Raw genomic sequence first — 72,089 nt, forward strand, 5'->3', positions numbered from 1 at the left:
TTTACTCTGTTTTGTAAAATGAAAACCAAATTAAGCCTGTACGTATTGTTTGCCAATTTTTTTTGCGACTCGTTCTTTTATGCTGGTTGTCTCAGCTGGTTTTCAAATACTGTATTCAGTATTTAACAAATTTTGCTAACTATGTTCTTAGGTATGTTCGACCCATTAAAAAAAGTATGTAGGAATTTGAAGATGCACATGAAGCAGTTGTGGCTGTTAGGTTCCGTAATAAATGCTAACTTAGTTACATTGTGGGATCTTATATTGAATCGGTGTGTAGGGCCAACTTTTTTTGGATTTATAACCCTAAGAAACCTCACCTGGCACGAAGACCTGGTCCCGTTGGCTCAGCCTGCCATATCTATATTACGGTCGTCGTGCAGGCAGTGTATATCTCCAAGGCTAGGACCCCTGCCCCCAGGGCCTATGCTACACGTTGGCTTGTGCAGAGGGGCGATGCCCATGCGAATTGAACCTTGACTGCCCATTTAGCAGCCAAGGCCCCACCCCACTATGCCAACCCCCCTTGGGGCAGTGTAGGGCCAACCTAATTTCAGTTTTTTTTGTGCTCAAGCAGGTCCGGTTTGGTTTTAAATTGAAAATTAGATCTGAGACCAAATGAATGGCTTTCTAAAAAGAAAACCATTGTATCAGTTTTAGGTCCAAACCCAAAAATATATGAGTTGAAGTCGTCTGTTAAGCTATACATGATAAAATTGTCTTCGAATTGGTAGCAGAATGACCCTCTGACACTTGTTTGGATGCAATATGAAGATTGGTTTTCACATGAAACAGTTATGAATTTGGAGGTAGGATCAAGCCGTCCAGCATTTGCCTCAAGCTTTGCATGATTGGATTTCGACCATAGTGACAAAGGCAGTTAGGGCTGTCAATGGATCAGGTTTGTATCGAGAATGCAACTCGACACCAACCCGAGTATTCAGGTATGGTCATAAAAAATGCTGATAGAATTTTTGGGTTGACCGTACCTGACCCCAGTAATATGTGGGTCAGGCTTGGGTTATGAGTTTTTGTTGGATATCAAACAATCCAGTTTACCTGAGCTTTTTCCTTTCTTTTTTTTTTGGCAACGAGGAACCCTATCCAAAGCAAGGAAAACCCCAGGTGGAGCCCCACGACCACCTTGCCTTATGTGGCCCACCTCTTAAACCTACAGACATGCTCGTGCATCAGCGAGGTTTGATTTGGTGCCCTCATCTCAACACTCTCTTTTGTACCTTCTGGATTTTCTGAAGTGGTCAGAGTTGGTACCAAAGATGGTCCGGTTTGAAGATCCAGACTTGCAACAGACAGGTACTTTAATTGGAGTAAGATAGACTCTAGTAGATAGAACCTGTGAGGTCTAGGGCTTGGGGGCATGTGGGTGACGTGTCAGGGGTTCAACACCCTTACCCTTGGTTGATATGGAGAGGGTTGTGTATGTTCGCCTCCGATGATTCACTGAATCCCACGTCCGTGTTCGGGGGATCGAATGAGCGCCACATATTCATGCACATGGGGCTCGTATTCCCGTGTATGTTGACATAACTTTGCATCGGACTCTGGTGCTGTTGCAAAGACTTAATCACCCTTACTTGCTTTTCTTGCCCTGAAATGACGGTTCGAGGAAATGACAAAAATATCCTCCATTCAAAAGTTGTGAAACGATGGGTGGGGAAAAGGACAAAAAAGTCCTCTTTCCAGAAAGTTTGATGTTAACCATTTAAAGTGGAGACGTTCGCCTGCGCCATCTGGTGTAACAATGCTCACATTATCAATGCAAACTTTGCCTTCGTCTCCAGTCGAGCTTTCCGCCTTGTTTTTTATCCTGTTGTACAACACACTGTCGTCTTCTCGTGCCTGCCTTGTGTTACAAAACATTCCAGTGTCTTCTCTTCATTTTTGCTGTCGTTAGGCATCATGGAAGAAAGCAATGATTCACAAACATTTCAACCAGTGCCATTAAGGCACCGTGAGTAGCTTTTCATCTCATCATGCTATCGATGAAGAAGGCATGTCGTCTTGTGTGCCATTAAGGCATTGTTTGGTTATTGCAGGTAGATCTTGTTATTACGAAGGTTGGAAACTTATCGATATTTGTAAGACGTTGGGATGCGCGAAGATGGACGAGACGCGCAAAGATTGAAAAGCTCGTTATGGACAATGCGAGTAAATATGGTGTTGACGAGAAGTGCCACATAGCCTCCCGTTACCAACAACTGTATAGGTCATTCATGCATGTTGCTGATTTGGCATCGAGAAGCGAAGAAGGCTATGCATGTGTGAGAAAAGCTGCAACGGAGTTACTTGAAAACGTGGAGTTAATTCACATTAAGTCTGTTGCAGCGAATGAATACCAGCCGAAGATAATGGGATCGAACAACGTAGGTCAAAATCATGTCTCGCTTGACACTCCCGAGAAGTTGCGCCGAAGCGTAAACATTATCTTCAACAAGTCAGTAGTGAACGTTGTTGATTATGATGGACATATTCATGAAGCGCAGGGTATCAAAAGAAAACCTGCCTCTGATCGCAGTTGTCGGAGGGCAAAGGGTGCACTAGAATTGGTTGGCAAGAAAAGGACTAAGAAACAACCAACTTGTAATAAAAAACAACAAAGCCCTTCGAATGAACTTGTATGTAAAACATTATATTGCTTCCCATTGCGTGAAGCTTGTCAAATAGATAACTCGTGTAATGTCCATCATGCAGGAATACCCTGCAGAAGTACCGGCAAACGTTCAAACCTACATTCCTCCCGACCAGATTTTCGGCAACGATCACTACAGTTTTACAAGGCTTTTGGTATGTAATCGATGTTGCGAGGAGGTACGCATTTCTTGTGAAACATAATTCAGTGTCTAATATTTTCTCTTTCATGACAGGCTATGATGCAGTCGACAGTTAGGTTTGGGACACAGGAATCTCGTGTGGGCTATTAACTTAGTTGTCATGCCTCTTTGCATGACCCGATCTCCACAATGCCGGATTTTTTGAGAGTTTATAGTCGTTTGTCATTGACGACTTGCGGTTCGTGGTTGAATTTGTTCAAATCGATAGATAGCGGGTTTTTGCTTCTGCAGGAAGGCGAATGATGACATCACTGTATTGCGATTTGTGGTTATCGTTGAATAGCGATATGTGGCATCGCAGCGTAGAACGTTGTTGATTATTGTTGGACTGTCAATCTTAGCGTGATGCGAATGATTGTTCAAGTGTGCTGCGATGTGTGGCATCGCAGCGTAGGACTGTCAATCACTGCGTTGCGATGCCACATATCGCTATTCAACCACCTGCGGAACATTTTCCCGCGATATCGATGGAGGGAAGTTTTGTCATTTTCACGAACCGACGATTCAGTTTTCTAGAAGGAGGGCATTTATGTCCGTCCAAGGAAGCGGAACCGACGATTCAGTTTTCTAGAAGGAGGGCATTTATTTCTGTAAATTTTTAGCGATTTCTATTGTCATTTCATTCCCCATTTTAACTTCAATGATACATTACAACCACCTGCGGAACGTTTTCCCGCGATATCGAAGGAGGGCAGTTTTGTCATTTTCACGAACGTCGTAAATGAGGCAGAGCACGGCCGGAGCGAGCGCTACGGAGTGGCCTAGAGAGAGGCGCACCGCCATTTCGAAGACTTCCCTCCTCACCCACTGCCCCCTCGAGCAGCAGATCACGCTGCGGCACAGCCACAACACCAAGAACGCCTGGTTCTCTTGCATGAAAGGCTCCTCCTCTTCTTCTTCTTCCTTGCCTCGCACCCACTCTTCCATTCACATAGCAAACGTCACCCTGCTTGAATCACGCCTAAGAAGCTTCTTGAATCGTTCCTTCAGTTCTTTGCCGGATTCTGCACTGTTGCTTTTGAAATTGTTGGGGTCCTCTCGAGCGAGCTCTCCAAGCAATGCGAGTCCCATCATCGCCAAATCTTCCAAGGTGATCGTCATCTCTCCCCACGGAAACACAAAGGTGTTGGTCTCCCAGCACCATGCTTCAAACAGAGCCCTTATCACGTTGGCCTGACACTTTATGTTCCCTAAGGATGCCTTCAAAGCCCCGTAGATCCCAACCTTGTTCCAACCTCCTCCGAACTTGGGTTCCAGTCGCCGGAACCAGTCGGACAGCCCGGGCAGCGGCCTCATTGCACCTTCTAACCTGCAATTTCCGGACCAATCTGCCCTGCCGGACTTGATTTCGGCTTCGAGGGGTGGCATTTCCATCGACGTCTCAAACGCCGCAACCTCCTCTTCTTCTTCCACCTCTCCAACGGTTGGCTGCAATAGTTGGACTTCACCCTTCCAAACCTCACGCAACTGTCGTAGGCCCACGTCGATGGTAGCCATGGTCGCCTTGGTTTTCCTGACATAAGAGTCTTGAGAGAGTAGAGGAGGGCCTCACCACCCACCGAATAACAAAAAATACAACGACTCAACTTCAAGTGCAGTAAGGACCCAGAGTCGAATAAATTTAGAGGCAGCTCATCAGTAAGGACCCACAATAGTCAATGTGCAGGTCAGTCGGTGCTTGATGGAGCAATATAGGATCTTGTGATGGATGTGCACAGAAGCAGAAATAGAAGGGAGAGAGAGCGAGAGATGGTTGATGAGCCCGAACGGGTAGCATGGCGTGAGGGCAAAGGGCCATGAACACGCTGGGAGGAGCCCTCAGACCCCCCTTCTGTAAGGGTAAAAGCTCTGAATCAGACTCCATAACTCTTCAAGTTGAATGATGCTACCCACACTGAGAGGAGCCCCCAGACCCTCCTCCTGTAAGGGTAAAAACTCTGAATCAGGCTCCACAACAGTAAATGTGCAGGTCAGTCGGTGCTTGATGGAACAATGTAAGATCTTCTGTTGGATGTGCATAGAAGCAGAAATAGAAGGGAGAGAGAATGTGAAAGGGTTGATGTCCAGGGGAGATATCTTTCTCGGATAATCCTGTAGTGCAGAGACTGGGTCTTAAATAATCATCTTCGGGGCACTTAAGTCTTTACAACCACTCCTTTTCAAGAACCGTCATTTTTTTTTGCACCAATGGAGGAGAGGGTACTTAAGTCTTTGCAATCGCATCAAACTCCAACGCTAATTAATGCTGACAAACATGGGGATACGAGACGCACATGCTTACATACGTGGTGCTCTTTGGGACCCCCGATCATGAGATGTAGCTAACTGCCCTGTTCGGGGGGGGGGGGGGACATATAACCTGCTTCGGTTGATATGGTAGGGAAAATGGCATAGGTTTCTCGTTATTGTGAACAGAGAGGAACGGTAGGACTAGATTAAACAGCTAGCCGGGCAAGTGTGATTTTGGTTGGGTGAACGGTTCAGCTAAGGTATTGGTCCAAAACTGTTAGGACCTCATCTAGGGGATTTAGAGTTATCTTTGGATGTGTGTAGGAGTTTGATATATGTTTCAGAGGTCTAGGATATCAGGTTGGGTGATTAAAAATTGGTGAGGTCAGATGGTTAAAAATATGCACTTTTCTTAATCGGTAAGATGCAGTTTCAAGTTTTCGGACCAGTAAAGTAGGTAGAGGCTAAGCTAAGGTTGTGGCTTGAGTTTAAGGTCACTTACATGTAGTAGGTTGGAGAAGTGTCTCCTATGTTTTGAGGTGATGATGCACGGTCCACAACGTAGGCACACCGGCCAACTAGTCGGAGAAGGTAAAATCGCACTCGTCTATGCATCAAGAACTTAGGCTCTTTGGAAGAGATGACCAACCAGCTAAAGCGGATTGAACCTCAGAAGATAACAAAAGAGAGAGAGATCCTAAAAGTCTAGGGAGAAAATGAGGGAGAGAGAGGGACAACTAGAGAGAGAATGAAAGTTCTATTCTAAATTGTAAGGGGATCCTAGGCCTCTATTTATAGCATTGGGCTCTCGGGTAAAGTTCAATTTCAGTTCAAAAATAAAAGCTAACCCAACAAACCCAAACACTATATAGTTGTTAAAAAAAGAATCCTAACGAGCAACAAAAACTAAACTACACAAAAAAAATCTAGAGTGCTTTCTTGAATAAACTCTTCAATTTGGAAAACATGTTTTGGTTAGACTCTATACAATTATGAGAGTAAAAGATATTTTTAAAGAGAGAGATGTCCCGTACTCCTTCCAAGTTGGTGCCCCCCTTTGGCCCTATTGGCTAGCTCTCCTTGATTTTGTTGTGAACATGTATTCATTGATTTTTCTTTTAAAAGATGAACCCAGTCAACAACCACATCACCTCCTTGACCTCCACTTTAGCTTGAAAAGCCCCTTTGACCAGATGAGGTAACATTTGGACCTTGAAACAATGGTTTTGACGTCTTTCCTGAATTTAGGACCCTAACACCCTCACAATCACCTCGCTAGCCATGCGAGCGACCCTTGTGGTGGTTGACCTGAGCATTTATATGTATTTTTTTGGATAAGTGTATTTTATATGTATTTTGAATGAAAATATAACTCTTATTTATATGGATTTAGTTTTGCATTTTCCATTTTCTGACGTGATAAACCTAAATCTAACTAATTCTTTGGGCAGGTTTAGCTAGGTACAACCTGATGCACTGGGCATCAGACTCATCAACAGCCCTAACGGCAACCAATGTCACGTGAAATTGAAAATGTTTATCTTGTGTTTTTATCGTGAGGTATATTTGTTGAACTTAATAAATGACAAGTGGGAAAATGTAAGTAAAATGAACAACACAACAAAACATAAAAAAACACAAAAAATGATGATTTTCGTAAGATAAAGCTGGTAAAAACGCATTGTTTATACTTTGGTTTTAAAACCCAGTTACTCATCACTCGGCTCGTCCTTGAGTGACTCGTGACTCGGCCGGGTCATGTTAACTTCATATTTTATATAAAATATATAAATATATGTATATACTATCTATATTTTACAATATTTTATATATAACATGCATTATATGATATTTTTATAATATATTAATATATTAATATATATATATATAACTCACCTATGACTTGGTTGACTTGGCCGAGTTAGCCCATGACTTTGCTGAATTTTGTAAAAAATAAGTTCAACTTGTTTTTTTGACCCAGTGATTGGGTGATCCAGGCAGAGTCAACCGAGTCAGTGGGTTAACTGTTAACTGGACGAGATTTTAAACTATGATTTATACCTTCAAGCATCGTGACATTTTGAGAGTTTAAAATGGCTGATAAAATAGTGTTATTTTACTGTTATGAAAATATCTCGTGATATTGCCCACAAGGGCTCGGATGACTTGCAAACATCACCAATTTGTCGGGTCGTCACGAGTGGCATCTCTTGCTGCAAGGTCGAAGCAAGGTGCTCTTTCCAATGGGCAGGGCACACCTCAAGGGTTTTAGGGGGCGGAGTTCTCTTGGCCTATTCAGAAAACAAAACATTTCTATATATTTGTCAAACTGGTTTTGACGAACTATGGGGTCCTATTGACATAGGATGGGCTAAGCACCGGTTCGAGTAGGTTTACACTTGGACTAGTCTTATGCTGTTTTGAGTTGTCTAGTCGAATTAGAACTGGGATAAATCAGATATGGGTTCGGATCATGCTGATTCTGAAACTTAAACTAAACTTCAAACGTAGATCTGAATAAAGTACAATTAAAAATCATATTAAAGAGGTAGGGTTGAATCCAGATTCGAGACTTTTGTGGTATACTAGTTCTTGTAAGAAATGACTTGAAATAAGCAATTCATATGTAAAAAATGCAGTAGGATCGAAATAAGCAACAAAGAGGGAGATTTTCAAAAAACATGCCTAATTTTTCAAGATTATTAAAAACATTTTTTTCATGGTTAATAAAAAATACCTAGGGTCTACTTCCGTCCAAGTTGGGGTTAAATGTATGTAGTAATTATCAAAAGGTAGATATGTTTATATTATTACCAAACTTAGGGGTGTTTTTGAAATTTTTGTTAAATATTGTTGTGTGGGAAAATCAGTAACTTTATACCATTAACTCAATTTTGATTAATGAACAACTCAAGTTAAATTGACAGAAGTAAGTTCTTGACTAATCAAACAAAAATTTAGATAGCCCACATGGGCTCCACTAGTGAATGTCACCAAGTTGACGGGATGTTATAAGTTGGAAACCCACATGTGGCATCTCTTGTTGTAAGGCCAAAGATGGGTCTACTTTCTAGTGGATAGGGGACCTCAAAGGTTTTACCAATCAAAGGCCAACCAATGTGCTGTTAGTGATGGATTTTTTCCTTGGATTATAAAAAAAATGGAAAATGACTGTACTGTAAGACAAAAATGATGTGTTTTAAAAAATGCCTCACAATTTACCAAATCTATAGGTTCTCACTTTTTTTTATATTTTTACCCTTCGCAACTGAAAATTTCTAATTTTTGTGGGTCACTACCCTAAAAGTGGATTGACCCACAAAACTCGTCAACAAAATTACATATGAGGTTGCCATATTCCAAAAAAGATTGCAAAATTTCAAAATGCTTTCAAAATCATGACAAGTATCTCAAGACACGTTGTAAAAATCCTTTTAAGTGTTGTGAAAGATTATACCTTGTGAAATTTTAAAAGAGTATTGCATGAATATTGCAAAATTTGTTTTTCTTGCAAAATTTTGTTCTATATAAATGATGTTTAATTTCTCATCTCCTTATTTGCATCTGGATGACCTATTTTCTCAACCTTAGGGTTCTTTTGGTCTCCAACTTGTGGTCTCCAATCCTTCTAATGATCTTCCAACAATATTTTGGCGGAATTTAAGCTTTGTGAAAATCCCTCATCGGCAGCGGTTTACCTATAGTAGTAAACCTTGAAAACATGAGTGACACTTCATCGACAATGAGTTTTTTCAGTAAAAGCATGAGCAACACTTCATCGACAGTAAGTTTTTCTAGTAAAAGCATCGGCGGTGAGAAGACCGATGATACTTCATCAGTGGTGAGTTTTTTTGGTAAAAGCATCAGAAATGAGAAGATCGACGACACTTCATTAACAATAAGTTTTTTTGATAAAAGCATCAATGGTAAAAAGATCAACAACAGTTCATCGATGGTAAGTATTTTCAATAAAAGCATCAATAGTAAAATCTTATGGTATGGGTAGGATAGGAAACTAAAAGTTTGCGAGTTTTTTGTGAGTGTTGCATACTCATCATAGAGAACGTGAAGGATGCTGATATATATGGCATCTGCTCTAACGAACTATGATAGTCTAAAAGATGTGTTGCATGATGATGTAGAGTCGACGTATCTCACAGTCAGCGTTAGTTCGATCACATGGTATGGGTGAAATAAAAAAAATTAGGAGAACAATACAGAATGCAGAATCAATGATGGTATACTGTGTTTTCTCCCTATCAAAGATGTGATGCAATTGGCATTCTTGAAGCCAAAAAGATGAGGGTACCTCTGCACATACTTCATTTTCTTTTCATCAAAGAGGCACTAATAAGCAATATTCTTGTGAAAGAATGGAATGTATGTGCAACTTCATTTTGTGAATGAATAAAATGAATGCAATGTAGAACGACTTCATTTTGTAAAAGAATAGAATGATTGAAATATATGAGCGACTTCATTTTGTAAAAAAATGAAATGAATACAATGTATAAGCAACTTCATTTGTGAAAGAATGACATGAATGTTATGTACGAGCGACTTCATTTTGTGAAATAATGAAATGAATGCAATGTATGAACAACTTCATTTTGTAAAAGAATGAAATAAATGCAATATATAAGTGACTTTATTTTATGAAAGAACAAGTTGCATGTATACATGTGGATTTTCTATACAAATTCACGTGTATATATGTACATTTTTTTCAAAATATGTGAGTTTTCTACTTATGCGATATTTTTGCTTTAAATTTTACTATTCCAAAAGAAGTCCACATGTTTAACAATTTAACAATACATACAAATAAAATTGAAATTTATAACTAAAATTCATCTGCAAATAACAAAACAATTATAAATTCTATCAACATTACATAAAAAATTATAATCAAAATTTTTAAATACAACCATGAATGGACTTTACATTCAAATGACATCTAAGTTTGTATTCATTCTTTCAAAATTATATTCACAAAAGGCAGCCGTATGCAAATAAGGGGTTGAGTACCACAAGAACTCTAGGATTGCAAAAACAAAGCATGCAAATGCAAATAAGGGGCTGATAAATAAAGCATCATTTATATAGAACATAATTTCGTAAGAAAAAATAAATTTCACAATACATGTGTGATACTCAGCGCAATTTTGCAATATCAGACTTTCGCTAGTTTTTTGTAATTTCACAATACCTAATGTGATACTCTTTTAGAATTTCGTAAGGTATGAACTTCTACAACACAAAGGATTTTTACAACGTGCCTCACGATACTCGTCACAAGTTTCACAAGTGTTTAAGAATTTTACAACCTTAGATACGATTTTGTCGATGAGTTTTGTGGGTCCATCCACTTTTAGAGTCATGACTTGAAAAAATAAAAAATTCATAGCTGCAAGGGGTAAAAGCATCCAAAAAAAGTGAAAACCTACACAATTGTCTATTTGCCAAATTTGGTAAACTGTGGGGCATTTTTGGAAACACATCATTTTTCGTACAGTACAATCATTTTCCAAAAAAAAACATAAATTTAGATATGGTTTAAACAATATAAAAAATCTTATATGCATTTTTTATTCTTGCTACAATGTTAGGTGTCTTTATGAAAATTACAATTGAAAAAGAAAAAAACAAGCATTTTGTATGTTGAATTTAGATTGGTTATTTGATTATATCTGCTTAAGTAGAGTGGAAGAAGGAAGGGGTCATGCATCAACCGAACGGTGTGAATCCGCTTCCAAAAGCTCTATGGAATAGAATCCAATTGAGAGAAGCTTCAATTATGCTAACAAATCCATGCTTTCAAACACCACATTTTGTTTTGGCTTGTTCAAACTTTCTCAGTGGTGGCAGACCTTTCAGACACCCAACAATATGTTGATTTAGGAGAGAAGGAATGATGCAGTGAATAGGAGGATTACTCATCTTCTCTACAAGAATCGATACCTTAGCGCAACAACTAAGAAAGTATGAAAACATGAAATTAACAAATAATTGAAAGAAAATCACACAAAATATCTTATAATTCATTTATCGCTTTTTAATCTCTCTACAATGAATATTTATAATAAATGGAGAAAACCCTAGAAAACTTGATCGTAATATATAACTAAGATAGATTCAATATAAAACTATGATCCAAACATTACTCAAAAACTAATATGGATCTGAGATAGATCCAATATAAAATAAGATCCAAGATATGACCTTAAACTAATATTCAAACTAAATAATTACAAACAAGCTAAATGAAAAAAATGGATCCAAATGGACCCTATAAACCCGATAGTTACTCACTCTTACTCCTACATCATTCTTCCCGGGTTGGAAAAGACTATCTCAAGGTTGGATCTTGTTCTCACTTTTTTTAGTTCTGCACTACTGTTTAGGTCATGCATATATAATATATAATAAGAACAATGTTATGCTCCTTAAATTAGGGATAACAAGTATGACCCACTATCATAAGTGTAGAAAAACTAGGTATGCTCTTCTCAAACCAACCATAATCATCCATCATGCCTCTACATGGAAAATAATCAAATGGATTGCATATCCAATACATGAGTACTCCACTATGAGGTATCCATAACTTCATGCTCTAGATGTAGATGTTGATTCATGATGATACTTGGGATTCAAAAAAAGTTTGGATATGGCTTAGAAAAATTGGGTATAAGATACTTTTGGCTCTAATACTAGTTATGGTTTGAGGAAATTTATGATAGGTTAAATCCCATGGGTTTTAGGTATGGGATATTGGTCTTGGGTATTATATAACCTAGTTGGGTTTGATTATCAAGAATTTGGATCCGAATATAGGAATGTTCAGTTTGAATTGGATCTAACAAGCTTTGGTGCAAGTCCAAATTGGGTTCATCTATGTATGGGCTAATGAATTCTAAATTGTTTTTTGACAGATCCAAATAAATAAATTTAGATCCATTTTGAGATCTTGGATCTAAATTTTCTTCAATTGGATATAGGTCTTGGGTAAGTTTTAGTGGATATTTATTTGGATTGGATTCTACATGGGTTTCACCTACTTGGGTTTGAAGAATAGTTTTAGAAAAAGGTAGGCTTTCTTGGATATATTGCTTTAAGAATTTTGGAGCATGATTTGAAGAAAATAACCTAGTTTGCATTAAACGTTGCATCTTCTCCTATTTTTTGTATTTGTCCCAAACCTTGGTTCTCTTGATCTTTATGCAACTCATACCGTCAGACTTGGGTTGAACCTTGAAGTTGTGTTGATGCCAATGAAACCCTGCGACACTACAAAACATAATGGTATTCAAAGTAGAACCACACCAGATAGGCCCAATAAGAAGATATCTTTGCATCTGAGGGACCATGAAACTCTGAAAACTCCACTTTAAACTTGTAGGTATTTGCTTGCTTATATTAGTTCTTAATTAGTTGTTTGGGATCTTGGGGCATGTGAGTTATTCTAGGCTTGAGAAGGTTCAACAAGAGAGTTGAAGTTGAGTTGGGTAGGCTTAGGTGGGTCATGTGAAGCAGAAATGGGTTGAGTTTGGTAATAGTAAGGTCGGATTTGGGCATAATTCAAGTATGGATCATTGTTTGACTTAGGGATCAGGTGGTCTGGATAGTAGGTTTAGTTAAAATCCAATTTGATCATGATCAAATTGGGTATATTATGAGTCCTCAAACCCGGATTAAGGTAACAAGAAGCTTGAATCAAGTTTGGGGGATAATTGGTTTGGTCTTGACCTAATCTAGATTCATAAAGTGGTTGGGTCCAGTTTTAACCCAGTTCAAAACCAAGGTAGAGCTACGTCCAAGCCTAGTTAGGCCATATTTGGGTTGGTTTCATATTAATGAGACAAAGATATTGGGTCTGGGTTGATCCTAATGAAAAATTGAACCAAACTCGACCTGATAAGGTTAGAAATGAGCCTCAACAAGGCCCAAACCCATTTGAACCTGGTCTGGGACCCTCCTACCAATTCTAATTAGGATGTCTTGGGCCTGAATCGGCCCCACAATGTGCAACAAGGGAGAATCAGTTCCCTAGAGGAAACTATCAGGTGGAGGTTTCCCACCTATGTTAGAGCACAACAACCCCTCACCTACCCCCATCACTTGCATCACTTGGCAACAAGGGGTGATAGCTGCCGGTGGGAAAGGGCCCTGTCTGACGGAAGGTCATTGCACTAGGACCATGCAACTCGTCAATGACCTTATTAACTTTGTTAGGGCTTGAGGGGAACGACATGCCATTCTTGGCTGGCAGGTGGTGGCCTGCTTGATATGGGTGGTGGTGGTCCCTCTGACCACTGACTCCTTCCATTGGGCCATAAAGTGGCTGGCAATGTGTTGAAAAACTGCATCACTCCTTTTATTTTTTGTGACTAAATAAGGCCTTGACCTTGCACGACTGAAAGTTGATCGTTGGGGGTGCCCATACTAGTAATTACTCCTTGATATGGCAGATCGGTAGCATAAGAAACATCTACCATGAGGGTTTTGATAATGCACTTGGTGCTGCCCCCGGGTTATGCATTGACAACCCTCTCGAAATAGATGACGACACTCGATTTCAGAGATTGTGTGATTGCTACTTAACTTCATCATGCTTTTTCCATATGATCTCAATTTTTGCTTCCTTTTGATTAAAGATATCTTCCACATCTGATCAAAAGCCTTATGTGTTTATTTTTGATCGACCTCAAGATGCTCCAAACATGCTTGATGCACTTCCATGGATCTTTTCTTGATCTTTCAAAATCTGTCAAGATTGTGCCTTCAAATCATTCAATCAAACGAATCAAGATGAACTATCCTTTTACCTAACAAGATCTTTTCTCAAACTTCACAATAAATCGATGATCGAAGAGAACAATCTAATTCTGATACCAAATTGATGTAGTGAACAAGAGGATCACTCTTGTTCTTCACAAGAATCAATATTGTAGCGTAACTATAAAACTTAAAACTACAAAGATATAGAATTAATAGAAAAATGAAAGAAAATCACTAAAAATATCTCATAATTCTTTCATCTCTTTTCAGTCTCTCTATAATGAATATTTATAATGAATAGATGAAACCCTAGAAACCATGATTTTTAATATAGAACTAAGATAGATCTAATCCAAAACTATGATCCAAACATGACTCAAAAACTAATATAGATTTGAGATAGATCTAATATGAAATAAGACCCTAAACTAATATCCAAACTAAATAATCACAAAAAATAGATATGAGATTGATCCAAATGGACTCTATAGACCCAATAATTACTCGCTCTTACTCTCGCATCAAGGAAGCTTGGCGGTTGCCCACTTTCATCTAGTAGTCTAGTGGTGAGAGTAGGAAAGTTTAACTTGAAGGCATAATTGAACTTGTGGAATCTTTACCTTCTTCAAGTGCAAGTGTCTTATACCAAACGACCAGGATAGTCTGAACTCAATCCAAATATAATCCAATAACATGCAAGATTTGTGTTAATGTAAATTCAATTAGTTAATCAAGAGGACCCCATGATAAGAGCAACATATGGACTTGGTCCTAGTTTATAGACCAAGATCCACTGTTTTTAAATAAAAAAGAAAGCAAAAAAAAGGGTTAAGATTTTTTCATGGTGTGGCGATCTGGTTCCAACTAAGACATTCAGATTTTGACCAAGTTTCAAAACCAATCCAGTCAAAAAGATCTGACCTGATGAAAGCAAGCTTCAATGATAAGGATGTCAATGGGTTGGACCTGGTTCTGACCTAGGTAGGTTTGAACTCGGATTTGACTTTGAGTTGAGCAAGGTTTAACTAATGGTTCAGGTCCAACAAAAGAAAAGTTTCCAGAAGGTTGTGTGAATCTAGTTGCACCAAAATATGCTATAGAGGAGTCCAAAAAAATGAAGGAATTGGAAACTCTATCCAGACATTGGCTAAGAAAGGTTCTAGCTTCCTTGTTGAACAAGAACTCTTGTTGTTTAGAAACTTTACTTAACATACAAACCTTCCTAAAGAAGAAGTTTGACTTTTGTGGATCCCAAAATTTTTAAAGCAAAAGAAGAGTTTTTCAAAATATTTTTTTAAAAAAAGGGTTTGAAAACCGAACCTGAATTTAAGAGTTTGTGGGGTTCGTTCTGCAAGGTTGCATGTCTTTTCTTCTCCATTGAAAAGAGATCAGCCGCACCAGGAACTCAAAATTTTCACTTATGAGTCTTCATCTTGCGAGTGCACGTACCTCGTACATGGATCCTAAAAAAAAGCAAGCTCACTGGCATAAGCCAATAGTCTTGGGACAAAAAATATACAAAAATTTAAGAGATTTAGAACTTATAAAATTAAATAAAATAGGTAAAGTAAATAAGAAAAATATATCAAATCTCACATCAGGCTTAGATAGCCTTTTCTACGTTGTTAACAACTACGGTAGAACATAGACAACACTTCGGCTAGGCGCAGGCTCTCAAAAAAGGGTGAGATAGGGGATCTAGGTCTTAGGCTAGGCTAGGTAGGCTCAATTGGGCTAGGGCAGCTAGGTTAGTTTTGTAGAGATTTCAACAAGGTAAGGATATAGCTAGATACAGGAATAACGGGGCTTATTTATTGTTTTTCTAGCGAATCCAGGCATGTTTTCTGAATATCCAGGATTTGTTTAAAATTGAGATGGAGGGCTCATATTGGATGAGTTTTTAAACAGAGGGTTGTAATTCGTCCAAGGCATGTTTGATCATTTGGATGCTCTGCATCATCTCCCCTCCCATGTTAAAAAGGCTTCATCCGCGGAGCGAGATCCTTGTCAAGCGCATCATTATGGTATCGTTCCAAATGCTTGACGTTAAACACATCATAAGTCTTGAAATGTGCTGGCAGTTTCACCCTGTAAGCATTGTCATTTATAATATTTGTAATTTCATAATGATCAATGCGCTTAGATGCTAACTTATCATGCATATCAACTGGCATTCTTTTTTCTGTTAAAGTAACCCACCAGTAACCACATGATAAAGTTCAACAACATGTGAGGACTTATCACATGGTTACTAGGTCACAAGATGGTACATTAAAGCACAAGGTTTTCTTTGCATTGAAGCATCATCTTTGTATAGTTTTGTTTGTGAGTTGGCTCAAGAGGAGGAGCCAAGACTCTCTAAGCAAGTACTGATGACAAGTAGGTAAAGGCCATGCAAGAAGAATACATAAGGAATGATACATGGAAGTTGGTACCATCAAACTCTACTCAAAATCTAGTTGGCTATAAATGGATATACAAGATCAAAATTCATGTTGATGATACGATTGACTTAAACAAAGCTCAACTCATAAAAAAAAAGGTATTGATTACTTTGAGACTTATAGTCCTATTATTAAACCCACAACTATTAGAACAATGGTTTCTATTGTAATGATTATAGGCTGGATTTTACATGTTAATAATGTTTTCTAGCATAAATTTTTAAAAAAAGTCTATATGACTCAACCTTATGGTTTTCAAAGTAAACAATTTTTTATATATGCAAGTTGAATCGTGTCTTGTATGGATTGAAACAGGGACCGAGGCTGATATAACGTTCTCAAGCCATACCGGACTTAATATACTAATCGAAACCTTTGGTCTGACCCAAAATCTAAACTGGTCTCCTGTATCTCACCAAACCTTCAAATCCCGAACCTATAGGGTTTGGTACGGATTGAGTTCGGGTCAAACCCGACCTATTGACATTCCGTCCTTTTTAATGGCAAGCTGAGGTTAGGCTGACCCCTACCAGTAATACAACTATACCATTGGGTTTTGAACATGCAACGTCCCAACACAAGGTGACGTACACTAGCTGCTCCTACCAGATATTGGTAACCTATTGACACTCCTACTCAAATGAGCCATGACCCTAACCCAGGACGGCGAGCCATTCCACCCATCTTCTTCCTCGCTTCTTCAAGCACACTCTGGAGAGAGAGAGAGGATGGCGGGCAGGTGGGGAAGAAGAGTAATCCACTTCACCAATCTACCGATAAAGCTTCTCATGCCCTCAAAACTGGAGAACATAAAGGAATTCGCCATCAAAACCATCCCATCTGCTTCCAAGGTTCTCTCTCTCTCTCTCTCGATTGAGTGTCCTTTCATCCCTTTTTGTGCTGCTTTTTATGATTTCGGGTATTCGTTTCATTGGGGAGAGAACTTCCTTTGGATTGTAACCAACTTCGTGAATTTTTGCTAGTCACTTCTGCTTTTCACGATATGGGTGTTTTTTAAATTAGAATAAAGAAAAGTCACAATTGATTTTCATTTCTCGTGCCCTTTGAGTTGAAACCATTATATGGGTATCGTTTGATTATTTGCTTTCATCAATTGCTTGCTTCTTGTCTGTTTATGTTGCTTCTGTTGGTGATATTTGTTGATTTAAGTTACCCATTTTATTTATATATGTACTCTGAAATATATACATGTCTCCGTTTCATTGGTGTTGTTGATATTGATGTGCTCATGGCCTTGGTATCGATTGCTGGTGCCATATAAATGTTTTCCCTGTATATTGGCATCTCATGCATTGCAGTGCATTTGAGTTTGCCATACACCAAGGTGTTACCAGTTCCCATCTCCAATGTGGTTGTCCGCAATTGTGGTGGATAGGCCTTTTGCTCTAGTCATCCCCATGTAGAGTGCCATTAATTTGAAAAATAGACAATTGTGCGTGTACATCAAATATCGTGAAAATGCAAAAATCTTGAGGAAGTAAAACCTGTTTCTTTGCGCTCTCTGCCGGAAAGTGATGGTTGTGTTTGCTTAACAATCTGCTCTTATTAGCTACGTCATATGTGGATTAATGGAATGGAGAATGGGAATTGTGCTGCCCCTTTTTCCGTTAGGATATGTTAGGACCCTCCAAAAATCATAGTTTTGGGTATTTTATGCTAGATCTGAACCGTTAGATGCGTTTAGCATTGCTTATTTATTAAGAAGTAAGCTTTGTTTTGACTTGATTTGATGTAAAAATGTGATATTTTATCATCAATTTTTAGTGCAATATTAAGTCAACAATTGATTTTTTTTACCTCTTTAAAATACACATCTGAGCATAAAGATGCTTAATAAAAAATATGTTTTCTATTGAATAAACAATGATAAGCACATCTAACAGCTCAGATCTAGCATAAAACACCTAAAACTATGATTTTTGGAGGGTCCTAACCTGACCTAACGAAAAAAGGGGGCAGCACAATCCCCATTTCCTCAATGGAATGCCAGTATGCCCATGACATAAGTTAGTTTTATTTTTTTGCTTGGATTAGTCCTCTTGAGTGTGAGAAGTGCCCATTCTGCTTGATTTTTTCATATAATCGGACCAGTTTTATGTTCTGTTCTATTCATCCATTTTTGCCTTGTCTATTTTGTATCTGTAGATTGAAATAAAGAGAGTGCTTGAGGGTCTATATGGATTTGAAGTTGACAATGTGCGCACTCTCAACATGGAAGGCAAGAAGAAGAAAAGGGGTGGTATCGTTTTTGCGAAACCTTCTTACAAGAAGGCATATGTGACCCTTAAACAACCACTATCTCTTCCTTCAAATTTATATCCAATTGGTTTGCTTGAAGAGGAGAGGCAAATGAGTAATAAGCAGTCAAAATCGAGTATTGTTAACGAGCAAGAGGTGAAGACTCATTGGCTCGATAATGATAAGGGAGATGGATTTAAGCTCAAAAAGGAGAAAGCGAAGGATGGTACTCCAGAAGATGAGAAAAAGAAGTTCCCTTGGAGTTATGTGCCCTCTTGGAAACAAATGTAATACGTTTCAGATTCAGTGTATGTCTGGGATATGTTCTTTGCTGATTCTTGCTGTAACTTCATTTGGACCTGAACCTTTTCTGTTGATGAATTCCATTGGGATTCACATTTTCTCTATCTTCAACCGTACATCTTAGGTTGATGTGTGAATCCTCCTTAGATAAACACAGCTTTGTCAACCCTCAAAGCACTGGATTTAAGCCAAGTTGTTCTCTCTTTTCTGTGTATCATTTCATTGAATAGTGTTTGAGCTTCTGTTTTATGCTAATATCATGGTTCTTTTCATGAGGTATCTCATGAATGGTTTTCATGTTACTTCTGACTGCACATGCAATTGCATATAGTTTGTAATGGCACTGTTCTTCCATATTAGTGCATAATGCATGTGTACTTCATTGTTATATACTTACACATGTAACATCATTTTCTACATGTGCTTATGAACATTTCCTGGTCCTTATTTTAAATAGTCAATTTTTATGCATTTGATACTCCATATATTTTTTGTTACACATTTGAGCCTAGTCAGTGGAGTGATGTAGCTCTGTTACAAACCTACTAGTTGTTGCCTTTGTTTCATGAAATATTAAGAAATCACATAGATTTGGGTACCGAAGTTCTATTTGTTTCCATCTGCTTTTACTTGTTCCCGTGACTTCTACACTTCCTTTTATTTCGTCCAACCTTTTTATGCATTCTTCCAGTTATGGTAATAGGATTAACAAAAAATGACCGTACTACCCCTGAGAATAATGGTATTTCACAATGTAGCCAGAAAATATCACAATATTCCTTGCATACCCACCCATCCATTTTTCGCTGAATTTGAGGGTATTTCTAATGATTTTACTATTTCGCTAAAACGTGATCTAGCAAATCTCAAAAGTGTCAATAAAACTCTATTTTTGCGAGCAAAACTGAGATCCATCTATACATCGAAATAGTGAAACTTAATTTATGAGACCTACTTTTTTTTGTTACAACTACTTTTTTTCTTTCACTCCCCATCACCATCATCACCACTTCTCTACCATTACCACCACCATCATCACTATTGCTATCACCACCGTTACCACCATCACCATCCATCACTACCACTACTACCATTGTCATTACCATCATTACCATTACCATTGCCACCATCACCACTATCATCATCACCATTGCCACCACCACCTCCATCCACCATTACCACCACTATCATCATCACCACCACCACCACTAGGTATCATTAGTCCTATAGCAATTAGGTTTCATAACCTAGTTTTGTTATTTTATTGCAATGGCGATGGATGGTGGTGGTGGTGGTGGTAATTGTGGTGATGGCAATGGTGATAGTTATGGCGGTGGTGGTAATGAAAATGGTAGTGATGGTGGTGGTGATAATGGTGGAGAAGCAGTGGTAGTGACGATGGGGGTGGTGGTGGTGGAAAAGTGGTGATGGTGATGGGGAGTAGAAGAACAGAAGTAGGCAAATCTCATTTTTTTCTCACAATTTTGAGTTTTGCTATTTTGATGTATAGGTGAATCTTAGTTTTACTTAAACTTTTGAGTTTCGCTGAAATGAGATTTGCCTATACATGAAAATAACAAAACTCAATTTTTGAGACATAAATCAAAATAATGAATTAAAAGTGAAAGTGCCTTGGTTTTTGCTATTTTGATGTACAAGTGAATCTCAATTTCGTTTGCATTTTTGTGTTTCGCTATTTTGATGTATAGGTGAACCTCAAAAGTCAAGTTTCACTGAAACTGAGATTCACATGTACATCAAAATAACAAATTAAAAGTGAAAGTGGTGGTGGTGGTAATGGTGATGGTGGATGGAGATGCTGGCAATGGTGAAGATGGTGGTGGTGATGGTGGCAGTGGTAATGGCAATGGTAGTGGTGATGATGGATGATGGTGGTGGTGGTGGTGGTGGTAATGGTGGAAAAGTGGTGGTAGTGATGGTGGAGGTCTCATAAATTGAGTTCCGTTATTTCGATGTATAGGTGAATCTCAGTTTTATTGGCAAAAATCGAGTTTCATTGAAACTTTTGAGTTTCTCTATATCGTGTTTTAGCGAAAGAGTAAAATTATCAGAAATACTCTAAATTCAGCGAAAATTGGGTGGGTGAGTATGCAAGGAATATTGCAATATCTTCTAGCTACATTGTCAAATACCATTATTCTTAGTGGTGATACAGTAATTTTCTATAGGATTAAAGTTGATACCTTGTTTTCCATAAGTAATTATGTATGGATTTTATCTGTCTCCTCTGATTCATGACTATTGGGTTTTTCACTTATGTATTGGTTGGTAAAAACTGTAAAACATCTGTTCTTAGTTAACCTTGTGAAAGGATGACTGCAATTTTTTTTTATTGTGAGAAAATGCTAGCAAGTGCTCAATAAATCATAAACTTGATGATGCCTTGAACCTGTGCTGGTCACAAACTGAAACCAACATAGAGAGATTACTATGTTGTTCTGGCTTGTGTATAATTGCTAAAAAGTTCTAGCAAATTCCAAAAACAAATCATAGAATGATGATGAACATGATGCCTTCAAGCCTGTGATGGCCTTCATGTCTATAACATAAAGCAAAACCATACTGTTTCCTTTATTAAGGATTACTATTTAGTTTAGTTTTGTTATTTATGAGCCAACGGGTCTTTTTATGTTAATTACTTTTTTTCTAATGCTTGTAGGTCAATTTCCTTATACAGCATTTGTTGTAGCCTCCTATCTCGATATATGCCAATTAGCTCACTTATAATATTTTCAAGTTTCCTTCCTAGCTTCAGTTGTCATCTTCTGCCTTTTTTCAGTAGGTTGGAGTGAAGGTCAAATTTTTGGAACCACTTTCTACATTTTGGGGTATGTATGGCTGTGTTTTTAAAAAATGAAATGAAATCACATGAGAATTGAAATCTCATGAGATTCAAAATCATGTGATTTGGAATCTCATGTGATTCCAATTCTCATGTTTGTTTAACATGAGGAATGGTATCTCAAAAAAAACTTAAAATAGGCTAAAAACAGTTAAACGAAAAAAAAAATCAGGGGTTCTATGGTATGAGCCCCTCTTCAGCAGCCATGTCTCCCAGTCCCCCCTGGGCTCCTCCACCTCCGCCCTCTCAGCAGCCAGCTAATGGAGATCACCGGAATCAATTCCGGCGAGCTCCCCCCCACCCCCCTTCAGCAGCCAGCAAAAGGAAAAAAAAACAATTTACCTGTTTTTTCGGCGACCTTCCCCTTCCTCCATGACATTGGGGTTCTCCAGCGACGCTTGGGTTTTCTGGCGAAGATTGCTTCTGCCTTTCCCTCTGCTCTTCTTCTTCATATAGGAGAGAGGAGAAGACGAGTGAGGGAGAATAGGAGAGAGGAGAAGGCGAGTGAGGGAGGCACTGCGAAAAAGCAAAATGTTGGGTTCATTTTGCTTTTTACAGAACCCGTGTTTCACGGGTGTTATTTGAAATCACACCCCTACCTGTGAGATTCGAAATCTCATGGGTTGACGTGATTTCGAATCATGTGAGCCCAAATCCCATGTTCTGTTGATTATGAGATTTGGTTCTATGTGAGAATCACTCTCATTTGAATGAGAAAGTGATTATCATGTGATCCAACCAAACATGCCCTTGGTGTTATTTTGAAGAAACGGAATGACTTCTCTGTTGTTGCTCCTTACTGCATTTTCCTCTTTCAGAAGAAAAGGGTCTCTATTCCGTTTGAAACATTTTTCCTCCAAATAGTTTCCATGTTTTCTAACTCTCATTTTTCTACATCATTTGCCAGTGATGCATTCTCATCTAATATGGTACTGTCCTATTCTTTGATTCTACTTTCCAACTTTTTTTTGTTACATCATTTGCCAGTAATACCAGTTCACCTAATATGCTACTGTTCTCATTATATGCTTAGCTTCTATTTGGTGTGTTTGAAAATATTGATCTGCTGTCAATTTGAAAATCGCATTTGGTCTATTCAGCCATTGAAAAAATTGTACTTGTATTTGGTTCCCTGAATATACCTTGGTTTTCTGTGAAGCATATCAATTTTCGGGTGTTCTTGACTTTTTCTTTTCCTGGTCTGCTCATTTCTATATTTCAAGTACATGAAAAAGTTCTCTCCAATCCCTGGTTGGAAATTTTCACTTTCCTTTTCTTAGGCCAAATTGCTCAAACTACCTACAACTGTTTGTTGCATTAAATCTCAAGGCAATGCTGCTGCTTCTCTGGCTATTTTTTATGGTTATATTTCTGTTTCCTTGTGCAGCAATGAACCAATTTTCTGTTGTCAGTCTAGCACTGAGAATCACTCGATTTATGAAGCATCACCTGCGCTACTGCTGAATCTGAGATACTTTGGTTACGATGGTGCAACCTAACCATCTAGCTATCTCATTCGATCCCAATTGTTAATGCATACTTGATGACAACAGGCTTGCCAAATCCAGTTTAAATCCTCAGCCGAAACCTTAGTCTGGCATGATCATAGTACAGCCCATTTAGGAGGCTAACCACAATGTACCAAGTTTAGAAACAAACACACAAGAGACGATGATGGCACAATTTCAGCCGATTTAAATCAAATACGATTACCAGCCATGGTCGAGATAGCCAGGCAACCAACTTATGTGCATATGGACCTTATTGAGATCCTTGAATCTCAGATCTAAGGTTCTGATGTAGCTTGATGGGATGATGTGGTGCAGGCCCCACACCAGACTCCAAGGTTTATGAACGGAAGCAGATCCCTCGGTTTTGGTTGTGAGAGGCGATGCTCTCAAATGCACCCTAAGACTCTGTTTGGAAACCAGTAGTCCAAGAAGTTTATGCATTTGGAAAAGTGGTAGTTGCCAAATCCACTCTTTACTGCAAATATAAAGGGAGAGTCTCATTGGGATGAGAGTTTATGCATTTGGGAGAGGAAGTGAGACTGTCTCTCCTTTATATTTGCACTAAAGAGTGGATTTGGCAGCTATCACTTTCCCAAATGCATAAACTTCCATCCCAACTGCCAAAATGCCCTGGGGATTGAAAAGGGATTCAGCCATCTTAATCAAGTCCTTGGTAAAAACTCTGTTGGCACTGAATACAGATGCTCGTCAAGTGGGTTGTTCATCTGCAATGTAAAACTCTATGGACACATTTGGAAGAGAGAAAAACTCTCATAGGAAAAGAAAGTTTTGCCTATGAGAGTTTTTTATATGATGAGTTCTCCAAAAGAAAGTTTTTCATTTGTTTGTGTAGCATGAGAAAAACAGAGGAAAATGTGAAAAATGAGAGAGAGGAGGGTGGTGGTGGTGAGATGAGTGGTGGGGAGTGTAAAAATAAATTTTCTCTCCGTAGAAAACATTCCTCTCCCAGAGAAGAATGTTTCCTATCAAAAAGTGTACTTTTTAGAAAAACTCTCAGTGAAAAAAGTCTCTTGTTTGGAAGGATCAGAAAATCCGTATGGATGTTCCATTTTGCATCACTTTTCCTACATCTTTCTCGCTTTCAAACGTGCCCTATATAAAAAAATTATATTACAAAGAACCTCTAGAATAGCCTCTTGGGCATTCAGTTAAAACTAACCATTGAGCCATAGATGGAGCTTATGACCTAAAAATTCAGTACAACATGAGAACATGTAATGGTGTGAGATGCCTGCTTAAGTTTAAACAACCCCAACATACTGCAAACTGATACTTTTCTAGTTTCTTTTGGATTAGCTAGAAATTTCTAATTTGTAAAGTCGACACGGTAGATAATGAGCTCTCCAAAAAAAGGCTTTCCAGTACAGCAAAAATTCAATAAAATGAGTCAACCAATTGCTCAGCAGTAGCAGGTATCTTTGACAACAATGCCCGAGAACCACAACCAAGCAGAAAGGGAGTAGCTGCGCAGCAACACATTCAGTCGTCCGTTAAAGCATATACAAGAACAGCTGCTTGAAGATCACGGTCCACTTCAAAATGGGCATGGAAAAACCTTCCAATCTGTCACAAATTGCGAAAAGAAAAAAAGAGAAAGATGATTGCCAACATTAGTAGAAATACAATCAGGGAGTATAATTGGCCACAGTTACACCATACCATTTCAGACTCAGTTACCTGTTTGTACGAGTGTGACGACAGGAAATCCCTCAAATGCCTTTCTTGAGAAACAAACAATAGAATATGACTGGGTTGATTCCAATTTAAGGTCATGTTGGAGGCAAAGCTTGCTGGGTCCGATAAGAAATGATCAGACTCATCCACATATCCTTCCTCAACACTGCTGAAAAGCAACCAGAAAAGTTAGAGCCATTGCAGCCTCAGAGAACACCTGCTAGAAAAATTCATGATACCTTGGGGTGCAGTCGAGAAAATGCATGGGAATGTTTTGGTGCAGGGTCGAGTAATAGGGAGTAGAGTGGCAAGGCATTAAGAAAAGAACACTCTTGACCTTCCCAACTGCAGCTTCTCTGGCCAAGAAAGCCATGGCATCTTCACTTCCTCTCTGTCTGCCATACTTGCAACTAAGATATTGGGTGGATGATTATGCGCAGTGCTTCAAATGAAATGTGAAGGACAAGAAAAAATGGGACAGAAAATTCACATGCCGGTTAATCTTTTTGAGAAACCTTTACCTGGTGAACCATGCTCATATACAAGGCCATTGGGAGATTGGTTAAGAGCAGAAATAAGACAGCCCACTTCTTCCTCAAATGAGACAGAAAACCAAAATTGTGGATTTGTGTCATGCTTCCAATTCTCTTGCGATTCAGCTCCACTGAATGATATTTTTCAATTGTTGCCAATGTGTAACCTGAGAACATCAGAGCTATGGGAAGAACTGGCAAGATGAATCTGACATATAGTACAGTTAGTAGGCGTCAGCATATTGAGGATGCAATTTTTCTGCAAATAGGATTGTTGGACAAACATATTACATAATCTTTAGTCAAAGCTAACATCAAGATACCGGAATTCTTTGTGACCAAGGATGCTGTAAACTCCTAGAACCCAAGCCATAAGGCCAAACAGTTTCCACTCCTTGGATTGCCAGACACCAACCATTGAAAAAGGGGCAAAGCTGAAGAGCATTGCTGGAAAGCCCTGTGAAAAGTACCAGTTCCACTTGTGTGTTCCATAATAATCTCCACCAGAAGAAAAGAAATTGAATCTAACAAAGTTAAGAGGAACAAAAACCCAAGAGCCATACATCCATCTGTCAAAAAGGCATGCCAAGACAAGCACAAAAAGCCCTGCAACAGATAAAATTAGCATAAGAAAATAACATGAGTAATCAGCTGTAAACCCATACCCAACAAGGGATTTTTTATTTTTTATTTTTTAATATGCTGAACAAAACATAGTAAGAAAAAAGGCAAGCTAATGTGATCAGTGTTAAGATATGTGCATGCATATATATTCATATATTTATATATGAATATATAAACCTATGTAAACCGAAATACCCATCAAGGGTATTTCGGTCCTTTCACTAGATAGGCTTCAGCCCATTAGGGGCTGATACTTTGCTTTTTGTATTTTTAAGTTTTTTCACTTTTTTACTTTTTCATTTTTGTCTTTTTTACTTTTTCATTTTTTTTGTCTTTTGTGATTAGGACAACTCCATATAGCTGTTGGAGCTGCCCCGACGGTCATAAATATGACCGTTGGGTGCAGCCCCAACAGCCATATGGGGCTGCCCCATATGTATCCTCATGTATTATAAATAGGTCTCTCTAGACCTTGTATTTTTCTCTTTAGAGAGTATCTCTATGCAATATCAAATTTGTTAGACCCTTGTGTGGGTGGTTTGATGATTCAATCTAAGTATTCTACTTGATTGAAAGTGTGTTCTTGCATGTGTATTGTATTCAATCCATTTCATTACATGGTATCAGAGCTTTGGTGGTCCAAAAGCAACTTTTGTGAAGAAAGATCGTGACAATATCAAGAGGCGGATTGTGAGCTTGGCAAATACAACAAATCAAGGATTGTTGCATCGGGAAGCGTGTCATCCCTCAAGCAAGTCTTGTATTACCTTTTTTCTCTTTCTCTTCTCCCATCTCCTTCTCTCTACCTTTTGTTAGAATTCGTCCACCAGTGTTCCGTTGATGCAGGAGAAGATCGTGAGAGAGGCGGCTGCAACAGATGATACGATCCTTCATGCTAGGATCGTGCCCTATATATATATATATATATTGTGAACTGGATTGGGTCTGGATATTACACTATATTACATCAGTTCCAGACTCAATATAAAGAATACAAGGGATTAGGTCCAGGTCCAAACCCGTAAACAAACAGAATAAATAGACATGAGTAAAACAACCCAATCTTAATACCCTCCCTCAAGTTGTGCATGGTCGTGCACCATGGACAACTTGCTTTTCAAGAACCAAAATTGTATGCTGGTAAGACCTTTAGTGAAAAAAACAGCCACCTGATCAGCCGTCCGAATATAGGCTGGTTCAACTTCTCTGTCTTCTACCTTTTGCCGAATAAAATGTTGATCAATCTCTATATGTTTTGTATGATTGTGATGAATGGGGTTGAAAGTAATCTGAATGACACTCTGATTATCACATAAAAGAGTAGTGGGTAGAATAATTTCTCCTAATTCTATCAAAAGATGCCTCAGCCATGTAACCTCTGTTGTAGTTGTTGTCATAGACCGATACTCGGCCTCAGTACTAGATCGTGCAATTGCACGTTGTTTCTTGCTACTTCATGCTATTAAGTTTCCATCAATAAAAACACAATACCCAGAAACTGACCTTCTGTCATCTAGATCTCCACCCCAATCAGCATCTGCATATACAACTAGTCGATGTTGCCCCCCTTTAGTCTTAGACTGATGATAGACTAAGTCATCCCCAAGAGTTTCCTTTAAGTATCGAAGGATTTGCTTGACAGCATTCATACGCTCTGTGCGCAGATTATGCATGAATTGCGAGACTTGATTCACTGCATACACAATGTCTGGTCTAGTGAAAGTGAGATATTGAAGCATACCCACAAGGCTGCGATATTGTCTAAGATCTCCATATGCCTCCCCATCCTGAGCACTAAGCTTATGATTCAATACACTAGGAGTGGATAGATGTTTATAATCCTTCATACCTGCCTTATCCAATAAATCCAAAGTATATTTGTGTTGAGTTAATGAAAGATATCTATCCCGTCGGTCTACCTCAATCCCCAAAAAATAACGTAGAACCCCCAAATCTTTCATCTTAAACTTTCGACTCAGGAGAGCTTTTGTAGCTTCTATATGTTCATCAAAATTCTCAGTAAATGATAATATCATCCACATATATGAGAAGTAAAATATTGACCCGACGATCTCGAAAGATAAATAGAGAATGATCGAGGTGAGATCGAATGAACCCATGTCATTGAACTTCGACAGAGAAGTTATCAAACCAAGAACGAGAGGCCTGCTTTAGCCCATAGATGACTCTTCGTAATTTACAGACATGGGTGTTGGGACTGTGTTCTGCATAATCAGGGGGTTGCTCCATATACACTTCTTCTTTCAAACTGCCATGCAAAAATGCATTTTTGACATCAAGCTGACTGAGAGTCCATCCATACTGAACAAACAAAGATAACATTAATTGAATGGTTCCCATTTTGACCACAGGGCTAAACGTCTCATCATAGTCTTGCCCATATTCTTGAGTAAAGCCTTTGGCTACAACTCTTGCCTTGCAGCGTTCAATGGATCCATCAGGTTTATACTTTATCTTATAGACCCATTTAGAACCTACAACATTTTTGTCTGAAGGTCTAAGAACAATCTCCCAAATTTCACATTCATGCAAAGCTTTCATCTCCTCATTCATAGCCTCAACCCACTTGACTGACATGTATGCCTGCGAGAAACTGATGGGTTCACCTTGTTTTTTAATCTGAGAAACGAATAATTGTTGGTCCGTAGAGAAGTTGTTATAACTGACCCATCTCTCAATAGGGTAGTAAATTCTTCCAGTCTGCCTGGGTTGCACATCGATTTGCTGAGCATTATTCTTGTTTCGTCGTACATAGACGACTCCTTGAAATTTTGCAGCATCCGAAGTAGGCATGATAGGAGCATGCGTATTTCTCAACCCTTCCATCTAAGGCTCTACATCGGTCTCACTCCATTCAACAGGTGATGTGTAGCATGGGGAAACATCATGCGTCTCTATCGGGTTGAGTAACTCAGTAGCAAGCCATGGTTGATACCACTCAACATCCCTGTTGTGCCCATCTATACTCCCAGACTCCTCAACAATGGTTTCATCAAACACAACATTTTGTGAGACTCTGATGCGATGAGTGGTGGGGTCATAACATTGATACCCTTTGTATTGATCAGCATATCCAACAAACTTGCACCTGCATGCTTTGTCCTGAAACTTGTTATGTTGAGAGCTATTAATATGAACATAACATATGCAACCAAACACTCGTAATTCATTAAAATCAGGTTGAATTCCGAAAAGTGTGAAATAAGGGGATTGGTTCTCTAGCAATCTCATAGGTAGACGATTTATGATATATATAGCAGAGTGGAAGGCTTTCGTCCACAAACTCACGAGAATGTGAGTGTCATGCAACATACTCAAGGCACTTTCCACAATGTGACGATGTTTTCTGTCCGCCACATCATTTTGTTGTGGTGTATGTGGGCAAGATATATGACGACTTATTCTATTATCTTAGAGAAATTCAGTAAATTCCTTTGATAAATACTCTCTCCCCCCCCCCCCCCCATCACATTGGAAATGTTGAATTTTAGACAAGAATTGATTACAGACTAAAGCGTAAAACGAGCGAAAGAGCTTGAACACCTCAGATTTATGTTTCATAAAATAAATCCAAGTATATCTGGAATAACTATCAATAAAAGTAACGTAATAGCGACTAGCAGATAAAGAAGATTGTGGGGTAGGTCCTCAGACATCAGAATAGACAATTTCAAATGGCACATAAGCTCTTTGATTTATTGAATTAAAAGGAAGAACACGACTCTTATATAGCTGACAGCTGGAACAAAGTGAAGTATCAGACTCAACACTCAGACTAGACTCTAGAACAAGTCCACTCGACAGAAGTTTCTTAATGAATGAATCATTACAATGACCCAAACGCCGATGCCAAATCTCTGGCTTATTACACTGAGATAAACTAAAACAATCTTTGGACGACACTAGCTTGACTGGCTGAATGACCGGCGAATTTGATGAAGCACCACGAACAAAAGAAGATTCGTTGAGGACATACATGTTTCTCTATCGTTCTCCTTCAATGACCGTCTTCTTCGTGAAAAGATCATTGACCCATATAAAAGGAGTAAATTCGACGGAAGAATTAGTATCATCAACAAGTTTAGAGACAGAAACAATATTCTTGACGATACTGAGAGAATGATAGACATTGGACAAATTTAAGAAAGAATTAGGGAGTGAAAGATTAACATTTCCAGTATGCGATATAGAGTGAAGGGTACCATCTTCAGTTTTAATACGAAATTTTTTCACGATAAGGAATAGGTTTCAAAATCTTACCAACATCACCCGTCATATGTGCTGCAGCCCCAGAATCAATGTACCGGGTTCCTTGCTCATTCTGCTTGAAGCTTAAACTTGAAAGAATAGATATCAAAAGATTCTTCACATTATCCTTTTCATCATCCTTTGAGTCTTCTCCTATTCTTCTCCTGTGAGAGGATCCTGCGCCATTAAATTTTCCCTTGTTCTGTGAGTTGTACCAGCAATTAGCTTTGATGTGACACAACTACTTTATTATCACAAAAAGATTTTCAGTGACTTTTCAATAGAGTTCACAATACCAATACCTGAAATAAAGTTTCTAATCCATACGGCCTGAGATGAAGTCTTATATAGAGCAATAATTTTTTCCTCAATGGCTTTCAAAAATTTCTTCACAATCCTGTAGTGAAGGATTACACCTCAATTATTCTTAGTCACTTGTGATTGCAAAAACAACAGGCTAAGTTTATTTGAGTACTCTCATTTCTTATAGTCAACCTCATAATCAATTATGCAATTCTCTATATAAGTGGGTTAATTGCTCATATAAGATTTATATTTAAAAGGCAAACATGAGACCCTTTATTATTCATATTTTTTAAGGCAAGCATAATAAGATCATTATCATTCTACTTTGGTGAAAACAATAATATAATGAATTGTGAATCCTCCTCAATTCTCAAGGTACAATACTCATAATTTTTAAATGAATAAAAGGATAATTTTTGGCAATTAGTCTGGCATTTAATTTAAATTATAATAAGTAACCACTTTTGAGATAATTAATTAGTAATTATTTGTCACTTATAATTAATTGATGAATTAAATGTTTTAGAAAGCATAAATCTGAATTACCAAACTATTAAATGGGATTTTTAGAGGTCAAAAGGGGTATTTGGATATGGATCTTGGTAAGAATCAAATAAAGATCCAAAATATTCAATTATAAACATTGAATTTATGAGGTTTTGAATAAAATAACTAAGTTGAATATTCGAGAGGATCCAATAGAACTGACCTATGTATTTTTTACTCAATGACTTTCAAAAATTTCTTTATTGTCTTGCAGCGAGGGATGACACTTCAAATATTCTTAACCACTTATGATTGAAAAAGCAACAGGCTAAGCCTATTTGAGCACTCACACTTCTTATAGTCAACCTCTTAATCTATTATGTTATTCTCTATATGAATGAGTTAATTGCTCATACAAGATTCATATATAAACGACAATCATGAAACTCTTTATTATTCACATTTTCTAAGGCAAGCATAATATGGTCATTATTATTTCACTTTGATGAAAATAATAATATAATGAGTTGCTTCACCTCCTCAATTCTCAAGGTATAATACTTGCAATTTTTTTGAAAATTCTAAATGAATAAAAAAATGAAATTTCAGTAATTAGTCTCATATTTAATTCAAATTATAATAATTAATCATTTTTAAGATACTTAATTAATAATTATTTGTCGGTTATAATTAATTGATGAATTAAATATTTTAGAAAGTATAAATCTAAATTATCCAACTATTAAATGGGATTTTTAGAGGTCAAAAAGGGTATTCAAATTTGGATCTTGGTAAGGATCTGATAAATATCTGAAATATCCAATTATAAACATTTAATTTATGAGGTTTTGAACAAAATAACTAAGTTGGATCTTTGAGTGGATCCAATAGAACCGACCCATGTATTTTTAAGTTGAAAGATCCAATTCGGCACAGTTGGGCTCATTGGATCTCGAAACACTTTTTAGGATCCAACCAGATCAACACACGAGGGAATTAAACTCGGTTCAAGTGGGTCCAAAATTTGGATCCTTAAACTTTGTCTTTTTTGTTGGATCTCTAATTGGGTCTTAACATATATGCATAAGTACTATTTTTGGACCCGGTGTGAGTGTGGCACTATTTGGATCCAATTTGGATTTAGGAGATGTTAACGAGATATTTTTTGGGTTGGATCTTGGTGAGAATTCGAGGAGATGAACTCACATAGTTTTGTGTTTGAAATGACCAAATTTGGGCACTCTTGGATCCATTGGGTTTATGGTACATTTTGATTTAGCTCAGTCCAAGAGGACCTACTTGGGTGTGGGCACCATTGGACTGTTGGGCTTTTTTGGGGTTGGTCATCATGGGCCAACCCAAATGGATCTTGGGTTGGGTTTGACCCATATGAGAAGAACCATCTCAAATGGGTTATACACACAAAGTGAGCAGTGGATATAGATTTTGATCCAAAGATCCAAATCACATCACTTCCTTTCTTTCACGCACACACTCATAAAAGAATTGGGTCCCACCTCATTTACAACCCATCCCACCAGCCACCAAGCTATTCCCTACACCCTACCTCCCTCTCTCAAATCCCACACTTCACGGCATCACGACATGATTTCATGCGAAGCAGGTTATATGTCCCCCCCCCCCCGGAACATGCAGGTGCATGTTCTCGGGTCTAAATGAGCGCCATGTGTGTAAGCACGTAGGGCACATTTCCCCGTGTGTGTCAACATCACTTAGTATCAGAGTCTGGTGTGTTTGCAAAGACTTAAGTACCCTTTCTCGCCATTAGCACCATAAAATGATATTTCGAGTAAAGGACAAAAATGTTCTTCTGCCAGAAAGGGTTAAAATCATCATCGTTTTCGCCCTAAGGAGTAAACTCCTCTGCAATATGTCACCCTTTGGCGATGCATCATCTGCTGTAACAGGAGCTCCGATTGACGACGCACCCTTTGTCGTTGTTTATTGTCGCCAGAGCACCCTTTGTTGACGTCTGCTTTTGTCGGAGCACCCTTTGTCATCGTTTGATGCCGCACAGAGCATCCTTTGCCGTCGTCGTCGTCTATTATCGTCGGAGCACCCTTTGTCATCATCTGTTCATGAGAAATAGTTGAACTACAAAAAAAAACAGTATTTTGTTTATTGTTCATCATGATACGAGGGTGAAAACGTCGAATTGAGTAGACAGAGAAAGCGATTTACAGCATAGATAATGATGGCAACGTCAAACTGAGTAGAGTAGCGATTTATAATAAAAATCAGATAAGAGAGTAACGATTTACAGTATAAATCAAATCAGAGAGTAGCGATTTACAATAGAAATCAAATCAGAGAGTAGCGATTTACAGTAGAAATCAGATAAGAGAGTAGCGATTTAAAGTAGAAATCAAATCAGAGAGTAACGATTTATAATAGAAATCAGATAAGCGAGTAGCGATTTACAATAGAAATCAGATAAGAGAATAGCGAATTACCATAGAAATCAAATCAGAGAGTAGCGATTTACAGTAAAAATCAGATCAAAGAGTAGCGATTTACAGTAGAAATCAAATTAGAGAGTAGCGATTTACAATAGAAATCAGATAAGAGAGTAGCGATTTATAGTAGAAATCAAATCAGAGAGTAACGGTTTACAGTAGAAATCAAATCAGAGAGTAGTGATTTACAGTAAAAATCATATATAAGAATAGCGATTTACAATAAAAATCAGATAAGAGAGTAGCGATTTACAGTAGAAATCAGATCAGAGAGTAACGATTTACAATATAAATCAAATCAGAGAGTAGCAATTTACAGTAGAAATCAGATCAAAGAGTAGTGGTTTACAGTAGAAATCAAATCAGATAATAGCGATTTACAGTACAAATCAAATTTTTACTGTAAATCGCTATTCTCTGATTTGATTTCTACTGTAAATCGCTACTCTTATCTGATTTCTACTATAAATCGCTATTTTTTTATTTGATTTCTAATATAAATTGTTACTCTCTGATCTGATTTCTACTGTAAATCGCTACTCTATTATCTGATTTTTATTGTAAATTGCTACTCTTATATTTGATTTTTACTGTAAATCGCTACTCTCTGATTTGATTTCTACTGTAAATCGCTACTCTCTGGTTTGATTTCTACTGTAAATCATTTTTTTCAATAAAAAGAGAATAAAAAAACCCACGGCCGCTCAAAGAGAAGTATTATTGCTCTTTTCAACAGTTACAAGAGAGAAAGAAAAGAAAAAAATTATATAAGGCAAGGGCGACAACCCTAAACTTAAACAAGTTGGGTCTGATCCATAAGAAACCGAGTCTCAAACATAAGCCCCAAAAATTTTTCTTCCGGGGGGCGCTGCCCCCCACGACCCCCCGCCAGCGAGACCCGCACTAGGGAGTGCTCCCGGACCCCCCTTTCTGCAAGGACAAAAACTTTGAATGAGACTCCACAACTCATCAGGCAGGAACGAGAAGGCGGTCATGTGTTGTAACACAAGCTAAAAACAAAGGTGAAATGTGTAAATCTATTTACGGGGAGTGGGAGGACATTTTCATCCAACGCATATCTATCTTATCGGAGGATAGTTCTGTCAAAAGCATATCTACCTTTTTTATATGTTATTTTATTATAAAGTCATATGGGCAACATTGGCATATGAATTATTGTGGGTCCCAAGATATTCTTGTGTACACATCGGAACACTCGAATTTGTGTTTCGGGGAGAACACACAACACCCTCCCGATTTCATGCGTCAAGTGTATAAAACCCCCCACCTCTCTCACGTTAACATTCTCTCTCGTATCCATCTCTCTCACTCTATTGTCACTTTCTCACCTTCTCAAGCCTCACTCACGCTGACTCCCAATCCCTCTCTGGATCGCTGTGTGTGTGTTGTCGGGAAGGCGCCACACCATATTGCCTATGCCCACCCACTCCGAGCAACTCCTCTGCGCCCTCTCCCTCATGTTGCCATCATCATCACCCAGCCGAGCCTACACCCTCCATTGTGCCCTCAGCCGCAGCCAGCCAAGTTGCGCCCACCCTGCTGTGTTTTCTCTGATGCATCTGAATCACCGTCCTCCACCTTGTGCAGCCCTTGTCACCTCTTCCCTTTACATTTTACGGCAGCAACAGCATCCTGTTGGTTGCTGCTTCTTTTTGTTTTTCTGTTTTCGGCGATCACAGCAGCAACGCCTATTGCTTCCCCGTTTCTCGGTTTTCCGCATCTCCACCTGTTATCGAACCTCGTGCGGCAATACAGTCACCCCAGGCTGACTCGTTGCAACTAAGCCACTAAACTGCAACGTCTGCTGCGCCGGAGCAGACCGGGAAGACCGCTGCCGCCCACCTGCAGGTCCTCCTCCTGCCAACCAAGTGCGGTACAGACCGTTGGCCGCCACCTGCGGCTCCGCCTACCGCCTCCGAATCGCACGGTGGTGCAGTCTACCGTGTTCGGTGGAGACTTATGCACCCGCCTAGTTGATTTGGCATTTGGACACACTATATAAGCGTGAATCTAGTTCTCATTCGTTCATTTAGGGTATGTTTGATGGCTTTTCCAGGGTTGAACGAAATGAACAAAAAGAACAGAACAGAACATTGGTTTTGTTTGTTCCGTAACAACTGTTCCAAGTCCAACGTTTGTTTGGACCGTACTCAAATGCTATGTTTCAAATGTCCGATGTTTGATGATGATGTGCAGACAACTTGGACAATCACGGATAATGGGTCAAATTACTTCTTTTTGGATCGTATGACCCGATCCATTCACCATTTTACATGTTTTAACAAAATTATTATGGTTTTTTGCTCGGATATGGATCCAATTAAAAAATTATATCTAAAATCATGATTTTTTGCCATGAATATGGATTTGGAATTGAATTTTTTTCCTGAATAGATCTTAAATGGCATTTTTGTCCTGAATATGGATTTTGCTTCAAATAAGGATCTCAAATTGGATATTTGCCCCGAATATGGATCTCGAATTGGATTTTTGGCCCAAATATGAATTTTTGACTCGAATATGGATCTCGAATTAGAATTTTGACCAAGTATGTTTATTCTAAAATTTCTACTTACATCATTCATGATCATATTCAAAAAATGAGTGTAGCTGAGATGCGTATGCTGAGATGGATGTGTGGAAATACAATAAAAGATAAGATTTGGAACGAGGAGATACGTAAGAAAGTAGGCGTTGCACCCATTGAAAATAAGATGAGAGAGAATCGTTTACGGTGGTTTGGACATATTCGGCGAAGGCCTAATGATGCTTCAGTTAGAAGGATGGAGAAATGGGAAAATATATTAGTTAAAAGAGGTCGGGGTAGGCCTAGGAAGACATGGATGGAGGTGATAGGAAAGGATATGAATGCTTTGAACCTCACCGAGGACATGGCATTGGATAGAAATGATTGGAGGAGAAGGATTCATGTGGAAGACCTAGAATGATTTTCTTTTTTGGTTCATATCGCTGACCCCAATTGTTTTGGGATGAAGGCGTAGTTGTTGTTGTTGTTGTATCATTCATGATCAACATCTCTCTCAGTCTCAGCCCATTCAAATGACACTTTTATCCTTTTTTAAGCCTTTGTGTCTCAATTTATTTTCCCAGGATCAAGAACCCACTTTACTGATTGCGTCAATTAAGGGATAACCTGTAATCACACAAGTCCCAGTTGCCAAAATCTAGAAACACAAAAAAAATCTCAATAGATACCACAGAGTGAAAACTGAAATTGTATAGTTCTATTAAAGTCTAAATGATCATGTATCTAACACAGTAAAAGTCTCCAAACCTTCTATTCCTAAGAAAAGTACATAATTTACATCATTGTGGATGGGATGACAACACCTGTGAATGATTTGGTGATTCTGCCTAGAACAAGCAATATATTATTGTAAATGTGGACACCAAGAAGACCTTCAATGTATAACTTCATCACAGGCTCTGTAATTTGTTTCCAATCAAAGTCTCTCATGGGCACACATATTTCCCATTTTGCATCATGCTTCAACCTGAAAACAAGTATAGCATGTGCATCAAGAGATGAAAACAACCTGAAAATAAGTATAACATAATAATACACAAGAAGACCAAACGAGGCAGAAAATATTGAAAGGTAAGTACCTTAGAAAGTATCTGTGTTCTACAACAACTCCAAGCTTTTCACAAGGGAAAAACCATTCGTTGGGAGTATTTTTGTCATTGACACTAAAAGAAATACCACATTACTTGGGTCTCTACATAAGCTGTTTAGAATTTCTATTGATTTAGAGCTGGGAGTCTTATTAATTGATGCCTGAGGCAGCTTCCCATCACGTCTAATAATCGTATTTACGGCCCCAATAGCCTGCAAATCAAAGAATGTGAATGAGATTGCAGCAACTATTGTATCTTCAAATTTTGAGTCGGTAGAGTTTTACAATTTGTTATACTTGTGTTGCAGAACTTTATTCTTAGTGCATTGTATTAAACCTATTAGAGGCATTGTATTTATGCAATTCCAATCGGCTTGAATTGTCCTTATCACTGACATTGAGCATTCTTCTATTGTGAACTGCTAATAAGTTTGATTGCACTTCAATCAACAACTCTCTCACAAGATAAACTAGAGAATTAACAGATCTGAACAGAGTGTTGCAACTTTCTAGCCCATGATCAATGAGCCATGCCCTGAACCATTTAGGTAAAATTTTGGTTTCAGATGAGGTGGGAGGTCCAACATATTCTACAAAAACAAGATTAGATGTTTGCTTCTTTAAGCATAGGAGCTTGAATTTGGTCTCAATCAAATAGGTATTGACTGCAACTGATAATTGATAGGTATTCTAGAAAATGTTTGTCATCCTCTTTCAACTAATAAATGCTAAACCGATGAAGTGATGTGGTTTCCCGACATGGTATGTCTTTCTATACCGTTTTCCTCAATTACATGAAGAATCAGGATACTGACCTATCTTGGCAGATCAGCATGCAATAGAGATATAGCTAGATTCAACAAAAAATTTAAAGAAAGTGCTCAAGCTCGGTTTATTCTTGTGGCAAGCCAACTTGAATTTGAGATAATCAACTGGAGTTTGACGAACCGAGTTCGAGCTAGCTTCTTTGTATGAAAAAATACATTGTTTTAGAGTTGGAAAAAACAAGATTACAAGAAAATACTATATTTTATATAAAAATTATGTTTTTCAATGCCTAACGCGCTTATATAAGCCCAACACCTATTGTCCATATTCAGCTTGTCGAGCATATTTTATGAGTTTGAACGAGCTAACCGAACATAAGCAGAGCTACGAGCAGCTCAGCTTGTTTCCCAGCCCACACCTGATCCAGTCTCGGACGCCAACTACTATGATTCATTGGCACCCTGTGTAGTGGGAAAGGGTGTACCTAATCCGATTAAATATTGTGGGTTCGGTATGATATCCCGACCCAAACCCGTTTCATACACATCCCTCCACAAAGAGATATGTCACGCATCCACGACCGTCCACGTGTCAACATCTCATCAGGGTCTGCAAAACCCGGCCATCCGTTATCTTCCCGGGAACACTATCTTCCCGCCTCCCGGCATCTATAAATACCCCTCTTCGAATCCCCCCCCCCCCCCCCCTATCGCTCCATTTCGCTCCGACTTTCTCGCTATCATCAAGAAAAAAGGGCGAGCGGCACGCAATGGAGTGTAGCGCCGTTGTCTCGACTCCTCTCAGCTTCTTGCGCCAACCCTCGCTCCCCTCCTCCAAATCCGTCTTCTTCTTGATCGCCCGTCATTTCTGCAGGAACTACCGCAATCGCGACATCGTGCGTCCGTTCTGTAGTGCCAGATGCCTCGTCCACGACAATCTAGGGCATTTCCGCCACAGATTTCCCGTCAATTATGCAATATTCGGAGCCCCGGCGTTTCCGCCGTCCGTCAAGCATTGTCTGGCCTCAATGTCCAGCACAGCGGCTATCGGCGCAAGCGGCGGTGGCGGAGGCGGCGGCGATGACAGAGATGGAGGAGAAGGCAGCGGCGGCGACAGATCGAGTGACAGAACGGAGACGAAGTCGCTCACCGGGGATTCAGATGAGGTTCTGGCCGCGTCTTCTGACGTTATAGTGCTGGACGTCGGGGTAATTCTTTTCCCTGCGCCATGGAAATGATAGTTAAGTGTTTTTGGTTCCTTATTTTCATTTTTTTTAAATGTTAGTTGCGGGATGATTCGCTGAAATTTATCTCTCTTTAGTTAGTTCTTGACAGAAAGGAAGTAGAAAATTCAAAATATCAGTAAACTCATATTGAATAACGTCAAAACTTACTTCCTCTTTGGTTTTTTTAATATTCTAGTTTCTTTTATTGCGAAATTTGTTTCTGCTGATATTGATTTTTGTTGTACAATTTTAAATGCCCCATTACATTCTCCACTGCAAAAAAGAAGTGAAAAAAAAAGAAAGAAAGAGGGCGCAGAACCTCTACTGCTTCTGGTTTCCAAGGAATGGGATTGGAATAGCGTGATGCTATATCGTTCTTGTTAGAAGTGATTGCCTTTAGTTTTCTGACTTGCATGGCGTTCTTTATCGCAGGGTATGTCTTGTGGAGGCTGTGCGGCAAGCGTGAAACGCATATTGGAAAGTCAGGTACTAGATTGTGTTTGTGGTGAAACTTGTACACCTTTCTTCTAGCCATGCATCATAGGCATGAATGATATTTCATGTGAAACAGCCGCAGGTGTCCTCTGCTAGTGTCAACCTTGCGACAGAGACAGCAGTTGTATTGCCTGTACCTGAAGCGCGGGATATGCAGAACTGGAAACAGCAGTTGGGTGAAGAACTTGCTGCACACTTGACAAGTTGTGGATTTAAGTCTAATCTGCGAAGTAAGCATTTGTTAGATTGAAAATACTCTATCATCTTGTTTTATACCACTTGTCAGTGGAGCTGGTTTCGTGTAATCATTACGTGCCTATTGTATTTGAAAATTGCGAGAGAATCAGAAATGCAAGTGTCTTAAGCATTGAAAATTTGTGTACATAAATTTTCATCTTTATCCAATTATTTGCTTGGTCATAGTGAACGTTCCATATGTAAATTTAGGAACAAAAAATCGTGGATCGAACCTGTGGGAACAACAAAGGTTGGGAGTGCTGGTAGACCGTTTGAACTAAAATCACAAGTCAATGTTACTATATGCTGTTGTATGTTGGCAGAATGAATCTGCGACAGTAGTTTTCTTTGTTCATGCAAACATTTACTGAAATAGGTTTAAAAAACTGAATGAACTTTTTTTATAAAGTTACGATTAGCATTAGGGTGACTCACAAATACTGTTCTCAGGGATTTTCTGATAGTTTTATCGGGGACAAATTCCCTAGGGATTAGGGTCATCACTTGTTTTTGTTCACAGTCACTCAAGTTTGTGTCAACTGTCAAGCATGTACAAAAGGAGGTATATATGAGATGCACATGTATTATGACCGGCATCCTTAACATAAAAAAAAAATGATATGACAATGTTCTCCTCGAAAGAGAAATCCTGTGCTTCTTGATGCAAAATATGTGGATACTTGCATTGGTGATTGCTGTTGCTAAACTGAAAAGTTATCTGCTAAAGGTGTTTTGGTGGGTTCTGAAACACTCATTTTATTGTTGTGTTTTATTTCCCTGTCCAGTATTGTTTGAAAAGGCAAGAGGGATTAGTGTCATTTTTTATAAAGAGTTTGGCTAATCATGGATTTATGGATCTTCTTGAAGCTTAAGAGCTTATGATTCTCTTTCTTTCTCTCTTAATGGTTTCAGTGCTAGCTTATCGCTTGCAGTTTCCAACTTTTCATTCCTTACAAATCTAAATTGAAATGTTGTATCTTTTCTTACCACTCAGAGCGTTTTAAGCAATTCACACCAATCAAGACATTGTTTACCAACGCGACCATTTTGCGTCAGTAAATGCTATACTGATAGGACTTACTATAGTGCACTTACTAACGTAATTACAGTGCCAATAAATACCTTTACTAGCAGGATTTTTGCGCCAGCAAAGGTGAAATTTTTTGTAGTAATTGAAAGATGAAATGCAAAGAGGTCTACAATTTTAGTTATACCAAGAACCGATCCTGAACCTGAATAAAATTGAATTAGGTCTAGATCTAATTTCGAACTTGATTAAAAAAGGTTCTTAAAATCTAATCCATTTATATGTGAACCCATTAATCCATATTGCTCTATAATTGTGCTGGAACCCAAATCAAATAGGTTGGGTTTAAATGAAATTTATGCTAAGAATGTTGATCCAAAAGTTATGGGTCCATCCATCATCAAATCCAAATCCATCTCAAGAAGATAATGTTTTTAGTTATGCCATGCTCTCTAGAAGAATCCAAGAATTTGGTAAGAGCTCAAAGTTTCTAATTAAAGGAAACCACAATGAGAAGGAAGATCATCAATTTGGAAAGTTAGAAGATATACCTTGTAGGGGACGAGCTTTTGTTTTTCAGTGACATTTGAAAAAAATGCATGACTTTTTGTTCATGCATGGGAGCATCGTGAATTTCTACTAGATCTTATAGATCCAATAGCTGATTCATCTGTTATATGTCTCTCCAGGTTTTCTTTTAGAGCTTCAAGCCTACCTTTGGAATATCATTTGTGATATTAATAAGGCTGGCTTTAAAGGAACAATATTTAGCTTATGTTGTTATGAAAAAAAAATGAAATATAGGTTGTGGCAAATCTGCTGTTTTGTGCTTGTGATGTAATGCTTCAGTAGAGGTGGAGTTATTTCATTCAGCAGAGTAGTTGAAGAGTAAAATTTCATCTTAGTGATCTATAGCCTTGTGTATTTGTCCACAAAGTTATAAAATGGCCATCTAAAAATAAGGAGAAAGGTATCTGGAGGATAAACCATTAACATTGTGCATTCACTAAAGTAACTTGACTGAAGCCAGAATTTTGTCAAGTCATCCTAGAGATCGTTCATCTCTCCTGCCAGAAGGTTGTTCAGCTCTTGAAACTGGTAGCTCTCTCTTCCCTACCAATCAGAGGGTCGATTGGTTTTTTTGGATCCTACAGAAAGTGGGTGTTTGAGAGCAAATTTGTCACACAGATATGTTAAGCTTGTTGAGAATGGTGGAAAATTGGCTGGTTGAAGTTTTATTGGTGGTGAGTGTGTACAGCAAGTCCTGCAAGGCCATTGTGGTTAGTGTATATGATCTTTATGCTACCTATCTGTACGTGATTTCTTTCTTTTCCAAAGGATACATATGTCATTCTCTCATAGAAACCCAACAGTCTTAAGCTTATATATGCTCTTATACTGTTAGTCCTCACATGTAAGTGGCCAGTGATTGTACTATGATTAAATGCTTCATACAGGTACTCTCTTATGGGTTTTTTTAAAATTTTGTTTCAATAGAAGAACATGCAGAAGATTCAAACATTTGTTAGGCAGAGATGATTTTTTGTGGATTTACTTGAGAACTATGGGGTTGACTGGCTGCAGAATTGCTGAAGGTGCATTCTGTTGTCATGCAGATTGCATGATTAGTATCCATTAGTTAGTGAAGCTGCATTTCTTTAAAATATTGAAATGTAATTCAAGTCCATGGCTTGATGTTGCCTGCTCTCTGCTGCATGGGACCCCAATATCGGCTAAAGTCCAGCTTTTGGTTTTGCTGAACTTGAACAGCACTGGGGGTCCATTCTAAATTTTGGATACCTTTAGTCATGCTAAACAATAGGGTATATTACAAGAACCTGCCCAACCTTTTGGTTATTGTATTTAAGTGCCTGAGTTTTCATCTTTGTCACTGAGGCATGCCTGGCCTTAAAATCAATCAGTTGACCATGATTTAGTCAAATAAAATGGCTAAAATGTCTTCAACATTCATTTCATTATCAAAAGAACATAGAATAGTAAACAAGCAATTTTATGCCTTAGGCAGGTATTTGAAATGTATTAAGAAGCAGCAGGCAGTTGAATGTAAGGGCTGAAAAGTTTTGCAGCTTTTTACAATATCCACATTCTTTGTTTTTACAGTAATAGCCTAATAGGATATTACCTGGTGTACTTCTGTGACTGCAATAGTTGACAGATAGGTGGGCAACTGGTGCCATTTGCTTTAATTTCTATCTTCTCTAGTTCAAGTTTTAGGTTAAAAAGCTGTATTTATTTCATGGGACCATATTAGCTGATGGGGTAGGTGGTCCAACGTTGTATATGTTTTGTTTTTTTTCCCTTTTCAGAGGCTTTGTTGATAGATCCATATATTTGGATTATTCTCCTGCATTTTTGCTCCTGATTTGCTGCTCAGCATACTTGAAGCAGTTTGCACTTGTTCCATGCTCTCAATTAGGTTGGAGCTAGCTTCAACCAAGATGGGGGCGTGATTCAACATATTGAACACTTGCAGCCATGAACAGAAACTTTGTTTACTTCTAACCTATAAAGATAATCTTATAAACTTGAGATCAGACCTGTTATTTAAGACAATGATTATATGGTAAAATTTATGCAGTTTATCTATACAATCAATATGATAAGCACACAGGTTCAAGATAAATAAGAAAAAACAATAAGTGAAAGACTGTGTATCATGGACACTTATAAAAGGGCAACACACCCGTTTCGCACCCTCGTTGGTGCGGGTGTGACACTTGGACATGGCTTCCACAGTGTCAGGTGCGGTCCGCTGCATAGGGGTACAGTTCTGTCCGAAACTGGACTTGGTTGTCCCTAACCAAGTTCGGTTTTATCTATATTATATACATAAATTTATACATGTGCTCACACACACACGCACTTATGTGATATAGGTGAAAGATAATGCACACAAATAAAATGCATATATTTAGCAACATAAGATAGGCAAAGAAGCCTGCATCGAGAACACTTCCAATAAAATCTTCAAGTTTATTGACACTGTGGATTGATCAAAATAAACAACTAATAAATAAATATGTGTATGTGTGTACTGTTCTTTCTAGTTGATTAAAAGTCTTGTTTCATTTATAAAAATATTTATTCGTCCCTTAGGCAAACCTGAACAAATGATGAATTTGTTTAAGATGTGCATGAAATGGATCAAAGTGGTGTACAAAGCTTCCTTCTCCTTGGCCTACCTATATCTTTCCATTTCTGAAAGACAAAGGTATGATTACAACAACAACAACAACAACTACAAAGGTATGATTATTGAAGAAATTATAGGTAAATCTCAACCTTGCTCAGTGTTGTTCTTAGATGTGAAAGTGACAATTATGTTCAGGCCCTTGATAATCTGGAATTTGTTCACCTTGACAATTATGTTTAGACTCATTATGCACTTGTAGAATTAAATTTAAAACTATTCTGCAAGTCTTGGAAATACCCTTTAACCCTGAAAATCTACTGTTGTAGATCATAAGAGGGAAGGAACATCTGCCCTAAAACTGATGTGGTGAATCATAAACTTTATTAGCATGCACAAAAACACCAAAGGCTTATCTCAGTTGTCATATATGTTCTGCCTTAGAAAAATTTCCTCATGTGTTGAAAATTTTAATCAAGCCATGTGTGATGACCACATCTCTAATTCAGGGATGAATTTATCACCTCTTCTTTGTAATGAAACAAAAAAATATATATAATGGCAAGGCCCCTAAGGCCAATCAAGAAACAAAATAATGTGCACAAGCACTAGTCCACCAAGGGACAATACACAAGTCACTTAAGGGCAAATACAAGAGTTCCAAATAAACTCACAATAACCACTAATGGGCAAGCACAGGAGAACAAAAACAAGATAAAAAAATATGAATTTATTCACTAATAGTGCTTAAGAAAAGCATAAGAACAATATGGGAGAGATCCCATATTTATAGGGTATACAACATACAAGAAGGGCTAGACAACTAACTGTTGGGGCCCAACGGCTAGAACAAAATATATAAAAAAGAAAAGAAAATGTACAAAAGTGCCCCTAATGTTATAACCTATTACATGTATAAATCAGCCAAACAAATAAATATAAATACACACACACATATATATATATATATATTAATATATAATATGTATATGCATAGGTATATATATATATATACACCTATACAATTTAACACTCTTCAAACTTACGGTGTAATAATCAAAAGTTTGCCAACAAGAAATAAAACGAGGTGTAAGGCTTTAGTGAAAAAATCTGTCAGCTAACATTCGAAAGTCACGTAGGGCAATTCAGTTCCTCTCAAGTATTCTTCTCTAACATAGTGATAGTCCATCTCTATGTGCTTTGTTCGTTCATGGAAGGCGTGCTTGCTCGAAATATAGATAGCACTCTTGTTGTGGCAACACATCTTCAAAGGATTAGAGATGACGACTCCTATATCTTTGAGAAGATTTCTCAGTCAAATAATCTTCATAGTTGTTGTTGTCATAACACAATATTCAGCTTTAAGTGACGATAATGAGACCTTTTGTTGCTTCTTGCACCTTCAAGATATTAGAGAGTCTCCTAAAAACACACAAAATCCAGTAGTTGAGACCCTATCATTAGGATTCTCTTCCTAATCTGCATTAGTATAAGCAATTAAAAATAAGATAAGAAAAACCCTTTGGATATAGTATTTTTAATGTATCTGACTATTCTCAAAATGACACTCATATGTAGTGTTGTTGGTGTATGCTGAAACTGACTTGCTGAATGAACAACATGAACAATGTCTTGGTCTTGTAATGTACAAGCAAGTTAGAGACTCGATCAATTGTCAATATGGTGTTGGATATTTGAGAAGAGTTTCATCTTCCAGTCTTAATTTCGCATTGACAAGCTTCAACGTATCCACTTTCTTGTCATATGGTATTCTTGATTTGACAATAATTTCTGCAACCAACTTCATTTGAGACATAATATATCATCTACGAGAGTAAGTCACTTTTATATCTAAAAAATATCTCAAATAACCAAGATCAGACATGTCAATATGTTTTTTAAGAATTTTTTTAAACGAAATATTTTTCTCTCAAACTTAAATCTAGAGGAGGATCTATGTACACTTCCTTATTTAGGTCACCATTCAAGAAAACATTATTAATATCTAGTTGGTACGCATGACATTTCGTAATAGATTCTAAGGTAGTAAGAGTCTTTACACTAGTCATATGTGTTATGGGTGCTAATGTTTCCTCATAGTCTCACTCTATACCATACTCTTGAGAGTAATCTTTGGCCACTAACCTAGCCTTATATCTTTCTAAAGATCTATCTTCCTTTGTCTTAATCTTATAAACCCACTTACATCCTATAGTCTTTTTTTCTATGGGTAGAGATTGAATTTCTCAAGTTTTTGCTTTTCTATGGCTCCTAATTCTGGGTTCACAGCATCTACCTGTTTGGGAATAACTTTAGTCATTATAGGATGAAGTTTCGTGAAAGGAGTGAATGGACATAAGACAAACTCTATACCTAGGTGAAAAAGACTCATAAGAGACAAATCTATCATGTGGTCCAGAAGTTTGGTTGATTTTCATAATACTATGATTTTCACATGATTCGTTTGAGTGTATCTATCAATTGCACATTGAGAATTCTCAATCGTTCTTCTAGAATAAGTTTGAATATCATGAACCGGCATATCATCATTTAAAGAATCACTAGAATCACCAATATGTATAATTTCATCATTATCATGCTCAATCTCTAATTCATCATTAGATTTATGGCAAGTTCTTTGTAGGTTCCTGCATCACTTGTTCATTTTGTCGGTGTGTTTCTCATAACTAACGTTTTGAAAAAAGGAACCTTTCCACCCACACTGTCATACAGAATAACTTCTCTTTTATGTTTAGATGCCTCTTGTCAATCTTTACCATCGTTTGCATAGTGCTTTCCTGTGGTTTTGTATTTGCTGTAAAAAGATATATTGGAACCACTCTTGCAGGTTGGCCTCCCAATAGTTGCTGGTTTGTTGCTTCTAGTTAATGGAACAATGCTCACACCATCCATTGCCGGAGTTCTGATGTCTCTGAGTTCAGTTTGTGTGATGGCCAATTCACTACTGCTGCGGCTAAAGTATGGCGTAAGAAGGAAACCCGTCTATATACTGTCCGCTGATAACAGGAAAAGCTCTAGCAGAGACCACATTCGTGAAAGCAATAGATTGCATAAAACGTACACGCCAAGCTAGAAAAATGTGTGAGACAGTTGGGACTTGGAAGGAGGCTTCGTTTGGTGGTTTAAGAGCCAGAGTTCGTCATTGCCAATTAGAATGACTCCAATTTTATTCTCCTGTGCTAGGAGTTACTTAGAGAGAGAGAGAGAGAGAGAGAGGTTCCCCAATTCAGGAATAAAAAAGCCTGTTCATATTTAACCAAGAATTCTGGGTCCGCCTAGCACCGATTCATCTTCTGTACATTATCAGGAAATTGTGAAAGTATTCAGGTTTTATCTTCACTTGTACGTTGAATAGATTTCTATCCAGTTATGCAAGACAGCCAAAGTGTCTTTTTGGAGGTGTGTTAGGGCCGAACACTTTTTTTTAAAGTGTTCAGCTCTTTTGAGAGGGGGAGGCTTGGGGCCCCGAGCAGATCCAGTGATCGCGCCTAAGTACTTCACAGTTTACAAAGTACTTGAGTGTGCACCGTCTGCGATCTACCTGTGAGACGAGCCTACAAAAATGCTTCACACAAAATACAAAATTTGTATTGTGATTTATATTTTGTTTTACACAATCACTGCATGCATAGCAAATTTTAGTGCTTTGTGTGCCCTATTCAAGCACGATCATCCAACCACGCCTCCATGCCCCCCGAACATTTTGTTGAAGTGTTCGGCCCAAGCACTGAATCTACTCACCTTTTGAGGGCTTCAGGTTGTTTGCATGGAATTGCCAAACTTGCACGCTTATATGAGAAATTAAACACGGACAGCCATTTCCAATGCGCATCAATCGAACGCTACGCCCTTGCATTCAAGTAATGTATTTTAATCAGTTGGAAACTACTCTGCTCACAAGCCCATACCTCACAAATACAACGCCGATGCAATGCATTACCCTGTAAAGAATTTTGATGACATGCGAATCAAAATGTGCTTTACCATGCAATTGACGCCATGAACCAGTGCACAAAAGAATACAATGTCCGGAACCATTCACAGGCTTCTCAATCCCATACTTGGATGGACAACAAAAAAATCCACTAGATTTTCACGAAGCAAAATCACCATCTCAAACCATGTAAGTCATGCCAACTTGCATCAAATTTGTGTGTGGCACGCTCAGTGTTGCAATCCCTGCTCTGCAATTTTTTCTCAAGAATGCATAGAAATAATTGATCACCAGTTTCTTGAAGAACCAAGAATTCTTTCTTGCCCTGATGTCTCCGTGTCCTAGGAGATACACTACCCCAGACTCCTTAGCTTTTCGTATAAATGATAGTTCCCTCTCAAGGCTCTGGTCTCCCTCTGACGTGGCTGCTGTTTCTGTATGTTCACTTGCCAGGGTTACTTCCGTGGAAGAAGTGCTTGCCTCAACGGCTGGCGTAATGATGCTCTCGAAGTCGGACAGAAGCGGCACAGAAAGTGAATATACACTGCCATTTGGTGCAATAAGTGTTCTAGAAGGGTCTAACTCTTCTTCAGAATCATCGTCCCTGTCCTCATCACTCTCCAGTGATAGCTCTTGCGCCTCCCGCCTGATGAACTTCTCAAGACTCTCTATGAGAAGTTGCTCGAATGCTTGATGATTTTCTTTGCGCACGTCTTTGTATCCGTACCTGTTGAAACCAAATCGACATGAATCGACTAGCAAGCAAAAACCAAACAAATAAAATATAAAGCTATGTCAGCATCTACTTTTTTGGATAATCTATCATAGCATTTGGTTACAAACAAGAAATTGGTGATGGAAGAAAAAAGATACTGAAAAAAGACAGACACACACAGAATAAAGGAAAAATAAGCTGTATTAACAATCAAATGGAATGTAGCTCAAACACAAGAAATCTAGACACAGACTCAATGTTGAAGGTACATTCCCAAACGCCCAAGTGGACCTTATAACGTAATAAGCATGTTGTCATAGTTGAAAAATCCTTTGTCACCAAGTTATTATCATTGAGGACAATCCTCAACCACTACTATCACAGGCCATGGATGCCATGCTATCCCTAAAATTGAATGTCATCCCTGATGTTCTCACCATGTCTTAACGTGCCAAACATCAAACTGCTAGACAAAGCCTATAAACATTTTCTTCCATGATTGTCTAACTGTTGACTGTTTTAAACATTGAAAGATACCCAAGTATGTGTTTTAAGAAAGTAACAAACTTTTCCAAGGATAGAGCTAAACAAGAAATACAGTCACTAGAATATGAGAACTAATGTGTGAACCACGATTTTCAGGAATTTTTTGTTCTTTTCTCTTGAATCTAACCGTATAGATGTGATCTACATGATTGGTTTTATAAGAACCTGCTCTTGAATCATCCGATTTTGATGCATAAACTATATTTTTTTAAGGCTTTAAAATCAATGGCTCATAATCTTCATAAATATTCAAGCATTCAAAAATCGCATTTTTTCATCGAAAATACATGATCCAATGGTTGATTCCTAGCAAACTCACCATGCCAAGCACATCCACATGGTTGGATTTGCAAAAAAAGTGTTGGAAATGCCCATATTTCTAGTTCTCATATTCTAGTGACTCACTTTCCACTTCTTCAAAACTCAGCAATTCCACAAAAAGGATAGATTGAAAGCTTGGAAGCTTGGAAGCTTAGTTCACTGAATCAATTAGACAATAAAAAGAAAACAGAAGAGCATCTGATTTCGGAAAATCTTCAATAGAAGTTCCAACTATACCTTGCAATGCAGCGAAATATATGGTAACTCTTCGCGCAAACCCGCCGGAAGAGAAAGCGCTCATTCTGTGGAACAACTGGGACCGGAACATACTTAATACAAACAAATATGATCATAGAATGAATTGCAGGAAGGCCAGTGAGAAAGTGCCCAAATATTGCTGGAACCCCTCGGACCAGCTCAGTATAAAGCAGGCCGATTCCAGGGGCTCTTATAGTCCCAAGGCTAGGACCAAGTTCATTCATTATATCCATCGATAACTTCTGCCGCACCTCAGTTTCATATTTCAGCTTGCTACCATAGTTCCATATAATCATTACCATAAATGCAATAGCTGCAAACGCCAGAATGATCCAGCTCCCATCAACGATGCTCCAAAGAACAGAAGAAAAGAATACTAATTCCATTCCCAGGAATAGAATCAAGAAGGTGAGTACAATGATAATGTTAATCTGCCATATTAGAATCATGACCAAAGTTACTAAGACAGTGGTCACCATCATCACCCCAAGCTCAGCAATTGCTGTGGATCAAAGATGAGAACAATATGAGATGCTGCACAACTGAACAGAAACAAATAAAATCAATGCATTCCTAAAACAAAGAGCCGAGAGGTTACTTGAAGATACCATAAGAATTCCCAATCTCATTTGTACTTGCAATAGTGGCGACTATCAGCAAGCAGAAAACAAGCAAGAACCAGTTCATGACAGGAATATATATCTGACCCATAAACTTCCGGGAGGTGTGTATGATTTTTAGACGAGGAAAACAACCAAGAGCAGTTGATTGCTTTATACAAGAAAATGTTGCTGATGTCATTGTTCGACTAGCAATTAGTGCAGCAATATTAGCAATGATAAGGACCGGCCAAAAAACTCCATCTGTGGTCATTGATCATTATGTCATTTATCTTATTAAATGATAAAATAAGGTTCAAGAACAATTGCAACACACAATTGTTAAACTTACCTGGTACAGAAGAAAAGAAGACTTGCTCATATTTGTCCAGGTTTTTCATCAAAAAAGCAGCTTGGCCAAGATATCCCAACATTAGGCATGGAAGAACTAGGAAAACAAAGGTAACCTACAACCAGATTCACTAATGACAATCAAAAAAACATTAAAAAAAAAATCAATTCATTACTTTATCTTAAAAATTTTAACAAGTCGATAAAATACCAAACCACAACTACATGACAGCAACAATACACTAACACACTCAACAACTGGTTAGAACTATTCATACCTGTACAGATCTAACTGAAAAGTAGCATAGGTCTGCAAACATTGCCTCAGAACCTGAAATGCAGCCAGTCCATAAGGATTCAAGGCCATGAATATTTCAAACTACCATGGATGTAACAAAAGAGAACTGATGGTAAAACAACCAAAAGATTGTTTTTCTTTATCAACAAAAAGACAGTAGCCTTGACTTTCCTAGGACTATAACCCCCTAATATTTCTCATCTTATCCAAGATAAAGTCCAAAATAAATACAATTAGTTTGACTTGCTCTGGTAACTTTACTTAAGTGTGCATTATGATAATGATCTAATGAAAGGGGTGCCTTTGAGTACCAAAGTTATTTCAGTAAACTGTTCTACATATCACCATCATCAAGCCTTACAATTCTATTTCAAGAGATTTGAGTGATATACAGTGTTTTGAAGCTGGAAGACTATTCATGTCCTCAAAGCCTTGTAAATTTGTAATCATCTTGACTAACATAAAAGTTCACTTGTTTTTTATCAGTGGAAAATGGAGCAGAAGGGTTCATATACATCAGATGGTAAAGTGAACCCCTACAACCGTAAAGACAGACTATGGATGTACTTACCAGTGGCACATAGAAAACACCCGCCAAGTGACATCCATGCCGTACTTGAATTCCTCTTGAAAAAGTAGTAGATATGGACAGGATTAAATGCCTTTAGAACACTTCTGTCATGCTTCACAATGTTGTAGACCCCAATTGCTGCGAGAGAACAGAACCAGATGAATAAAGCAGGTCCAAGGGCTAGCCCAACTTTGCTTGTGCCAAATCTTTGTACACTGAACAAGATAACAAGGAATGCTACCGAAATCAGCACCACTTGCTCTGCATAAAGACAAGGGTATCCAATAATTACATTTTCCATTTAGCTGAGCTGCACTACAATAAATAACACATGTGCATGCTCTTCTTAGAGACAGTGTGTGCTTTCTGGACTTGGTCCAAGTGTAAAAAATAGCCAATGAGATAAAAAGGGAAGAAAATCCAAGATGAAAAGATTATCCTCCTCCAAGTACTAGAAAAAGGGAAATTAAAAGAAAAGGACCTCTGAAGAATCATTCTAGATGGGCCAATGAATTCATGGATTTACCTTGCTGCACTCCAGATATTCCAATTTTGAGACCATCCACAGCTGACATTACTGAAATTCCAAATGATGAAGATGAGAACCTACAGATAGATCCTTAAGGTTCAAGATAAGACAATAGCATAGAATCCTATACATGAAAACCCAGTTGAACCATTATTTGGAGACATGAATAAAGTTGTTATCAAAAGACTCAGGATAATAATACCAAACCTGACATTGCAGGTGTAACAATTCCATCTGCGATCACCATAGAAGTACCAGCAAGAACTAAAACGAGAAGCAGCCTTTTCAGCGGCAATGAAGTTTCTAGACTTTCTTTAATCTTCAGTGATCTCTCAAGCTCTGGAGATGGTACCTTTAGTCTAAAACTTGATATACGAGCATCAGATGGCAACTGATTCGGAAGAAGACTGACTTTCGCATGCCTGCATATCAAAGAGTATAATGCAAATGTTCCACCTGCAATAAATATTGCACAACAAAAATAGCAAGGAGTGAACACAGGATGGATGAATAGGTGAATGAAACATAGAAGAACCATACTTTACAGAATGTCACACCTTCCCCATTGTCATTTGCCCAAAGCACAACAAGTACATACTTGACCAATGGTATCAAAATCAATGTGTACAAGACCAATGATAGTGCTCCAAGGACATCTTCCTCCCCATGTATAGGAGATTTGCTAAACATCACATTGAAGGTATATAATGGACTTGTTCCAACATCCCCAAAGACGATTCCTAGTGTTTGGAAAGCAAGCAGAACAGTCCTGCCCAAAGTAAAGTCCTGCAATTAAATCTCATGATTCAGATGATTCTGGGATAATTCATTCATAAACAGACAAAATGTTTCTGTATTTTTGCATCTCTAATGAGATGTACTTTCATTTTCGGGTCAGACGCTTCAAAACAAAGGGATTACTCTACATATTACCAACACAGAATGAACATATATAAGCAAAAGAATTAAAAGCAAAAGACTGCCCCTCAGACAAGGAGGCTTGTCAATGCATGAAACATGTACACCTGACCAAACAATACTGATCATTTATAAGTGTCAACAATTAGAAATAGAAGTTCATATTTTTCTGAAAAAAAATGGAAGAACAAACAAATTCAGATAGCCAGTTATTCAATAAATAAAAACTTTTTAAACAGATTGATGGTATATAATGGAAATTTGGAGCACAAACAAAAAGGAGATATGATACAGTAGAAATTGCACCAGGAAAGGAGATAGACAAGTGTGCAATTAGAATTTGGAATAACTTTGATATTTCAATATCCTAAAGTAATGGCATGTTGCAGAAGCAAGATTTTTTATCATACAGAAAACATTCAATTGCAAGACCTTGAGCTAAACCAAATCTCAATCTATGAATTTCCATAGCTTGCATAACTTTGATATCCTTGGGAAGATAAGAATTCAGAACATCACTTGATTTTGTAATATTTCTCTTATTTCATTTTTCATGGATGTTTATGTAGCATTTCAAATGACACTCTTTCCATAAAAAACCGTGGTTATTTTCCAAAAGTCTCTTTGATGGGCATGAGTTGATATGCCATATGATGCACTTTCTACAAAAGCATAAAAAACTGAGGCCTGCTCCAAGAAGGAAATTTTTGCTGGACATTATGGATTTTCAATATTGTGCAGCCAAAAGAAGAGAAAATTTAAAAAGGATATAAAAGATTATACAGAAAGAAACCAGCTTGTTTGTGAAATACTAAGTGAACACACATGAATACATACATGTAAATAAGCAACTTCCAATCACAACAATTGCATTTGTAATGCAAATGTGAAAGCCTGAAGATGTGGAGTGATGGTCCTCTGCACCACATAGCTTTGACCAAATGACAGGTTACTGTTGGATTTGTTTATCAGCACAGCTACTTCATATCAACCAACTCTACTACCATGGAAAAGGACCACCAATTCTTGTCCTTTACATTTTATTCCATAGGTTGAGATATCAAGCAACTATTACTAATTCCAAATATCTTGATGCAAATTCTGGGTACTCCAAGACAAGAAGACAGCTACAAGTATCTAGAGCTGATGCATCAAGCTATTGTAAAACTAAAACTGCTGACACATTCAGAGCCCCTCTCGGCATATTACTTAGGGTATTACCTTGGAAGAAAACTGTACGTGAATGCATATGCTTCAGACATAGTTTTAAAACCACTCTTCAGCCGACCCGGTATGGGTTGACTCATGACTTGGCCAGATCATGACAACTTTATATTTTATATAAATATGTAAAACTATGCATATACTATTTCCATCTATGTTGGACACTCACACGGGTGTCGGACACAGCAGGTCTTAAAAAACTAGACACTTGGACATGGTTATATATATATATATATATATATATATATATATATATGAGAGAGAGAGAGAGATTTAAAGAATTATGCAAACAAAACCATAAAATATAAAATGCACATTTCTTTCTCATTTGCAATTTGATCATTGATGATTTATACAAATGTCAATGATGTAATATGAACATGTAAGGTTTTTAAGTGCAAAATGTGAAAACAAATCATCAAGACTAATGAGAGTGCCAGATGATCGATGCGTGATGGATACTTCCCAGGTAAGTATCTTTCAACTTTAAAATACTTGATACTTCCTTGTTTAACAAGTGTCCACAAAGCTGAACACCCGTGTCTATGATGCCCAAACATTGGACACATGTATGACACTCGCTGGACACGGTGTGTCAAGACACATTTTAAGGTGTCAGACACTCGACACACATGTCTAAAGTTTTGAACACTCCTAATTTGAAAAACGGTGTGTCAGTGAAGTGTCTAGGAATGTCGGTGTCAGTGTCGGGAAGTGTCTGACACCGACACTTTAGCCTAGGTGAAGTGTCCATGTAGCATAGATTTCCGTTATATTGTATTACGATTATATATCATATGTTTTACAATGTGCATATATGTATACAGATTACAAAGTGATATTTTTATAATATGTTTATTAATACATGTATATGCATCATTTTACATATAATACACATAATATGAATATTCTATATCAAATATATATATATATATATCTGTGTGTGTGTGTGTGCGCGCGCAACTCAACCTAGTTAACCAAGTCACTAGGTTGACTTTGCGAGATTTCAAACACCGGCTTGAGAAGATACCAAAACCCCCATAAAAGGAGTGCTATATAAGGGAAGGAGATTGTGAAAATATTAGACTAAGTTGTGCCTTGAGACATGGTTGACATTTCTACCTTTGTCATGTATTATATTGTACATAGAGTGTGCTAGTCTTTTTCTAGTTCTTTTAACTCTTTTATTTAGCCTATTTGTTCTCAGTCAACCTCAAAAGGACATTTTTGTCCAGCTTGAATTAGAGAGTCAACTAAGGGGTAGACCCTTATATGCATTGTATTCTCGTTTTGAACCCTACAGAAACATGTATACTTGAACTTCAATTTTTTTCCCTTCTTACCCTAAGTTGTAGATAGATGAGTTCAATAAGAACCAGATCTTGTAAAAAAGAGTATATACATTATGCAGATGATATCATTGACGATATTCACCAGAAAAATTCCAAACCCAATTGACTAAATCAATTTTCACACAATTAGTCGAATCAAATCATTCACTTCATTCAAGGAAATGCTCTTTTGTTAGAAAAATCTTGGAAGGTGATTAAAAAGTCAGAACAAACAGAAACCCCCATCACTTAATTCATATTAATGGATTTTATACTGCTCTAATCCAAGGTATCCAGCCATGCTTTACTCTTTTCCTTTTACTGTGACAAATTTATAGTAAATTATCGTAAGAATAAATGCATTTGAGGACCTTCCTTTTATAGTTATTTTCACTTCATCAATAACCAATTGCAATGAACACAAAGCTAAAAAACAAAAAAACTTTCAGCAGACCACTAGTATACCTTAGCTCCAACTAGCAATATTGGCCTTAGTCCATCACAGACCCAAATACAAACTTCTGCCACGGTATGCTAACTCTGACTGGGAATGCACTTGTTGCTCCACTCACGATTTCAAGACTAGTTCTGCATTGGCAGATATGTATTTGATAATCTCAATGTGATCACTCTTCTCCATTGGTACACATAGCGATAATCTCAATTTTGATCACTTATGATGCATTTCTTCCATATAATTGATTGAATTATTGTCTCAAGACTCTGCCTAAGCTTTGTCCAAATCAAGCAAAAGCAGATGCAAGATTTCTCTCTAACCTCTATATTTTTTTATAAAGTTTCATTACAAAGAAAAGCCTCCACTCTCAATGGCTGGCCTGTCTGCACAGAATCACATTGGTTTCTCACTGATAATTAATTACCTTCTAATGCATACGTTTAGAATTATCTGAACTTTAGGTCCACTGGAACATTAGAATGTCAAGTAAAATCCTAATTAAAAAAAAAAAAAGAGTCGTGACATATCCAAAAAAACAAGAATACTAATTCTAAGACATCCAAATTAAGACAGATCTGAGAGACAAAACAAACAATTCATGGAATAATACACGTGTACTATCAGAACAATGGATGAGAAACTTAAAAGGTATGGTTGGTGATCCATTCACTGCACCATTTACAAGAGCCGGCATCTTTGGGCATCACAAAACATCATATGCTCTATGATAATCCAATCCGACATTTGTTCGTCCTTCAACACAAACACCCATACAATTGTAACTTCTCTGCCTAACTCTAGTTCAACAGGCTGACCAAGTACACATTCACAAGCAATTACATTCTGTACTTTGCGAGACCCCTAAAGACACTCTTTCCCAATGAATTATTTGATTCGCAACGGATTTGCCGGACAATGCACATGAATAGTTATATCGAGTATCCACTATATGCTCCCAGTAATGAAAATGCACAACCCCACTAATAAGCAAGTTAACATAAAAGAATTTCTGGGGCATCTTCTGAGTTTCATACGCTGGAAGACTAAACAAAATTAGGCGTAATGCGTTTCGAAAGCGGACTCATCAAGAAAAAGCACGACAAAAGACTCGCACTCAAGCATAAATAATCAAGCAAATAAGGAAACAAATTTGCCATCCTAAGCTCCAATATCCCAACAATTCGCTTGAAAACAGATTAGCACAAACAATTCACGGATTGAAGCATTTCAATCACGCAACCAGTCACTATTCCGGAAGCAAAACCTAACAGAGAAGCGTAAACCTCAATCGGATTGCAGAACCGCAAAGTACCTCATAGTCACTCCTCGAAACGCCGGGGACTTCGAACGCCTCGACGTCGAAGGAATCGATCCGCGGGCCCGTCCTGATGAGCCGCTGTGCGGGATTGTCCTCGTCGGACTCGGAACTCATCCACTTCGGCAAATCCTCCTCCTCGCGGCCCCCGTTTCCGGCGCCGCTGCCGCCTTCGTTCTCGTCGGACCGATCCTCGTCTTGGTACACCCATCTCGACTCCGAAGCAACCCTGGGCATCGACGCCCTAGCTAGGCGCTCTTGCGCCATCGATCCTCTCTCAAAAAGAACCTCCGATCAACAGAAGAGAATTCGCGCCGCTCAGTCCATCGAACGACGCGATCGCGAGCGACTCAGAATCGAGATCGGAGAATCGGCAATGAGGAGACGAGAACCGCCGTCGATTCGCTAGCTCTCGGCGAGGCAACGACGAATTCGATTCCCTGGGAACCTTAGAATTGCAGAGAAAGGAAGAAGAAGAGGGAAAGGAGAAGAACGGGAAATGCGAGAGCAAATGAATACGCGGAGAGGGAAGAGAGGAGGATAGGGAAGCGAGAATATATTTTTGTTTTCCAGTTTTTTTAGAAAAACGAGAAAAAAAAAGGAAAACAAAAATTAGAGGGCAATAAAAAGAGATGGAAGTTGGCAATGGACCGGGGCTGGGGACAAAGGTCTCCACTCCCTCCCCGTCTCAAAATCCGAACCTTCATCCCCGCCTCCATCTTCACACGGGGATTGATTTGAACCTCCACCTCGACCTCCATCCCCGTTTCATGTCCTCCATCCCCGGTGCAAACGGGGGCGAGGTGGGGCGGGGCCCCGTTTCCTCCTGATCTATTATCATCTCTTAGAAGGATTAGGGATGGGGCGAGGCGAGGGGAAAGCGTAAGCCATCTTCGCACGAGATGGATTTTAATCTTCATCCCCGCCTTCGTCCTCGTTTTATGCCCTTCATCCTTGGTCCAAACGGGACGAGGCAGGCGGAGCCCCATTTTCTCCCGGTCCACTGCCATCCTTAAATGAAACACAAGTCACTCACGAGACGAGAAATCCATGTTTTTTCTCACTTTTTCAGCAATTTGCTGGAATTTTTGAAAATTGCGTATGCAGGTACTCTTAAAATGAGTTATTTATTATAAACATTACTGGTTAAAAAAATAGTACTGCATAAAGTAGGTTTGTAAACGAAATCTAAAGAAACCCTGGATCTTGATATCGCATTGTTTCTTATATCACAATGCATATCACATCGCAGGCTCAGTATTTGTATCCCCCATAAAACGGGGTCATAACCATTCTTGGTATAGTAGAAAAACATTCAAATTCAAACAAATATAATATGTCAAAAACATAATGGTCACTCTAAGGCCGTAGTTGAAAACATCGTAACTCAAATCTTTGTGGCTTAGTGTATAGGTATTTCATAAACCAAAACAGGAGCTCTTCGTGCCTAGCTTAACCATACAAATACAATTTAGATCATTCACATGATCGGCCCAACAGTGTACTGAGATCGGTACATTATATAAGGTGATGCATGAATAATATTAACATTCATTCATTAGTTAGTGTACCTATGACTAATGCATTGTTTTGATAATTATAAATTTACCCTTAGTATGCAGAAAAACCTAACTTTGACATCAAACGAAGTCATCTAGGTGTTTCTTACGTTATGTATTTTTGTGCCCAGATACCTAGGGGTGGCAATCGGGTCGGGTTGGCGGGTCAGCATACCTCAACACGAACCCGACCCGTTTATTAAACGGGTCGGATGTGGCAAACACGAACCTGACCCATTTATTAAACGGGTAACCCGACACGACACGGTTAACCCGTTTAATAAACGAGTCGGGTCAGGTCGGTATGAGTAAACGAGTTGGCGGGCGGGTCGAGGTCGAGTAAACGGGTTGGCGGGTGGGTCAGGTTCCGGTAAACGGGTTGACCTGCTCGCCTAACCCGTTTATTAAACGGGTTAGCCAGGTTGGCATACCCCTAACACGAACCCGATCTGTTTAATAAACGGGTTAGGCGGGTCAACCCGTTTACGACACGAACCCGTTTAAGCCAAACTTGAACCCGGCTAAGAAGCAGGTTGGTGGGTCGTGTCAAATTTTGCCACCCCTACAGACACCTGAATGACCCTATCCATAGCGCGACAATAGATTTTTGTGAGGATAACCCCTGTCAGGATGGCTTTGATGCATTATACTACTGCAATAACGGGTCAACAACCCCTAAGTCTTAGGAATAACCCAGTCAACTAACCTCCGAGTGATCAGGAGCCCGCATGAACTCCTTAGTTCATAAGATAAAGTATGTCATTCAAGGCAATACCATCATCGTCTTCCTCGATGAGCTTAAGTCCTGAAGGAGTTCGATGACATAATCTTTATTATTAGAATATTGAGTGTCAGATAGGCAACCAATGCATTATATACAAAGAAAAATATGAACCTAACCCCAACCAGTTTTCTGAAGTATGGGTTAGTTTCTATATAGACAAAGACTATCGTTATATTTGTTTATATGCATGTAGACATCGCTCTTAGCGCCTACAACCTTCACAAGTGCTTCAACCCTTACGAGTGAATAACCAACTCTAGCACAATAACATTTAATAGTACTTATTGTTGTAACAGTAGTCCACAGAGATATGCATAATCAATGATTACTTTTGATTGATTGCTTGGGCGTATTTAGTCGCAACGAGCACCTGCTTAACAAGGCGCAATAGCTACTCTATCGCAATGACCCTTATGAGTATGATGCCTTTGAAGACGAAAATAGAACGAGTCATGTCAGGGTTTCAACAATGAGGGCATCATTATACCATCCATATTAGCTTAGGTGAGTATTTTGTCAGAATTTTTGACAGCATCTCTCATGTTTAATGGAGAAAATGCCACGCTTATTCAAGGGCACAAACATGCCATTTTGGATTTGGGTAATCATTAGTTAGAAATTTTGGCAGTATCTCCCCTGTTTAACAAAAAAAATGCTACATTCTTTTTAGCTTTGAGATAATCTTGTTAGAAATTTCGGTAGCATCTCCCATATTTTACAGAAAAAACACTACGTTCTTTTTAGCTCAGAGAGCATCTTATCAAAAATTTTAGCAGCATCTCTCATCTTTTAACGAAAATATGTTATATTCGTTTTTTGATAGATATACACCATTGTGTGTATGTTGCATTTCTAATGGTTTATCGAAAACCTAGGCCTTAGTTAAGCCTTATGCTGGTGACATAGATGTTTATGTAAATAAGGTTTTGGGCAAATCAGAAATCTTTTTAACAAGGGCTTTTTTGTCAAATAATGTTTTGAATGCGGCAATACTTTTGAATTGGTTTGAGCGATAGAAATCAATCACTATTTGTATGCTTATTACAACACAGTTATATTTATTATAATCAAGAGCCTGTGTAAATAATAACACGATAATAAAGTGAATAGTATAAAGCAGAAGCATATGCACATAACAGCTCAACGACAAAGTAAATAGTGTAAAGCAGGAGCCTATGCATATAACACTGTGACAAAAAAACAAAGTGTGTAAAGCAAGACCCGGTGAATAAAATAATGCATCAGGCTAAGTAACTTGCGTAAAAGAATGTATATATATAATAAATAGAATAGTCACAAGGATATGCACGTAAACACCAACGCAAGTTTGCGGTGACCTAGAGAGCGTAAACTAAGCACTAGAACCCTATATTATGTAATTCACCATAAATATCAAGAATTAGTCACAAGGATACGCGTGTGAACACTGAAGTAAGCTTGTGGTGTGCTAGAGGGCGTGAACCAAGAGCTAGGATCCGATATTGTTTAAAAATATGTACGGTACGAAAAATCTCACTATACACAATAGTTATTTCAACAAATTAACTTGAAATAGGAAACAATCATCAAACCTATCAAAGATTTGATAGATGTGGCTTAGCATAAACATAAAGGCACTCTTAGGTCGTGGTCGACACATCTTTACGTCATGTAGGATCATAACCAAGAGTGCCTCGTGTAGAAACTGTCAACACAAATAAATGAAAAACTCTTTTCTAGAGAGAGAGCTCTTCTAGTGGGAAGGCTCTTTTTATATATTAAAAATCTAGGAAGAGCTATTTTCTAGAGAGAGGAGAAAAAAAGCTAGAGAGAGAGTAACAATTTTCAAAAGGGGTGGGGGTCCTATTTATATAGAATTTGGGTGTGGGCCCCACCCTAAGGGATAAGTATGCCCTATTTTTTTTATTTTCTCCTACCTTTTTTGGATAAGGGCAAACATGTATCTTATGGTGCCCACCTAAATATTTATGTGATATTTATGTGGGGCCCATGAGATGTTTTTTGAGGGCTCGCAATTATTTTGTGGGACCCACTTATTTTTGAGGTTTCACTGATATTTTTTGCACAAAAAAAGAGTACATCAATTTCTCTGTTTGGACGAGATGAATTAGTTTTTTTCTGCAGAGTTATTTCATTTTGCCAAATGAGCATAATATGGCTCCCTTAGGATACATGTGTTCTAAGTATAATTGGATATGCAAAATCCCTTTTGTTTCGCACTTCAGGTTAATACGATAAAATTACATAAAAATACCTTACATTTTTATCCAAAAGTTTTATTGAAAATTGTGGATCTTACAATTTGCATATGTTAAGGCGATAGTGTTGGCCACCACATAGACGGCGGTTACAATTAACTTGGAGGCTTGATTTACACGTGCACATGGCAATCATTTTCCACCCCCATATAGTTATTCATATTGCATTGTGGAACCATGCCACAATTCACAAATTCTGAAAAAGGATGAGATGTCAATGAATCTAATTTTATCCGTGCATTTGGCAATTGATCTTTTGTCATCATGAATATCTTAATTTAATGGATATCCCAAACCGTTTACATGTAAGAAAGTGAATCTAGCATGAGCTTTTTTACCATCCCAATTAGAATCCACTTAGCCAACATCCAATTAAGCGAATATGGTGTTGGTCACATCCGATCTGAATCCCAACTGTTTGCATCCTAGATGAGATAAGCAGTAAGCTTTATGAGGTTGAAAGCAGTGCTATCAGTATCGGTGTGCATTGGGCTGAATCGGCCGATACATATCGTATCGTTAGAAAATCAATACGATACTGACTTGTATCTGCTATTTTTTAATAAATATAAAAATACTAAAAAATTAATTTATTTTAATATGTTACTTTTTTTTATTGACACGTAATGTTTATCTTGGAAATCTGATGGCTTGTGTTTGTTTTTGCTTTCAGGCATGTGGTGGGGCCCCTTAGTATCTAGTTTTCAGCTTGTAATATGAGGCATGGTAGCAGGACGACATATATTGTTTTATAGAAGATGGGCCCCACCAAAAATTACCGGCCTACGTATTACATACTACAAATCCATTTAATACCATGTAATACAAAACGCTCAATCCGACTGCTTCCAGCTCTCATATATATACACACTAAAGGCGTATCATCAGAAGGGGGTGTCAACGGGCCTGGTTTACCCAGATCTGACCCGCACCAAACTCTATAGGATCTGCGTATGGTGATAAATAAGAAGACCCGATTAAGACTCGGGTCTAGACCTGAAAGTTCGATTAATACATGAATCCGGGTATAGTTTATGAAATTTTATATCAGTCCCAGACCCAACCCGAATTCTGATTAAGACTTATAATTTTTTAATGTAAAAATGATAAAAAAATGTGTTTTTTATTGGTTATGATCCGGGTTTGGTTCATATAGTTTTTATTGTGTCCAAGTATGTTTTTCTTATTGTGGACCCCATTAGATCCAGACCTGATATCCTACCTAAAAATCTGGTACAAGTCTGGTTTTACCCGGGTTTGAACCAAACCCGACCCATTGACACCCCTAATCATCATAGCTCCTTTCACATCAAACGAGTCGGATGCTCAGTGAGCGTCCGATATACAAAAAAAAAAGAAAGACCTGTACCGCAGTCGCCGCCACTAAAGGCTGTTTTCCACCCAATAAGCGCATGTGATCAGCCGCATGCTCTCGTCCATTGTATCTTAGAACATTTGCATGTTAGACATTACACCCTACTCCCAGTGTATATATATATATATATATAAAAGAATAAAAATAAGAAATTACAAGTAGTTGGGAATTGTTTTTTATTATGTATTGCAAAATTAAAAAATAGATGATTATTAAAAGTACAATAAATTATTTGAATTAGATCACTATTTGTTGACATTTTTAAAATTTAGGTTTAAGATAAACTAAATTTGAAAACAAATATAAAATTTCGAGGTAAAAACATAAAATGACAAAATTGATTAATTAAAAGTTATCTTGATTTGTTGATTAATCATTAGTGTCGAAACTTTGACCAAATGAGGTTGACCGTTTCTCTATCCGATTAATCATGATTTTTCAAGGAGTAGGGTCCCAATAAAAGGTCCAGGACAAGTATAGCTATTATGGTTCTAGCCGTTTCAATGAATTGGACGTTACAATCATTATATAGTTAGTTTAAAGTTACTTAAAACATAGAAACACACACATGTAAATAAGGATAAGATTGGGTAACGGTGGTGTCATGGCATCATGTTGCTTCTAGATGTCATTAGTGCATGTTGTTTTGTCTCAATTGGACCTTATGGATGTGTTTAGCATGCACTACAAGAAATTTCACCATTATTGGCGTAAAAATCATGCCAGTAAAGACATGAAGAAATGGATTTAATGACATTGTCGATATGCCAGTAAGTGCAGGAAATGGTAGCATCAGTAAATGCTATATTTATTGATGCAAAATTCTTTATTGGTGCTAATAAAAAGATTTTTTTCATCTTATTTTTTGATAATAAATAACATCTTTAATTATACAAAAATGTAAAACTCTTAAAATCTAAATTATATATATAAAAAATATAGTTAACATGCATTTAATAAATAAATTATAAAATAAGTAATGAAAATTTAAACCTAAAATCTAAATCATATATAAAAAAATATGCATTCAACCTGCATTCAATAAATAAATTAAAAAATAAGTAATTAAGATATAAAACCTTCAAAATTTAAATCATTTATGAAAAAGTGCATTTAACATGTATCCAATAAATAAATTATAAAATAAATAATTAAAGCATAAAACCTCTAAAATTTAAATCATATATGAAAAAAAATATTTAACATGTATTAAATAAATAAATCATAAAATAAGTAATTAAAATGTAAAACTCTTAAAATCTAAATCATATATGAGAAAAAAATACATTTAGCATCATTAACTAAATAAATTAAAATTTAAGCAATTAAAATACAGAAACCTTAAAATTAATAAATTTAAAATTTTATATTATCGATGAACACAACGTGAGAGAGACAAAAAGGGTAAGAGAGAGAGGACAAGAGATGGGGCAAGAGAAAAGGTGGGGGCGAGAGAGAGAGGGCAGGGCCAAGAGAGGGGGCGTGGGTGAGAGAGACGGGGCAGGGGCGAGGGGTGACAGAGGGAGAAAGAGAGAGAAACAGTTTTTTTTTAACGTCACTTTAATGGCACAATTTTTTTCACGCTAGTAAATACCTTTATTTCACTGGCGTGATTGAAAATCATGACAGTATAACATACATCTTTACTGGAGTGTGTGTGTTTCATATAAATAAGGATGTTTACTTTAGTGGTGCAAAATATAGTTGCGTCAGTAAAGGTGTTATAACGATGCAATGTATGTTGTGCCAGTATAATGTATCACTTTACTAGTGCGAGTATATTTTGTGTTAATAGACATTATTCATTATTGGCATTGCATAGGAGCCACGCGAGTAAAAAGGTAATTTCTTTTAGTGATGAACTAAATACTAAAAATCAACTTTCAGGTTGCATATTTTCGTTAAAAACACAAATCTATAAATCATAAAATTTTGGTACATTGAAAGCAGTTGATTTCTTGTGGCTTTTAAAATTTTGTTTACTAATTGTAACAATCAAAAAGCCAATTTTGTTAAACAAATCATGCATATCACATCTAGAAGGCTAGATTCATGAAAAAAAAGACATTGTGTTTGAGAGAGATAGAGAGATCCACATAATAGTTTGTAAGACCGACATGGACCATATGTTGTGAATTCTTGGGAAAATATATGTTTGTTTTATACCATGATGTCATATTACACACTCTTGTTTTTATGGATTTAGCCGCCAAATGGTAGATCTAACATACAAATGTGTTTAGCATGGTCTATTTACCATGTAATAAGGTTTTATCATATCAAATACATAATTAGATTCTATTTATGATATAATAAAAATCAATTGCTCACAAACCATTAGTATAGGTATGATCTAAAAATGACATAAAACATCATATCTCAATCAACTTGAACACATTGAAATAGTAAACAGAACATGTTAAACATGTTCCACAACTTAGATTTTGCATTTAAAACATAGTTCTATGAGAAGCATCATATGAAACTAGTTTTCTATATGTAAGTAGAGTTTTCAGTGACCATGGCCTACATGCATGTAACACCCCAATTTGTAAATCCCGAAAAGTGGTGGCATTTTTTTTTCAAAACATTTTTAAATGCTTTAACAAAATAGTAGCGGAAAAACTTATCAGGTCTAAAACTTGGTGTGCTATTTTTTTTATCCATTCATAACCATACAATCATGTAATTTAAAAACTCAAACATTCATGAAATAAATTAAATGTCCATCATTGTCCATAATTAATTACATTTACCCAATTGCAGATAAATGAGAATAAAATATCAAAGTCTCAAAAACTTCAGAGGTACGGGAAAGATATGGCTCGATCCCCTTCGCAACCTCCCGCCATCGCATGTAAGTCCTACTCACTTTATGAAAAATATTAAAACCAAAGGGGTCAAACATATAATGTCTCAGTAGGGTAGATTGCACTAAATAAGTAAAACGGGAATATGAAAGCAAAAATTACATATAACTTTTCATAATAAAATAAATTAAATCTAAAAATCTGAACATACATCTCGATATTTCAAGTATACCAATTACAAAAATAAATAAATATGCATCATCCATTTCAATCAAAGTAGGTGAAATGCATGAACAGTTAAAAATGCATATACTTACCAATGTAGAACCCATTCATATGTATGAACCAATTATTATCTTTAATTACATTTTCTTTCTTAAATGATGAATGCTATGCTTAACTAATGCACATACATTTAAGTTTCACTTTTTAGCTCCCTAGATACAAACACAAACAGACACCTGGATCAGGGCCATGACTCAGACGATATTTTTATACAAGGGTGGCTTTAGTCTGGCTGGGCACCTTTCATTAGTCTCGGGTGAAGGACGACAAAATCTAGAGAGTCTTCCAACACCTTTATCTCGATGCATCAGAATTTCACTAATGAGTTTCTTCCCTCTATGATGCAGTCTAATGCAGGTTCTCCTATCATCGTGAGTGGTGAGGAGCAACCTTTCGTGCTCAAAATAGAGTTTCACAAAACTGGTTGTACCGCTTGCCCTCTTCTTATAAGCCCTTACTTTAGTATCACATATTTCACTTATTTAAGTTATTGTCTTACATGCAACATCATGATTGAATCTGTCATGAGGATTTGGCCACTTTAGGGCAGTGGATGCATTCATTAAAACTTAGCATTTAGTAACATATTCATTTTCATGCTTTGCGAACACACGTGTATGTATATAAGCAATGCGATAAACATTCATAACTTGCATGCATCTACACAATTACATCATCATCATCATCATAAAAATATATATAAATATACAACTAGGATACCATTGAAATATTTGCATTAAATTACAAAAGTTGTAATTTTCAGTTCCTTACTCAGTGTATAGTTCCTTAGGCAAATACATCTCATTAATTTAAAAATACATTCATGCCTCATCATAGGCATATTATTCATTGCATATAAATAGCCTTATGCCACATATAAACAATTTGCATACTATTTGTAATGGTATGCACATCCATGAAATAAAACTATGCAAGTGTTTAGGGTTCGGTCCTTAGACCGGTTTTAATTTGCAAAAGATTCAACTCTGTCTGAGTGTTACAGAGTTTACAAAAAAAAATTCATTCAGTGAATAAAACTAAATTTTTACAGATTTAAGAAAATTTTGCCAGCTTTCAAGAGCTGCAAACAGTTTATAAAAATTCATTCGTATGAGGAAGTTATGGATATTTTACTATAGACCTATACTTTTTTGTTTCAACTACCACAAAACAATGCTTATTCTATTAATAGAGCCCAAAATTTCATAGTAAGTATGAAATTTTGTTAGCTTTCCAACACAATAAATCACTCATCAAAACTCTTCCGAATAAGGGAGATAAGAGAAATTTACCAGTTAGGTATCTGGCCGAAAATACGCTATACCGAGTTTATGTATTCGGGTGGGGCCAAAATGGGTCACCCAAATCCATAACTTTAAATTTTTTTGGCATAAATTAAATAAGAAAATTAATAAAAATCATACTATGCTAGGCTAACATAATCTACAATAGATAAGTCTATTTTTTCTTAGCCGTTTGGTCAGAAAAATAGACCCATCTTACACATGGCTTAATTCCTTAGAAATAATTTCGGCAAATTACATGATTTAATAAGTAAAAAATGAAATCTCTCTACAAATAAAAATAAAAAAATGATGCAATAATTACATAATATCAGCATGCACATACTCTACAATTTGCAATTAAATTTTACATGGACTTAGTTAAGTATTTCATGTTTTATACTAAATTTACTTTTGTTTCTAAGAAACCCGATAAGACTAAATACGTAATATCTAAGGATTCTGATCATGAAAATTCTTTAAATTTTTATAAAGTATCTATAATAACATGTACTACTGACCCAAATCAAGATTTATGGAAAAATTACAGTGTAACCTATATATTTTGAAAATTTATGATCTTATTTTTTAAGAAGCTGATTTTTGGGAAAAATATATTTTCAAAAGGGGTTTTCTCTCAAAAACACATTTTGTTTTCATATTTTAATAGTTCTAAGCCAAACCCACATGTGTGGAGCTTGGTTTAGGGTCTATGTTTATACAAAATCAATGAAATTCATGTCACAAATTCTGTTTTGCAAGTATATATCCCCCTACCTTTTTGACGAAATTCGTTCCTACACGCTTGGGTTGATCTTTTTGCACGATTCGACCATTCCATATGAACCAGAACTTCACACATGACCTCCTAAGGCTTCTCTTACACATGTAGAAGCCTCCCTTGTTGAGCCAAGGGTGAAATACCAAGGTCTTTGTGTTTGGAAGAGAGAGAGAGAGAGAAAGAGAGAGAGAGAATAAGGGGATTTGGGAGAGAGAATAAAATTGAAAAAAATAATGAGAGACAAAATGGTGGTGGTGGTGGGGGAGGGCTCCTCTCTTTATATAGCCTCTAGATTAGGTTAAGGGTTGAGGCTAATCTCAGTCCTTGATCTAATCTTGGCTTAGTTTCTAAATTCATGCTATATTACTTGCCTTTTGTTTTTTTAATTCTTTATTTTTTTATTCTCATTTTTTTTGTAAGCATAGTATATGATATATATTTATATGCTATATACATAACATAGTATAATTATTATGTAATTAATTTATATATGGAATGAGGTAGGTTGACCCCCATGGGTTGGCCTCCCTTTCCAAAATTCAAACTTGTTTGTTTGGCAAACAAAATGACTTCTCTTGTGTTTTTCTTTTTTCTTTTTCTTTTTTCTTTCATTAGTCCAACCCTTGCTGAAACTTTCTACAACCACCTAGGGTTGACGCCTCCCTTATGGGCTCCTCTTTAAAAAAAGAAAGAAAGTTCAGCATGTTTCCTCTTTTAATCTCCTTTTTGGCGAGTTTTTAATTTCACTTATTTTTAAAGGTTATTTTTATTTATTATATTTTAAAGTTTAAATTGGGATGTCACATAGAATGGGACGGCCCACCTATGGACTCCTACCATTTTATAAATTTTGGTTAATTATTTGAAATTCATTCCATAAAATTCTAATTTAATTCAATTTAAATTCAAATGAAATATTTCATAAATAAAATTATAAATTCACATGAAATGCTAATACATGAAATTTAGTTAAATCTATACCTAATTAAATTCCATTAATAATTTTCAATTTTTTATATAATTAAATTATTTATTTTAATTTATTCCTAAAGGCTAACTTAAATTTTTCAAGAAAACCATTTCTGAAAAAAATCAAACTGTGAGACCCTGGGTGTGTAAGGGTTATTTTCTCATATTAAATTTTGTATAGGATGTTTCTTATAATTTATTTTAGAATAATTTATATTTTTACATTTCTTTCTCATAAAATTCATCATTATTATTATTTTATTCATTAAAATACCGTAAAGAATTCACAAGTATTATTTCTAGATTCAATCAAAGGTTCCAAATTCAATTTCAACAAAATATATAAATTATTGTATATTTCAAAATTAAATTAACATTCAATTAAGTCTTAATTTAGTTTTGAATCAAACTCAAATCTAATTATAATGTTCGAGACATATTTATTAAATCCGATAAAAATCAAAACCCGGATTCAGAATAAATTATTTACTAAAAAATTATTCTGAATCTCAATAAATGTTCGAATTATAAATTAATATTTATCTTAATTTTGAACAATATTTTAGCCCTAATTCGCCATTATTTCTCACAAAATATTAAAAAATTATGGGTTTTATAATGCACACCTAATAACAAAAATTTTGGGGTAAAAGAAATATGACTCACTTGGATTCACAAAACCCTTTTCAAAAGATTTGTGACATTCGTTTCAAGCCTCGATCGTCCTTTCCCATGAGACGGTAAAGCAGGGGTAGGTTTTCAAACTTTGAAGCATGAAGCTTACTGTCGAGATAGCCTAGATTTAGAAATTCTATCCCTCATAAAACGAGATATGCAAGCAAGATCAAGCATGTATAAGCACTTATGAAACAAATTAAATATAAAAAAATAAAATAGATGAATAGACAAGCAAATTGATCTAAAAATTATCTATTTCAAACTTTGGGGTTCATTAGTCTGTTAGGCTCCTCTATGATCCAACAACACCTCTGCTTGGGTAGATGGTTGTTGCAATGACTCCAACAACACTTTTGCTTAGGTATGACAATTTGGGGATCAAGCTAACTTTGGGTTAGAGTGAAGGCATAGTTGGAGTAGACATTTTCTTTAGGTCCAAGACTCATACATGGAATTTCCTTGTCATTTTGGCACTAGGGTTCAACCCCTATTTATAAGAATCATATATGAAATATGAATCAACAGTTTCCTATATTTGAATCCAACCCAAATAAATATGTGCTTATTCCAGTGGGGGATAAGGCTCATCCATAAAGAGTATTGCTTGGAAACTCGTAGGAAAAGTATAACACCCCAAAATTTCAATCATTTTTAAAACACGTAAAAATTAAAGTTTTTCTTTTATATTTAAAAACTATAATGAAAACATTTACAAATAAGGTTCAAAACCTCAGGTGGGTTACATTCAAGAGAAAAGTTTGACAAAACATCATTTGCAAACCAATATCGCAAAATATTATTTAATACTCAGGAATTTGGCACAAGAAACATTAATTTCAAGTGTAACAATTACATAATACATTATTTATTCTAAACAAAGTACTAAAATAAAAAATCAATACAACAACCGAAAGCAGTCCCAGGTGCAATCAGCAGAAGTTCGCGAGTCCTCTGTGTTGCACCCTATGTCTGTCCACTAAACACCTAAAAAGTATTTGAAGTAACGAGGTGAGATAAACAACAATGATTCAACATGATCTAACACTCAACATGCATCATTAGACAAGTATCCATAATAAAAAAAAATCTCATGGCCAAAACTTCAATTATAACAATCACACTAAGATAGTCTTTCAAGATTATCATAGTCCAAGACAAAACTACCCAACACAGGTTCACTAGCATTAAGTAGCATATTTCGACATAAGATCATAACTATCGAGTAACATTTATCAATGTATATTATTCTCGTAGTTTAGACAACTCGAGCAAACACTGTGCGTATCATACCATCACGATGTCAGGGTCTTGGCTAAGATGCAACTACCGCCATGAAACAAAATGGTATACAACAAAACACATATTGTACCTTCTTGGTACTAGCTCTCACGACCAATGCTCCAATACCCTTTAGGTATAAGCTATAGTCACAATTACGTCTACACTCTCATGTATGAACAACTAAGTATCATACTGATACTTGGGTTTGGGCCAAAATATGACACATACAATAGTAGTCAACACAAAGGTCAACCCAAATTGCCCACTTGATAAAACATATCAATATCCAATTCTCAATCAGCCACATATGGGTCAATACCTGATCATATGAGCCCATGCTCATCAATACCAAAACACTTAATTGCAATTGATTGCACAACCAAGTTCTTTGGCTTCAACACATCACATATCCATCTCATATAGACAATAGATCATATGATTTAA

At 37.2% G+C, this 72,089-nt stretch overlaps 4 protein-coding genes across 7 annotated transcripts; 2 read left to right on the forward strand and 2 right to left on the reverse strand.

The window, feature by feature from the left end:
* The first annotated feature begins 16,960 nt into the window (after nt 1–16,960).
* On the forward strand, nt 16,961–19,135 carry LOC149846658 (uncharacterized). The gene is made up of 2 exons (XM_089998109.1): nt 16,961–17,157; nt 18,473–19,135. Exons 1-2 carry the CDS (start codon nt 17,035–17,037, stop codon nt 18,854–18,856), a joined length of 507 nt encoding a protein of 168 aa, XP_089854235.1. The 5' UTR covers nt 16,961–17,034; the 3' UTR covers nt 18,857–19,135.
* Nucleotides 19,136–24,520: 5,385 nt separating this feature from the next.
* Nucleotides 24,521–28,941, reverse strand: LOC149846659 (mannosyltransferase APTG1-like). Its single transcript, XM_089992036.1, has 6 exons — nt 28,401–28,941; nt 25,794–26,076; nt 25,459–25,678; nt 25,177–25,328; nt 24,941–25,106; nt 24,521–24,826 (listed from the first exon to the last, which is right to left on the reverse strand). The coding sequence occupies exons 1-6, from the start codon at nt 28,939–28,941 to the stop codon at nt 24,743–24,745; spliced, it is 1,446 nt and encodes a 481-aa protein (XP_089848162.1). The 3' UTR covers nt 24,521–24,742.
* Nucleotides 28,942–38,760: 9,819 nt separating this feature from the next.
* On the forward strand, nt 38,761–47,602 carry LOC149846660 (uncharacterized). Of its 4 annotated transcripts, none has more exons than XM_089996480.1 (6): nt 38,761–39,266; nt 39,717–39,770; nt 39,856–40,009; nt 44,161–44,275; nt 44,311–44,334; nt 47,043–47,602. In XM_089996480.1, the coding sequence occupies exons 1-5, from the start codon at nt 38,829–38,831 to the stop codon at nt 44,321–44,323; spliced, it is 774 nt and encodes a 257-aa protein (XP_089852606.1). In that variant the 5' UTR covers nt 38,761–38,828; the 3' UTR covers nt 44,324–44,334; nt 47,043–47,602. The 4 variants fall into 4 exon arrangements, with proteins under 4 accessions (XP_089852606.1, XP_089852607.1, XP_089852608.1 ...); XM_089996481.1 differs by having other exon boundaries at nt 39,862–40,009; XM_089996482.1 differs by lacking the exons at nt 44,161–44,275; nt 44,311–44,334.
* A 436-nt stretch (nt 47,603–48,038) lies between these two features.
* On the reverse strand, nt 48,039–58,195 carry LOC149846661 (potassium transporter 7-like). Its single transcript, XM_089998110.1, has 10 exons — nt 57,580–58,195; nt 52,895–53,123; nt 52,545–52,793; nt 52,335–52,385; nt 51,809–52,069; nt 51,218–51,270; nt 50,941–51,055; nt 50,598–50,852; nt 49,969–50,491; nt 48,039–48,876 (listed from the first exon to the last, which is right to left on the reverse strand). Exons 1-10 carry the CDS (start codon nt 57,847–57,849, stop codon nt 48,330–48,332), a joined length of 2,553 nt encoding a protein of 850 aa, XP_089854236.1. The 5' UTR covers nt 57,850–58,195; the 3' UTR covers nt 48,039–48,329.
* Between the last annotated feature and the right edge of the window lie 13,894 nt (nt 58,196–72,089).

This window comes from Nuphar pumila, chromosome 2, assembly GCF_984573655.1.
Source record: "Nuphar pumila chromosome 2, dmNupPumi1.hap1.1, whole genome shotgun sequence".
NCBI lineage: Eukaryota > Viridiplantae > Streptophyta > Magnoliopsida > Nymphaeales > Nymphaeaceae > Nuphar > Nuphar pumila.

Excerpts from the sequence above, each read along its gene's own strand:
- LOC149846661 (XM_089998110.1), bottom strand. The coding sequence starts at position 57,849 with ATGGCGCAAGAGCGCCTAGCTAGGGCGTCGATGCCCAGGGTTGCTTCG. Across the intron at positions 52,794-52,894 it reads GGCAAATGACAATGGGGAAG|GTGGAACATTTGCATTATAC; the intron begins GTGTGACATTCT and ends TATTTATTGCAG. Across the intron at positions 51,271-51,808 it reads GTGTTTTCTATGTGCCACTG|GTTCTGAGGCAATGTTTGCA; the intron begins GTAAGTACATCC and ends GCTGCATTTCAG.
- LOC149846658 (XM_089998109.1), top strand. The coding sequence starts at position 17,035 with ATGGCGGGCAGGTGGGGAAGAAGAGTAATCCACTTCACCAATCTACCG. Across the intron at positions 17,158-18,472 it reads CCATCCCATCTGCTTCCAAG|ATTGAAATAAAGAGAGTGCT; the intron begins GTTCTCTCTCTC and ends TTGTATCTGTAG.
- LOC149846659 (XM_089992036.1), bottom strand. The coding sequence starts at position 28,941 with ATGGAAGGGTTGAGAAATACGCATGCTCCTATCATGCCTACTTCGGAT. Across the intron at positions 26,077-28,400 it reads TCAGTATGGATGGACTCTCA|GGCTTTTTGTGCTTGTCTTG; the intron begins GTCAGCTTGATG and ends TATCTGTTGCAG. Across the intron at positions 25,107-25,176 it reads TTTCTCGACTGCACCCCAAG|CAGTGTTGAGGAAGGATATG; the intron begins GTATCATGAATT and ends GTTGCTTTTCAG.
- LOC149846660 (XM_089996480.1), top strand. The coding sequence starts at position 38,829 with ATGGAGTGTAGCGCCGTTGTCTCGACTCCTCTCAGCTTCTTGCGCCAA. Across the intron at positions 39,771-39,855 it reads AACGCATATTGGAAAGTCAG|CCGCAGGTGTCCTCTGCTAG; the intron begins GTACTAGATTGT and ends CATGTGAAACAG. Across the intron at positions 40,010-44,160 it reads ATTTAAGTCTAATCTGCGAA|GCAAACCTGAACAAATGATG; the intron begins GTAAGCATTTGT and ends TTCGTCCCTTAG.